A 72,089-nucleotide genomic window follows, 5' to 3' on the forward strand; every position below is an offset into this window, starting at 1 on the left:
ATGATGCTAGGAGTGGCTACTCCTTCAGCCCCACATCTGAGAGAAAAAGACCCCTGGAGCTGGACAGAGCAGAACCAAGCAGATTCCAGGTGAACAGCAATCGATCTGCTGTTCTCATGCACCATGAGCAGGTAATAAGGTTTATTGTTTAAATCCATGAGATTTTGAGTTTCTTTGTTGTGCCGCATGGGCTCCCAAAACCTATGGCAGATCTAGTGAACAAAATTAAGTAAGATTATAGACCTTTAGTAACATAATAAACATGGCAGATCATTTTCGTATATACCACACTATTCCCTAAATACAGAGAATATACCTTTTGTGTGTGTGTGCAACCAAAATTAACCACATACTGGGCCACAAAGAAAACATCAGTAAATGCCCCACAGTGAAAATAGTGTACGTAACATTTTTTGACTCCACTGTAATTAAACTACGAACGGCTAACAAATATAGAACCTCCTCCCCCTGAAAGCTGAAACTTTTAAAATAACCTCTCTTTTAAATAACTTCAAAGTGGAAATAAAAACTGAAATGGCAGAATTTCTAGAAGATAACGATGGAAAATGTGAACAAAACACTATGTATCAAAAACTACGGGATACAAGGAAAGCAGTGCTCAGTGCACATTCAAACGTAAATAACTCATACAGACAGTCCCGGACTTACTATGGCTCAACTTATGATGTTTCGACTTTATGATGGTGCGAAAGTGATACGCCTTCAATAGAAGCCACACTTTGAATTTTGATCCTTTCCCTGGCCAGCAATGTGCCGTATGCTCCTCTCTCGGGATGAGGCAGCGAGCTGCAACTGCCAATCAGCTGCAGGATCAGGAGGCTAAACTCACGATACTCTCACAGGGTATTCACGGTGTTTGATGATTTTGTCCAGCTGTAGGCTACTGTGTTTTGAGCACATTTAAGGTAGGTTAGGCTAAGCTATGATGTTCGGTAGGTTAGGTATACTAAATGCACTTTCAATTTATGATATTTTCAACGAATGATGGGTTTATTGGAAGGTAACCCCATCGTAAGCCGAGGAACATCGGTACTAAGAAACAAGATAAAATGAAAATAAATGAATGAGGCAATTAACGGAATTTACAGAAAATAACAGAACGATCAAAAGGAAAGCAGAAGAAACTGATAACGATAAAAAGAACAAAAGGTGAATTAATACACAGAAACATGGAGAACTGATAAATACATCCAGACCAGGTCAATTGGGAAACCTAAAATGATTAGCAAATATAATTAAGATGAAATTAGAAAAAAGTGCCAAAAAGCAAAATAAGCAACGTGATGGAGAAATTAAAAGAATTACAGGAGGTATTGATTAGCACTGCAATTATTTTTTTAATTATATTAGATATATAAAGGTAGGTCAAAATGAAAAAAAAAAAAAAACATAAAAAGGAATCAGAAACAGAAAAAAATATCTGAAAGGACTAATTACCATAGGAAAAAAAATACTGAATATAAAAAATTGACAAAGAGCTGCTTCCCCCAAGTGTCAACAACAGTTTTATAGTTGTTTACATTCCACCAAACACTTAAGGAAAAGATAAATCCAAATAAGAAGAGCTTCTAATTATTCTGTATAAAGCCAACATGACATTAATTAGGGGAAAAAAAAAACCCTAAATTAAACCTGACTCTAAAGAGAAAACTATAGATCAGTCTCATTTACAACATTGATGACGCAATTCTAATAAAATATTAAGATGCAGAATTAAACAGCATATTAAAGGAGTGAGAGATCATGACCAAATGTCATTAATTCCAGGACGTTAATGAAAATGCCTTGTATTTCCTGTCACAGAAATTTCAGCTTTTTAAATTGCCTAGGTGGGCAATTTGGAATGATTCTAATTTTGGTATGTAGACTAACTATATTTAGAAGTTGGATTTCCACAATATCATTTTGCAATATTGTTTTTAGAATCACAGCTTTCACAGAAGGAAAATACTTTTTACCTTTTTAATCTGATTTACTGTGATGGAAATGTCTCCATTCTAATAGGTGTTCTGAGGAGCATTTCAACATGTAAATTTCGGTGCAATACATAGGCATGGCTCTTTCTTCCTCTCATTTCTGACATTTCTCAGAACTGAATTTTATAGTCTTCTTCAAAAACAATCAGTAGTGATTTTTTTAAATTTTAATTTCTCTCTCTTTCTCTCTCTCTCTCTCTCTCTCTCCAAACAAGATTCCAGCAGAAGTGTAGGTGCAAGTATGACATCTGGAAAAAAAATAGTTGAAAAGTGTCAAATTTCAACCTACTTTTGTGAAAATTAAATGAGCTAATATATAGTACTTGGCACAAAGCCTGGCATGAGGAAGAAGCTCTGTGTTATTTAAAGGACACCAAAAATCTGAAGAAAGAGATACTATTATTTCTCCCATTTTAGAGCTAGAGTTGGAGCCACTGTTTAAACCACATTTTCCATACAAGGAATCTATTGAACTCACCCCATCACCCAGCATTTAGAACTGCTGAAATGTATAACAAGATGAAATTAGGTTGCCTATGCCATGTGACTGTGATATAGTACTGTATGGCGAGAAAGATAATAAAGTGGAGGAAAAAATGTCCTCGATGATGTTGTTCTCAAAGGATCAATACCATTGTATACTCTAATTGATTTTAAATGCTTTATTCTGGGCCCTATCTGGACAATTAATAGGATGGCTAAGACTTATGGGTGGGTGTTCCCTCACTTGTGTGTAAGTAATAAACCAGGAACTGTTTGTGAGTTGTTTATTTTAATACTAAGCTCGAAGAGGAAGGCATAGGGTTGAAAGAGACCTCTATAATAGGATTCATTTGGGGTATTTCCTGATTTCTGGCAGGAATGTGACTAAACCATTCCTTGATTGGCATATTAACTCAATATCAAAAATCTGCAGGGAAAGAAATCACACAACTTTCATTTGCATTAACTCATTTTTGTGTTTCATAACTTTGGCTATTGGGAAAATGTTCAATTCCCTTAAGAATATAGGCTTTCAACACAGCGAGTACCATTAGCTTTATCAAAGCAAACACAAGTTAAATGCAATGAATTAGCCTAAACCTTATTAATCTTCAAATCCTACAGATAATGCCTAGCACAGAACATCACAAATAATAGGTGCCAAATAAATGCTTATTAAATTAAATTGGACTGAAAAGCAGGGGTAAAGTTACTGAGTTATCAAAGTGCATTACCAACTTGAGGCTTCATCGCTGTGTCTTACTTTCTCATTTTCTGAAATCAACACTGAGGTTACACTTTTTTAAAAATTATGTGGAACAAGAAAAATGCTGACTTTCTATGAAGTTCATTCAAGTATTCATTCAACAAATATTTATTGAATATAGTCAATGGTATTGTAATAGCTATGTACGATGTGAGAGGGATAGTAGACTCGGGGGTTTATCACTTTGTGAGGGGTGTAAATGTCTAATCATTGTTTTGTACACCTGAAACTAATTTTAAAAAGTTTTTCAAAATATTTATTGAACACCATGTGCTAGGCACTGTCCCAGGTTCTGAATATTTTAAATGTCTGCTGTTTTAAATAATAGTGTGCAAAACTCAGAACTCCAATTGAGTCCATGTAAAGTAACTAAAAGTTCCTGATGTTAGAGTTTAATGAGCTGCTGCTCAGAGTTTGCTATGAACCCTTGAGAGCTTGTTTGGAGGTTCTAACAGGGGAGCGCAGCTACTTGTATACCCTTGACCGAGAAGACGGTCCTCTCCTCTATCGGGGAAGGTTGTCCTCTTCGACCGAGGCGCAGCTTCTGGAGGGACGCACATGGATCGGTGAGGGAGGAAGGGGACATCCGCCTAGCCAGCCAGATCAGCCGAATCAACCCTGGCGATCAATGGGGTGACAGATGTCGCAGCCAGATCGCCCTCACATCCAGCTATGAACCCTTCACTGAATGTGGTTACATTCTCTAATACCACTAATTGTATGATGTCAACTCTCTTAAAACCACCACTAGATAACCTGCACCTCCCCATCTAGAATCTTAAAGTTAGTAGTGAGTTAAGAAGACCACGTGGTTGTTAGAAAGAATTAACAGACCAGGAATAAAAAAAAACTGGTGTCACCACTGTCAAGTCACTTAATTTTGCAGAATCAGTTTCCTCATCTGTAAAATGATTTAGAAAAACGTTAAAGTCTCTTTTAGTCTGATATTCTATAATCTTTAATTAAAATCTATTTACTACTAAGTTCTAGGAGGAAGATAAACTCTACATTGAGTTTTGGCTCAATGCCTATTAGTGATGCAAAAATTTTGCTTTCCTGTGTTGTCAGACAATACATTTCCTGTGTTGTCAGACAATACAGACAATACATCAGACAATACATTGACTATATACATATATATATACACACGTATGTATAAATATTATTTTTAAAGTGGTCACTAAACATACCATCTTACAGGTAATTCACCCCTTCTGGTTTTGCCAAATATACTTGATTTAGCTATAGTGAACTTCTTCACTTCCCTTTGTAAATTTTCTTTACAAATGGCAGACGGGTTGAAAAAGGATGGAGTTGGGGGTGGTGGGGGGTTAGTGTATATTTATGTTATGACCAAAACTTAATTTTTATTTTTCAAGTTAAAAGATTTCAAATTTCAAGGAGGGGCTTCGTTTTCTACATGATAGTTGGATTTTAGATAGCTCCTCGGGCCAATATTGGATATGAAGAAAGTCAGCAAACCATGGAAAGAAAGATCTAGTTAAAGTCCTAGGGGGAAAAATATCGGAGCCTTTTTACAATTTAGATAAAAAGAATACTGCAATGAAATAAGAGCTAGATCAGGGGATGGCATTGAATAGGTCACCAGCGAGCCCTACGGTCAAGGTTATTTTGGATTCTGGAACCGCAGGAGGCCCAAATTCTTGTTGCAAGACGGACTGGATGAATGAGAAAGGGGGTCTATTTCTGTTTTAGCAGCTTTCAAATAAGTCTGCAAGTAGTGAGCTATTCAAGTCACCTGACTTACTCAGAAAAACAAACAGTTCAGATTAATGAATCTAAAATGTTGAGATATTTACGTCTTTCAAAAAACGATGCAAACATCTTTATCAAAAGTATTTCATTCGAAGCGAAAGATCTGAACTATCACGGAATCCGTCTAACGGAGTTTTTAGCACGCCTTGCTCCTTCCACAGTGGGTCAGGATTGCCTCTCGGGCGAGGGCTTCCGCACAGCCCGCCGCCCCGCGCGCCCCGCGCGGCCCCGGGGAAGGGGCTCCTGCTCTCCCAGGGCGCGCGCCCGGGATCCGGGGGCGGGGAGCTGTGGGTGGTGGTTCCCTTGGAGCACCCAATGAGCAGCGAGACCCGGCGGTGGCGCTAGTAACGTCGGCCGCGCTTCCCTCCGCCCCTCTGCGGGCCGACTCTCGGCGGCGTCAGCTTCCCGAGCCCGGCGCTGGGGAGGGAGGCGGGGGCTTTGGGACCCGCCGGCTGTCGGAGGGCGGCGGGTCGCTGGAAGAGGGAGAGTGAGCATGCGCAGCGGCTCCGGGGGAGGCGGGGGAGGGAGGAACCCGTGCGCGCGCGCACGAGCGGCCCGCCGGCGGCCGCGGGTGGAGGGGGCGGTTCCTCGAGTGTCGGCAGCCGGAGGGTGGGCAGGCTGGCGGCAGGTGCCGCTGAGGCCGCCGCCGCTGCCGCCGCCTCCGGGTCCCAGGTCTCCTCGTCCCCCGGCGGTGATGAGCTGGACTCCCTCGGGGCCGCACCTGCCGGCTGCCCATCACTCGGAGCCTCCCGGCGTGACCTCGGCCTCCTCGTGCCCGATCCCCGCGGCGTGGTTGTGCCCCTGAGAGGCAGGGGCAGCGGCCTCCTCCGCCCCGAGTCCTAGCTCGGGGGCCGCGCGGGGAGAGCGCCGGGTCCCCTCCCCTCCCCCGTCCGCTGTCCTCAATGTCTCCCCGGCGGGGAGGGGGCTGCCTGGGAGACGCGCTGAGCGGCCCCCCCCGGAGGCCCGTCGGCCGCAGCGGCAGCGCCCAGCCCCGCGCCCCGCAGCCCTGCCCGGCGGCGGCGGCCTGGAGGAGCTTCGCAGCCGCCGCCGCCCCCGGAGCCTCGCAGCCGCCGCCACCCGGCGCCCGAGGAGAGGGCGGCGGGCGCCCCCCGGGGAAGATGAAAGCGGAGGGGGGCGACCACTCCATGATCAACCTGTCGGTGCAGCAGGTCCTGAGCCTCTGGGCCCACGGGACGGTGCTGAGGAGCCTCACGGGTAATTGATGCGCCCGGGGTGGGAATGGGGATGCCGCGCCGCCCGTGCCTCCTTTCTCCCGCGGGGGAGAGGAAGCGCTCCTCGCTGCCCCACCTCCAGTGCGCCCCCTCGGGGCTTCGCGGTCCCGGCTCCTGGCGAGGAAGGTGTTAATTAGATCCACTCCGCGCGGGTTCTGGGGGCGCAGGCGCCCGCCACACGTTACCCGGACTCTGAGGCTTCTGAATCGCGGGGGGCGGGGTGGGTGGTGAGAATCCGCCACCCCCGCCTTCTGCCCTGCCTTCTGTAGTACGCACAGAATGGCATTGGTGCTAAGACTTGAGCACAGTGAGCTTTTATTGATTATCTCCCTTTACCCCCACGCGTGCCCATACACATAGACGGCCACACACATCCTGTGTTCTGCTGTTTAGATGTTTTTTTTATGTTTAGCTCTTTTTTTCTTTCTCGCAAATCTCAAACTGAATGCAGGACTTAAATTTCCTGCCCACAACGATCGATTTGCTTCAACTGTTCATCTTTTTGCAAATATAGATGACAAATTAAGTAGATTATAGTGAGTCGGGCTGGGCCAAGGTCTAGTGCATTATAAGCATTTCAGTTTTAACCATATATCTCTTCCCTCTTCTGTTTCCTTTTGTCTCTCTCCCTGTGGCCTCAAGCTGCTGCTGCTTTGACATTTGATAATTTTGTGTATTTCCCTTCATTTGACAAGGTGGTCAGGAGAAAATTGGACTTAACTACATTATAATTAACATCAATTTCTAGTTGTAAAAGTGAGCAATAATACTCATATTTTTATCGAATTTGTAGGTTTGCTTTGTGAGGAAACATGGTTTTGGTAAAGTGTAAATGCTTATATATTATACTCTTGAGTTCTGAATTTAAAACATACCCTCTAAAGATAAGTGTTTGTAAGAAAGAGATTTGTTTGCAATTTGGTGACTCCTCAGTGCCTGCTCCTCCAGAAAAAAACTTAAAAACTTGAAAACATATGCAGGGTTTATTTCCTGAAAATGTATAAGGCAGCCAATTTTGATAGAACATTAGTATTTCAAAATGCATTATGTCAAACTGATTAGAACTAGGAAGACTATATTACAAATATAACCTGCCTTGACAGGATAATACACATATTTGCACATATTTGTGTGTGTGTGTGTGTGTGTGTGTGTAATATATAACGTCTATATATATATGTACAATATCGATATATTTTAAAATCTGGCATTATATGGAATTTGGATATTCAGAGATAATTCTGTTGTTTTTTTTTTGGAGTTATATATCCAAAGGATGACTTTAAAGACACTGGTTTCCTTGAATGCAGAAACTATAAAATTAATGTAGATTCTAGATTGGTTCATGGTGTCTTCGCTTTTAATACATGGTTGGTTAACTTGGAGCAAACTGACCTTACACGGTGGTTTCAGGTCAAGAATATGTTCTTAGTTCTGAAAAACTACATTGACATAAAGACCATTTCATGATTGAATTGAATTTAGAGATAGACTGCTTTATTTTACTTATGGTTTTGCTTGTATTTGTCCACTGTTAATATTTCAAATGTATCAGTTATCTTTATTTGTATGAAATGAAAATAAGGACTTGAGAATATGTATATGTATTTATATATTAACAGCTGGCGTAGTTCATCAATGGATATTTAGAAAAAATTAGCTTTGGGACACAGAGTAAATGTAACTTACCTCTCTTGGCCAAATTTAACAATATTTCAAAATATTTACTTAAAGATTCTATTCATTATATAGTGGCTTCCAGTTCCACAAGTCAACCATTAGGTTAATAATAGTTTCATCCCAGGGTTAGCTCTAATTATCTCCTGATACAATCTTCATAATTATCAGTTGTTCATCAGACTTTGCCATTTCATAAAGGACATCAGAAACTAGGACTGAGGTGGGAATGAGGGACAACTGAAATAACTAGAGTGTGAGTGTGCAAAATTCTGTTTGTCAGGATAAAAATGGAGAAAGAAATAGATTAGAAATACCTTTCACCAGCAGGTGAGTGTGCCCCACGCTAGGAACCACATCCCAACCAAAAGTGGACTTTGGAAGTGGTAACACTCTGATGTGGCTCATTGTGGTCGTCTGCGTGCTGGTGACGGTGGTGATCCCATATGTAGCGTAATCATTAGTAAAGAGATGCTACCTATAGTGCCATTTAGAACTTAGTCTATTGAAAACAAATACTATCACTCCTAGAATGAGACAGCTGTCATTTGTTGACTTCCTGTGGTATATCAAGCACTTTTCATAGTATTAGTTCTAATTTTTAGAATAATTCCAAAGTGGATTTTCAAAGAATCGCACAGAGGTAAATTAAGTTGTCTCCAAATCATATAGCTAGTAAATGGCTGAGCTAGGCTTAAAACCCCAGTCTGCCTGCAGGTCTACTCATTCCCCTTTTCCAGGATGCTTTAAGCTGCTTCCTCTTGTCCCTCTTCAGACAAAATGAACTTGCTTCATCCTGCTAATTCTGCTCCTTGTACATGCTTTTAAAATTATATTTTTCAACTACATTGTAATTTTTATTTGTCTCTCCTAGACTGAGGTTTTGAGGGTGGACTCAATGTCTCAATCACTGAATTCTGGAACCCTAGTATTATAGTACCTGGCACATAGTAAATGCTCAATACATGTATCTGGAATTTTTCAAATAATACTGAATAGTTGCGTGATGTAAACATTCTACTGGTGTTATTTTTCAGCTCCATCTGTTGGAGTGAACATGTTGTTAACTAGGGAATGGGGTGTTTAAGTAACTTTTGTAGATAATTGTCATACCTTTAAAACACAAATGTTTATTGAATGCACTTTTTGTACTAGTTGACCATACTTTCATGTATTTTATTTAATCTTTTCAACGATCTTGAGAGAGATTGTTTACTCCTATATTACACATTCAGACATTGAAGCAGAGCAACTTGCTTAAATCTAATAGCTAGTAACTGAAAATTTATTACCATTTTTCAAATTATGGTAACATGTTATTAAGTCAGAAGGCATTTTTGTCATCATAATAAAGTTGCAAGAGAAGCAGGTGCTACACAGGAGCCATAGTGTAGAACAGGACTGATTTGGATGTAAGAAATGACTGTGAAGGATTTGCAGAAATCTGACTAACAGGGATTTTGGTTAATTAAAACCAATAAAGGGGGAATGTACTCTCATCTTTATTTTTTTCTTTATACAGACTAACAAGTGTGATTTATTCTTCTCTTTGTGTCTTATCCCATAGGTGAAGTGGGAAAATTTTTATATCGACCTTTTTATCTTAGAGACCGACCTTTAGAAAGTAGTCTTGTGTATGTATTATTTTGAAAGAAATACATGTTTAACAAACGATAATAATGAGAGCTTAACATTTTAGAGCTAGAAGTTACGTTGTTCAACTCCTTCAGTTTAGAAATACCGCCTATCACACCACTGAAGTGACATTGCAGGGATCAAACAGTTATTTAATGAGAGAGGCAGGACTGGACCTGACCTTCCCTGACCTTTAGTTCTGGGCCTTTTCCTTTTTTTTATTCCATGTAGCCTTTTAGCTCAGGCAGGTCTGATAGATGATAAATCTTACTGTATTTCTCTAATGTATTTAAGGAAAGCTTGGTTCCAATGAGCCCAAGAATGTGTGAGTAGAACTGATTTTTGTCCAACAAATAAAAGATGTTAGAAAATGCAAGATCTTATTGAATAATAATGCTTTCTAAAAGTTTAAGTTGCCATTGCCTATGTAAAAGTTAATGATCCATATTTACTATATATCCAGTTTTAGAAGTCCTACCAAGTTCAGTCTGCTATTTATTTTTTCTCCCTCCTGGAAGACACTAGGATGGGGACTTTTACACACACACACACACACACACACACACACACACACACACGGCTGACCTTCATTCCAGAGTAGATTATTAATATCTGGAGACTCCAACTCTGTCACGTAATCACCATTGCCAAAGTTCTCTTCTGTGTCCATCACTTCCCTAAGAGTGTGATTCACAGGATTCCTAAATTGTTAGCTGTGCATTGGTTATGTGCTTCTTCAGCTTACCAAAGTAGGGACTTAAATGGCTTCCTTTCGTTCTGAAAGTTTCTCTGAATTGTTCTACATATCCCTGCCTCCCAATCTAAAGTTAGAGTCAGTATGTATATACTCTCAGTTTTATGGGGAAGTTGACTTTTTTTTTTAAATGATGTACAGTGAAAAGTATTCTTTTGATTTACCTTAATTTTCTTCAACTACTTTGGCTCCCAACCTAGAGTTCTGACCCAAATTTGGTTGCTAAGGGTTTAGAAAAGAATTTTTTACATAGAAATAGGCAGGATCCCTGGATAAACACAGATCCAGGCTGGTGTTGTGAAAGGGATAACTGGTCCCTGGGAAAAAGGCAAAGGCTGCTTTCGGCTTGTCTCCTGTCTGTGTCAGCAGAGAATGTGGGGGCAGGTGCTCCCTTCTTTCTATTGGGAATAAGCATTGGGAAGCTGGGAATTCACACTGGAATGAAGGTCAGCCATGCGTGTGTGTGTGTGTGTGTGTGTGTGTAAAATATATGTTTGTTTATTTTTACAATATACATATACACACTATCATAGCTCCATTTTGGCCTTTATAATTACTAAGCCACTTTAGTGTTAATATTGTCATCAAAAAAGAGAAGGGGGAAAAAACGTTGGTATCTGCTGTGTGCATTTGTAGTTGTTCACACCTCCTGCTGGTATAGCCAGCACCTTCGTCTTAGTGCTCCCAAACAAGTGTGCTTTTCGCAGTGTTACTTTGTACCCTAGTTTCCCATTAGGTTAAGTTCCCGTTGGGTTAAGTTCCTCGTCCTAAATGCTCTAGTATAGAGGGTGAGTTTATGTAAAGCTATCTTAAATATCACATACAGGTATTTATGTTTTGTAAATGTGTTACTTTTCAGTGTTTGTGCTGGACCCCCAAATTTACTATTGCTGAAATACATGTGAAAAAATCCTGTACTCTTTTGAGGTACAGAGCCAATTACTAAGGGCTGGTATGATTTGTACTTTATAGGAATTTGCTTTTTGAAAGGCTTGTCTATATATTTTATTGAGAATGAAACTGCTGTAATTTTCCAAAATCAGAATTGTCATCTTCAGGTTTTTCAAATTCCCATTTCAATATCTTGAATCATACATCCATATCCTCTGGCAATACCAAAAATAGGTGACATGTTTTAAATTTAAAGCAATTTCTGGATAAGTTGTGGGACTGTGGGACTGTGATTTTGACTTTTCAATAGTAAACTATCACAATATAAATTTATCTTTGTTCAGGTGAGAGGCTAATTATGTATGTTTAATGACTAAGTCTTTTATCAATAAACATTAATCAATCATAGAGTGAACAGTGGCAGTAGAACTATCAAATCTCAGTGACCTTAGCTAAGTAGATTAAGCCTTGAAAGAGAAAGAGATTTTTCACCAAACTTCACGCAAGTAGGAAGAATCAAACTTTTACCTGGATCCAGTTGCTTGTGTTCTTATAATATAAACCTTGGACTATAATCTAGGAGCATGTCACGTACTTATTGTAGTAGGACTGGGAAAAATGAAAATAGGTTTGAAGGATGTAGATTGCTAGATCAATTAATATTAATTAACACATCCAGTATTGCATTTCATTTGATATGCTATCTGAATACTTGAACGTAAATCAGTTTTCTAAATTTATTTCATAATCCTGACATGGCTTGTAACTAATTCTTACATTAAAAAATTTACATCCAGGATTCCTTTTTTAGTAAGTTTTAGTAATAGTTAACAACATTTAATACTTTTTAGTGTGCCTGGGCATTATTCTAAGAATGTTAACATATTATTTTCTTTGATTCTTATAATAATCCCATGAGGTAGAGACCATTATTGACTGCATTTTTAAAAGTCAAGAAACAGACATAGACAATATCTTGCCCCTGCTTGCAAAGCGTGCAATACAGGACTTGAAAAATCACCATCAGTCCAATTCAGCAAACATTTGAGTAACTACAGTGGACACGGTGCTGTCAGAGACACAGAAGTAACACATCCTGCCTGTTTCTAAGAAGCTTATGTTCTAGTGAGTATGAATTTACAAATCTTTCTATTAGTTATTTCTTGCTGAGTAACAAATTACCCCAAAATTCAGCATCTTAAAACAAGACACATTTATTTCCTCACAGTTTTTGATGTCCAGGTATCTGGGAATGGTTTTGCTGCTTCTGGCTCACGGCCTCACAGTGTTAAGTCGAGCTGTCAAGTCTCTGCAGACCTGACTGCTGCTAGAGGGTGACTGGCTTCCAGGCACATTCATGTGACCATCGGAGGGAGTGCTCTCCACGTGGGTCTCTCCATGGTGCTGTGCACTCACAGCTTTCGCCAGATAGAGTAGGGGGAGAAAGGGAGGGGGTAGGGGTAGGGAGGGAGAGAGAGAGAGAGAGAGAGAGAGAGAGAGAGAGAGAGAGAGAGAGAGAGAGAACAAGCCACAGGATCTCTCATCACCTAATCTCGGAAGTGATATATGATTACTTGTGCTGTGCTCTGGTGGTCACACAGACCAACTTGGGTAAGTTGACGAGGGAATTGTGCAGGGCGTATGGACAAGGTGAGGATCACCTTCTAGAGCCTGGCCACCACAGCCAGAGGCAGGTATGGGGAAGAGGGAATGAGGCCATGAAAGGGACGCCTAGGGGTCCCATAGTGGGCGAGAGGATGAAGGATCTGTAAGAGGAACAGAGGACTGGTAAAAGCGAAAACTATCTTGATATATTGACGAATCATACTAAAAAGCAGTGTCTAGCCTTTTCAAGTCTAACCTTTTCAAGACTGAAAGGTTTTTCAGTCTTGCTGGGTATTTCTTAATCATGAGTTATGTGTTAGTCTTTGTGGTCAACACTGATAAGCAGAGGTGAAAATGTCAATCATTGTCAGTAAGGGTCTTGAGACACTGACTGACCTTCAGGCTAAGTAGTACTTCTATGGCTTTTTGAGTTCAGGGACAATTAGGTAGGTAGTGGGATTTTGAAGACAACAGAAGAGGTAGAGTGGAGAAATAACCGGCTTATGGGATGGTGGAGAGAGAGGAGAGGTGAATGACTTGTAGGATGGTCCTGGACTTGATTAAGTTTAAAAGTAGTACACTGCTTTTGAATATCTGTACCTAGCTACGCTGTTTTCATCGGTAACATGGAACTGGATTTTCCTTATAAAATTCTCCTGTCTCCCAGCCCCTACCATCAATTACTTTAATCTGACCTGGTTTCTAAACCATGACCTAAAAAATCGCAGCAAATGATAATATGCTATACAATCTCATGATACACTATTTACAAGGGGTGTTTACACTTAATACTGAAAAATGAATTTTTTACATCAATGAGCATAACTTATAATAATGAAACTCCCAATGTTAGAAGATTCCTAAAATTTAAATGAGACCAAATGAATGCCATGGCAGAAAATGAAAGCACAACCAGAAAAAGTTAGCAAGTAATGTACTCTGTGAAGACGTCACACTTTAAACATTCATTATTGACAGCAATCTTTAAGGAGCAGTTACGCCACACTGGGGTTAAAACCAACCAGCCCGCCGGGATAATTGCAGAACTGGAAGGGATGTTCAGATATTGAAACCAGTTTCCTAATCCAAATTTTAGCAAGGCCTAATCTAAGAGCTACTAAATAGGGGGCCGGCCCGGTGGCTCAGGCGATTAGAGCTCCATGCTCCTAACTCCGAGGGCTGCCGGTTCGATTCCCACGTGGGCCAGTGGGCTCTCAACCACAAGGTTGCCAGTTCAACTCCTGCAGGGGATGGTGGGCGGCGTCCCTTGCAACTAAGATTGAATGTGGCAGCTCTAGCAACGGCAGCTGGACCTGGAGCTGAGCTGCGCTCTCCACAGCTAAGACTGAAAGGACAACAGCTTGACTTGGAAAAAAAGTCCTGGAAGTACACACTGTTCCCCAATAAAGTCTATTAAGTTGACTGATTCTTTGCTTAGCTGTGTCAAGTTACTGGTGAGCCCATTAAAAGAATTCTTCACCTCTGATAGAAATGTTTTTTTGGGGGGGTGTGTTTTAATTCCTAGCATTTCCATTTGACTTTTTCTTGGAGTTTCCATCTTTCTGCTAAAATTTCCCATCTGTTCATGTGAGTTGTCTACCTTTCTTGTGAGTGCCTTTAACATGTGAATTATTGTTGTTTTAAAGTCCCCGTCTGGTTGTTCTAAAATCTGGGTCTTCTCTGGGGCTGGTTCTGTCGATTTCTTTATTTCTTAACAGTGGATTGCTTTCCTAGTTTTTGAGTGTGTCCCATACATTTTTGTTAAATGCAGTACTTTGTATGTCTAATAGTAGAGACTGATGTACATGGTATTTATGCCAGGAAATGGGCTGCTTCTGCTCCAGTGGTAGTGTGAAGAGCGGATTTAATCTACTCAGGAGTGAGCTGAGTTTGAGTTTTGTTGTTATGGTTCCCTTCAGTGTATCACAGGCTTCAAATTCTCTGGAAATTGCTGCTGTTGCCTCTTGCTTAGGATGGGGAGTGCTACAGGGTTATTCTCAGTATTAGTGCTCCATTGTCAGGTTGGAGCCGTCTCCGCATGCCTGTGCCAGAGAAGGAATTGTCTGTCGGCGCACTTACGCCCCCTCACTACCCCTCCTCCATGGCAGACTTCTATTGCTTCTTTCTTAGTGTTAAGCTTATGGTAGGGGCAGGGGGATTTCTTTGCTGCCCTTGTCCACTGTTAGTCTTTAGCCACCCCTGGATCTTAGGGTCTTGGCAGTGGGGCTATCAGTTTTTTTGCCTTTCTGAACTATGATATCCACATTCTTCCTTCTATGTGATAACCTTGCCTGCTTCTTGGCACTTTCTCTTATTCAAAGCAAAAGCCTTAAGCCATTGGGGGATAATAGCAAATTCTGTCACCCTCAGGGTGACCAGAGCTTTCACAGTGTCCTATTCCCCATTGCATGGAATTCCAGTTTGATCATTATGCCTCATAGTGGCTGTTTCTCATGCTTGGCTATGCAGGAGAGGCATCTCTGGAACGTCAAAAAATTCTGTTGCCCAATTGAATCAGAATTTCTGCAGGTGGTATTTCTTTTAGCTCTCCCACGTGACTCTAACACACAACCAAGCTTGAGAACCATTGGCTTACAGTGCTTCACTCCCCATTCCTCACCCTCATTCCATCTCCAATACGTTTATCATTTGGTCAATCCTGTTTACTTTTTTAAAATTCAGGTGGAGCCATGTATTCTCTTGTGATCTTCCTTGCTCAGGATGATGTACCCCATGGTATCAGCTACATGCTATGCTCTGAAGAACCTGGGGTATTAGACTATATGCCATTGGGTGTCATTAATTAAACACCGAAAGTGTCAGCTGTTGTTAATATATGAAAGTACCATGACAGTAATTTTCAATGAGGTGTGGGACAAGCCAGCCCCCAGGACATATGTCAAAATCATCTAGGCCAGAAATCAGCAACTTTTTCTGTAAAGGGCAGTGCTCAACATACGCAACACGCAGTAACTGCAGTGTTTTTGGGTTTGTGGCCGTATGGTCTCTGTCACAGCTACTCAACTCAGCCATTGTGGTATAGCCATCGACAGTATAAATGAGCATGTCTGTGTTGCAATAACACTTTATAAATAATTAAATTTGAATTTTGTGTAATTTTAATGTGCCTTGAAATATTGTTCTTTTGATTTCCCCCCCCCAACCATTTCAAAATGTAAAAATCGTTTTTCGTTCACAGACTGTACAGAAACAGGTGGTTGGCCAGACATGGCTCATGAGCCATATCTGAGGCAGACCCCTGATCTGGGGCCTTTTTCCAGATATAAATGCATCATCTTCCTGAGAGTCTAGTGAGCCTCTATGTGGGACATACCCCAGACTGAGAAATCACTGCTGTTAGAAGCTAAGGAGAGCAAGTTCCACACCTTAGATTTGCTAGAGTGAAAAAGAAAGTTTGAGATACTGAGATAACCTACTTTGAACATGATTATTTAAACATATAATATGCACCATTTCTATAAAGAAAGTAGAAAATTATGAACAGTCCCCAAATGTAGCCTTAATGGTATGTTGTTTTCAGCTTGAGGCTTCGCGTATGTTGAATACATAGTAAATTTTCAGTATCTACTTGCTAATGATCTTAAAGGGTTACATACACCATAGAGGATTAAACATATATATTTAGTGTTTGTCTAATGAGATAAGTTTTCTTGTTTTTCTGACTTTGGATTTTTAAATAAAATATCTCTATGTTCCTTTAGCCCAGAGTAGTGATTTCTATCTATTGCATGTCATGATTATTTGATTGAGTTGATAAAAATATAGTAGTTTAGGTCCTTGTCCAGGGAGTTGTAGTTGCTCTATGGGTAATTCTCTTGAGTAGCCTGGGTTGAGAACCATTGGCTTTGATGAATTATAGAATGAAAAACTACACTTTAAAGACAATATATTTGCAGTAAAATTTTTAAAGCATTTCACACAGATTAAAAAATAAACAGTAAAGATTATATAAAATAGCATCATCTATCTTATCTTTAAAAGATAGCCACTGTTAAGTCTTTTATTTATACGTTTTATGTACATATACAAACATGTAATTTTTAAACAAATAGGATCAAACAGTATGTACTATTCTTTGACTTTTTACTCAATATATTCTAGACATCTAGAGAAATTAATTTCTCCTAACTGATTTTTCCAAGGATTAAAAATGAAAACACAGAATATAATTTTTGAGTGACTTGGCAACCAGGGCTGAAGAGAGAGACAGACTGAGAGCAGGGCTATTTCTAGTATTGTTTGGAGGCTGGAACAAACCACGTCTCTCCTGGCTTTTATCTCACTAAAAAGTAAACGAGCACACTGCAAAAATCCAGGCGAAACTAGTTTAAAATGAAGATTATGCACAGCCTTGGATAGGGAAAAATAACCAAAAGGCTTTATGAGATGTACCTAAGAAGAAAGGATATTTTTTCCATTGAATTAAAGTGATTGTATGGATGGCATGCTTCAAAGATTGTTTTGTGCATTATATTTTTAAAATTTTGTTTCATATTTTGCTTAGCACTAGGAAAGTGTCCCTCTGGCTTCCTCCTTTCATTGCTGCTCAATTGCTAGAAGCTTGGATTAGGTGAGGTATGGAAGGAAAGGGAAAACGGGGGCCTCTGGGTGGTCATGTAGCTTTAGGACGTGGACAGCTTAAGAAAAGATGATATTCCATTTCTGTCCTCTTAGTACCTGTTCTTCCTCGCAGGCTCCTGGGCGTCTGTCGTTGCTGTGCTCTTAGGATCTGTCAGTTCTCTACACTTGAACTAACCTAGTGGGGTTCCTGTGTTTGCCAGTAGTGAGTAAGACCTTAGACAGGGTTGTGTTAAGCTATCAGGCAATTCAAAATAATAGTAATAACATGACACTTAAATTATTTATAGATACGTTCAGTGGAGTTTACTTTTTTCCATGATAAATAATATGATTTCTTTTTCTTTTTATAAAGAGAAACATAAAAGAAAATTTGAATTTAGGTAGTTTGTGATCATTTTGCTTAAGGGATAAGCCTGGTCATTAGAGGACCATTTAGTGTTCCATTTTAGTTGTATAATTCTTTGATACCTTGGGGTTTGATAAAACATTAAACTTAAAATTCACTTTTCCTAATTATTAGGTAAATTTATTGTTGAGGTCAATAGCTCTATAGCCAATAGGCAAAGAACATAATGTATAGTGTCAAATAGTCCCTTGTTCATAGTGTTAAATATAGTCAAGAAAGTTTTTATACTACTCGTATGACAAAGACAACAAAGAAAAGTGTTTTTGGGGGGACCGATGTGATGAGCAGTGGCCGTAGGACACAAGGCAAAGTATTGGTGTCTCTTCTTAGGATTGCGTGAGTTGCCGAGCCTGAGCCTTTCCTGTCGGAGAGCTCCCTGGATGGACATGCCCTCCCCCATGTTATTACTTCCTTACATCCTTGTTTCATTAGGTTCACTTTGGAGAATCACCTCTTTTAAAATATAAACATCTTCTGAGCAAGTTAAGCTCTTTTGTTTTTAATGTATTTATTACAAGTTGAAGCCATTTGTTTGGGAGTGGTAGTATGAGATACTATTGGGAGTGATCTGTTTCCCTGAAAGCTTGAAGAGAAAAACCTTTTAGAAGGCAAACTTCGTGCTTATTTCCTTAATCACCAGCGTCTATCTCTTATGCCGTTGAGAAGCTTGCGTGGTACTTTAACATACATTGGAAAATATATCAGGTGTACCTTTCTTGAAATGATTTTGAATGCTCTGTTTTTGTTTTAATTTAACTTTTTATTTTGAGATAATTGTAGATTCACGTGTAGTTGTAAGAAGTAATGCAAAGGCAACCCATGTTCTCTTTACCCATTTTACCCAATGGGAATATCGTGGAAAACCACAGTATGATACCAAAACCAAGATACTGACATTGGTACAATCCACCGACCTTATTCAAATTCCACCACTATTACTTGGATACTAGTACTCACTTGTGTGTGTGTATTTAGTTCTATTCAGTATATATGTAGCCACCATCATGTCAAAATACAGCAGTTTCATTGCCACAACGATCCCTGATCCCTCGTGTTACCTTTCTTAACCACACTCTCCTTCCTTTCTTAGGAGAGTTGTTTGTTTTGTTTGTAAGTGGCTCGTTATTTATGGTCTTGACTTAAAGTAGTTATTTTTTAAATTTCCATCTATACTTTTAACAAATTTTACTTAGTTCATTTTTTTAAAGTGTGGTAAAAATAGATACATTTTACCGTCTTAATCATTTTTAAGAGTACAGTTCAGTAATGTTAAGTTTATTCACATTATTGTGCAATAGATCTCCATATGTTTTTCATCTTGCAAAACTGAAACTCTGTACCCGTTAAACAACTCCCCATTTCCCGCTTCCCAGACCTGTGGCAACCACCATTGTACTTTCTGTTTCTGTGAGTTTTATTACTCTCGGTACTTCTTATATGTGGAATCAAACAGTATTTGTCCTTTTGTGACGGGTGTATTTCACTTAGCATTAAGTCCCCAAGGTTCGTTTATGTTGTAATGTGTGACAGGATTCCCTTCCCTTTTAAGGCTGAATAATGTTCCATTGTTTGTGTCGACCATATTTTGTTTATTCATTCATCCATCTATGGACACTTGAATTGCTTCCACCTCTTGGCAATTGTTCATAATACTGCTATGAACGGATTTGCAAATATTTCTTCACGATCCTGCTATCAGTTATTTTGGATATATATACGTAAGTGGAATTGCTGGATCAGGTAGTCGTTGGTTTTTAATTTTTGAGGAAACACCACAGTGTTTTCCATAGCAGCTGTACTATTTGACATTCCCCTCAACAGTGTATAACTGTTTTCTAATGATGTTTGGGTGAGTTAGTTTTAATGTATCACTTTTATTTTATGGCTGTTATTGACTTTTATACTTGATAGAGAGGGAATACTAGCACAAATAGCAGATGAGATATTTTCCATTACAGAATGTTTGCATAGCAAAGATGATTCTCAAGGTGACATCTGAACATTCTTGGGTCAGCTCTTTTAGTTATAAGTAACAGAAACCTTACCTGAACTAGTTTAAATAAAAAGAGGGATTTTATTACAAAGAAACTAGGATTGACTCTAAGGACAGTAATGTGGTAGGGCCTTAAAAATGACTGGAAATGGGACTCGGTTGTCCCTTGTCTTTGACAGATCTTTTTAAATTTTTTTTTCCATTGTGTATTGTCACTTTCATCATGTGCTGATGAAATGGCTGTTCCCAGATCCTGAACCTTTCGGCTTCAGCCACCCAAAGACTGAGTTGCTCAGTTGGTCCCAGTCCAGAGTTCCCAGGGGAAGGGAGTGACTGACATAGCTGGGATCTCTGGCCTGTCCTGATACACTCACCACAAGCGTGGTCAGGAAGATGGAGTCAGTGCACGGACCTCGCAGTGTCTGTGGGAGCTGATGTATAGACCAGGAGGCTGCAGGTTGCCAGCCAGAAAGGGAATGAATGCTAGAGACAGAATGAAAGGTGTGCTCATCAACGCTGTATAAACTAAACTTCAATTAATAGTAATTGAGGATATATTGAAGAATAATGGAGTGTGAAAAGTTTCTGGTAAAAACTGATCTGAGGCAAAGAATTCTTAATAAAATTAAAAAAAAAGAAATCTGTTTAGTAGTGTTATGTAAAGTTAAAAGCCAAGAGGGGAATTTCCTCAAATTCTTAAAATCATAAAAGATAAAATCATTGACTAATTTCTGGAATGATTTGAATTAAAGGATAGATTTTTAAATGTCTTAATACTACTATTTAGTGTTGAAAATAGAAAATTATATGTCAGACGGCAATAAATTATATAATTTATTTCAGGAGTTTTAAAAATATGTTAGTCTTATCTTAGACAAATTGATGTGTTATAGCTATATGGTGGAGCCTTTTAGAGGAAGTTAGAGCTTAGCCTTAACCTGGTGAAGTCGTGGAGGCAATTGTTTTCCCATCAAGCATTGGTGATGACCATAATCATTAAAATGGATTTAGTACTATTCAATCCTGATACTAAATGTATCAGGTACTGTGCTAGGCAGTTTTGTATCATCTCATTTAACCTTCCCCAAACCATGGGTGCTCACAGCTTGTTAAACTGAATTTTCTAAGATGTTTTCCACAGAGTTATTAATACTTTGCTTTTCCTTTCAGAGATGTGGTACTGGATCTTTCTCTGGGCTCTCTTCTCCTCTCTGTTTGTCCATGGTGCTGCAGGAGTGTTGATGTTTGTCATGCTGCAGAGACACAGGCACGGGAGAGTAATCTCTGTCATTGCAGTCAGCATCGGATTTCTGGCGTCCATAACGGGAGCAATGATTACTAGTAAGTTGATTTTGTTTTGTTTAAAGACAGAAGTCTATATGCGCATACGGCTTGGGTAACTTTGTTCTTATTGTAAGTGTTACATGAGTATAATCTTTCATGTAGAATATTTTTTTAAGGACTAATGGCACTTCACCTAGAAGGTAAAGATCAGTCCATTTATTCATCGAAGTAGTTTTTGTATTTCTATTATGTGAAGACTCATCATGAAAGTTTCTTTTTCCCCAAGGTTTTTTATTGGGGAAGGGATACAGGACTTTATTGGGGGAACAGTGTACTTCTAGGACTTTTTTCCAAGTCAAGTTGTTGTCCTTTCAAGTTGTTGTCCAAGTCGTAGTTGTGGAGGGCGCAGATCAGCTCCAGGTCCAGTTGCCGTTTCTAGTTGCAGGGGGCGCAGCCCACCATCCCTTGCGGGACTAGAGGAGTTGAACTGGCAACCTTGTGGTTGAGAGCCCACTGGCCCATGTGGGAATAGAACCGGCAGCCTTCGGAATTAGGAGCACGGAGCTCTAACTGCCTGAGCCACCGGGCCGGCCCATGAAAGGTTTTATGGGAAATACAAAAACTTGTGAAAATTGGCAAGGGGCAAAGCAATTCATGGGAAAATTTATCTTAGAGTGGATATAGTTTCTGCTTTAAAGGAGCTCACTATATCTGAAGGGAGAAAGGTAGGCACACCAATGGGATGGTGATAATTGTCATTAAAAAAGAGTGAAAATATGTCATCTGCCTGTGACTACGAAATAAAACTGGTTCCTTCTTATGTCACAAATTGTGACACAAATCTCCCTTGGCCTACAAGAAATTAGCCACTTCACAGTGTCCTCCAGCTATTTGCAAGTTTTCTACAGTGCTGCCTCCTGTGCATTTCATACGGGTCCTCAGTTCATTCCCTCTGGACTTCTCTTACCACTCTCTTTAGGCCCCATCTCCAGCCTCAGGTTCAAAGAGTTAGTTCTGGTTTCCGCTGTGCTCGCTGAGCCACAACTTAGGTGCGTCTTGTTGAGGCTGGAGTGTGCCCCAGCCACTTCCTTAATGTGCTCCTGCCAGAAATGGGCTGCAGCTTTATGCTGCTGGTGATTTTCTCACTGCGACTGAGTAACAGAGGCTTATACTGCCGATTGTTTCTGACCAACTTCCAAATGTCTGGGGCAGCTCACTGCTCCCACTCGACCTGTTTCGAGACTCCAAGAAGGACTTTTTCCTGTCTAATTGGTTCTTTGCCCCAGAGATAAGAGGAAGTCCTTTTCTTCTGTAGCTCTAAGGCCTATCCTCTCTTGTGTCCCGCCGTCATCTTTTCCCAGGGTGATTGGCATACTTTGCCCTGTTCTTATTATGTCTCTGGTAAGACGATCATAAAACAATTGTAGTACTAGTAATGAATCATCTATTTTCTCATCCTTTCTTAATTTAGTGTTTGGTGTTTCTGTGTTATCTTGAGTTAGGTTTTGTTGCTTCTATTGTTGTTGCAATCAGCCTGTAACTTCATATGGTACATAACCCAGTTTGCCATAGATAAGGTTTAAACAAGTTTTAAACTTGTTTCAGGTTTAGCTGAAGTATAGGATATGCATAGTGAAGTAGTAGGAGATGCCGCTGGAAAGATAGAATGGAGCCAAATTCTAGAGGATCTTGGAAGGCCAACTGGAAAGTTTGGACTTATTCTGCAGGCTGTGGAAAAGAAACAGATATTTTTGAAAGGAGTTGGCAAGGAGCTAAGCAGTTCAATGGGAAAATGTGTTTTATAGCTGACTATAAAATACATGTGAAGAACCAAGAGAAAACTCGGAGAGAGCAGGGACCTTGTCTGTCTTCATCAGTGCTATATCCCCCAAATAAAACACTACCTGGAACATAACACATACTCACAAAATACTGGGAGGGCTGGATGTAGTGAGGGATGAAGAGTGGACGTATGGAAGGGAGAAAGTGAAGGGAACAAGGAGGACAAAGGGGAAGGAAGAGGAATTAAGAGACGTTAACTGTAATTTGAACTTCAGGTCAGGATCTGACCTAGAGTAATGGCAGTGAGTTAGAAAAGAAGAAATTAATGTAAGGACTATGGCAAAGGGGGAAACATTCAAATTAGTTATTCTCTGTGCTGACATACAGAGCTGTGACAGGGCTGCCAGTTTCTGACGTGGGCTCTGTTGTAATTGTGAGACAGTGAACAGAGGAGCAGCCCTCTGTTCAGGAGGAGCAGTTTGTTCAGAAGTCGTAAGTTTGTGTGTGTGTGTGTGTGTGTGTGCATGTGTATTTATTGGTATAAATTATTGTAAAACTTAGAGGACAAGAAATGTCATACTACTTCCATTTATCTCAATGGTGTGTGTGTGTGTGTGTGTGTGTGTGTGTGTGGTTGTGCGCGCGCACACGCTACTTTCAACTCAGTCAAGAATAAAACAAGCCAATGATTTTAGAAACTGCAATGTTATTTTTTAAAATATTTAAAATATAAGCTGACACAATTTCAAATAAAAATCTGCATCCATGTTAGCAATAAAACATTTAAATTTCTTCTGGCTGACTTTCTGACCTGCAAACACTTGAATTAAGAAAACTAGCCAATGTGAATAACTGTATTTTCTTAATGTATGTGAGGGCCAGCATACTCATAGCTTTATCTTCAGTTCATTAAATTATTCCTGAATATCTATATTGCATAAGATACTGACTGAGTATTGATACATATTACTATATTTTTCCACTTCTTAGATTTTATTTCCAGAACAGAGTGATTTTTTTTTTCATTTTAGTTACCGTATTTCCCTGAAAATAAGACCTAGCTGGACCATCAGCTCTAATGCGTCTTTTGGAGCAAAAATTAATATAAGACCCGGTCTTATAGTACATTATATTATAATATATTATATTAACAAAAACAGGTGTCTGCCATTCAGGTCATAATTTGCATACCTTTGTATTTGATGTTAGATAGGATTCCAGGTGCCTTTTTATCCCTCCCATATAGTAAGTCAGTTTTTACCACACCAGTCACTAAAATACTCATTTCCTTATTGATTTGTAGTGTCACCATTTTTGTGTATTATGTTCTCCAGGTACATAGATATGTCTCTGAACTCTGTTCTGATTTATTAGTCTCTTTATCTGTTCTTGCAGCAAGGCCATATTTTTTAATCCCTATGGTTTTATAGTACAGTCATACCTCATTTAATTGCACTTCACTTTATTACACTTCACAGATGTTGCATTTTTTTTTTTTTACAAATTGAAGGCAAGACCCTACACCAGCTAAAAGATTATCACTTGCTTTATCACAATACTTGTTTTATTGTGGTAGTCTGGACCCAAACCCACATATCTCCGAGGTATGCCTGTATTGCTTAATGTCTAGTAGGTGTAGGTCCCTCTTCTTTCCCTCTAACTTTCTCAAAGTTAACGTAGCTATTCATGGACCTTCATTATTTCATGTGAATTTTTGAGTTCCTCAAAAAGTATGACTGTGATTTCTATTGGGACTTACTTAAATATAGAGGTTAATTTGGGAAGAATTGGCATATTAAATTAATCCACTCAGGAACATGTAATACATCTCCATTTATTCATATCAACTTCTATTTTGTTAGCGTTTAAAAATGTTTTTCTCAATAGGAGGGTTGTATATTTTTAATTAAGTTATTTCCTAAGTTCATTACGCTATGGTATTCATGCATGCATGGTATCTCTTTTGATTACATTGTTTAGTTTTATTAATGTAAAGAAATGCTGTTAAGTTTTCTAAGTTGAGGTTATGAAAGATTAGCAAAGTGAAAAACTGGTTCTTTGGAAAGATAATAAGATGAATAGATTGCTAGCAAACTAATTAAAAATGAATTAAGGCAGAAAAGTAACATATAGAACAAAACAGAAGAAATAACTGCAGACTCAATATTAAAGAGACTAAATAATTATAAAGATAACAGTTTTGCGGTCAGCTATATATTCCTAAATATAAAGTATCAAAATTAGCATAAAAAGAAATAGAGAATATGAATGGGACAATAAGTATTTTTAAACAATTGAAATGTTAAAGACTCTTCTTCCCTAAAGAACTCCTGGCCCAAATGAGTTTACAGATGATCTCTACCATATTTCCAATTATATCCAAATTATTGCAAAAAAATAGAAAGAGTTAAAACTGGGCGTAGCTCAAATATCTGGTGATGGAAGGAGAACTGCCTGGGCAGTGAACACATAATGTGAGATATAGATGATGTAATACAGAATTGTACACCTGAAATCTATGTAACTTTACTAATAATTGTCATCCCAATACACTTTAATTTTAAAAAATTATGTATATTAAAAAATAAAAAACAAACAACAAAAAAACCTGGGTATAGCTTATTAGCCAAAGCCAAAGTAATCTTGTTGCTAGACAAGATGAAAATGACACAAGAACGGAAATATACAGGCTCATTTACCTTGGAATGGAAAGATAGCTCAGTATCAGAAATGAGTATGGCTATCTGTCAATAAAACGTTTATGGACACTAAAATTTGAATTTCATACAGTTTTCATGTATCATGAAATAGCATTCTTCTTTTGATATTTTTGAACTGTTTAAAAATATAAAAAACATCCTTCACTTGCATGCTGTGAAAAAACAGATGGTGGGCCGCATTTGACCTGTGGACTATAGTTTCCTGACCCTGTATCTAACTATACAACTGATAGAATCAACATACTATTAAAACTAAATCTGCCTTAACCTTTCTATTTGCCTTTTGTCAGGAAATATGGAGGGCAAATCAAATCATTTTAAATTGGTGTACTCCTCTTCAGACACTTTACGTTGCTGTATCTATATTGATATCTTCTGTCCACTGGTGACTCTTCTCCTAGTCTTGTCCTTATAGTTTTATCTTTAACTCACATTCAGATCAACTCAGCTGCTTTCTCCACTTTATCTTCGATGTACCAGTCTTCTCTAGCCGCTTAATACTTGGGGGATTTTTCCTGATTCCTACCTGATTCTTCCTGTCATTGTTTGTATTGGAAATTCCTAACCTGTATCATTTATATCAAGCACCCTATTTCCACTTCTGTGTTCTTCATTCTCACATGTCTTCATCTCATATTTCACCAAGAAAATAAAGAAGACTATAATGTTTGTACTCCCTCAGCTGGCTGCTTCAGCAAAATATACCTTATAGCAAGTGAACACTAAAGCTCAAATTGGGGAAAGACATTTGTAAAAAAGATATCGAAGCTATATTTAAAAAAAAGAACCCTGTGACTCAGATAAGAAAAAGTCCATCCAGTAGAAAAATGGACGAAAGATTTGACAAGCATTTCATGAAAGTAGAAACCTTAGTGGCCATTAATGTGAAAAAAAAGCTTAATCACATTAATTATCAGGGAAATGCAAATTTATCACAGAGATAATATGTTTCACTTACCAGATTTCAAAAATTTTAAACAACAAAGATAACTGAGGATATGGAATAGTAACCGGAGTATAAATTAGTACAACTACTTTGGAAAACAATTTGGCATTTTCTAGTAAAGTTGAAAATGCCAGAAACATAGAGATTGAGCAATTCTACTTTTACCTACTCGTATGTATTGTAGAGAAACTCAACTGCATGTATGTGCCAGGTGTCATGTATAAGCGTGTTCACAGAAGCAGTGTATATGCCAGTGTATATGCCAGTGTGATGGATTGGAACCGATGTCTCAGCAGTAGAATGAGTAAATACGTTGTGGTCTGTTTATACTTGGAATCCTATACAACAATGAAAATGTGTGCATTTTAGCTACATATACAACATGGATAACTTCAAACATCAATATTGAGCCAAAAATTGTAGAATACTTACAGTGTCAATGTATATAAGATTCCTTTATTAAAAAACTAAGTAATTATATCCTTATTAACATACACCGATGGTAAAGCTGAAGAAAAGTAAAGGAATGATAAAAACCAGGGAGAGAATGGGACACAACTGAGGAGGGTCCATGGGAATTTCAAAGGAAATAGTAATGTTACTTTCTTCAGTTGGATGATGGGTACTTGGGAATTTGTTATCTTTATAGTCTACATATAATTTTATAAATACTCTTTCACATCTGCTCAATATTTAATTTCCAAAATCATTTCCAAAATCATTTAAGAGGCACACAAAATTATTTTCTTTCAGACCTTTTAGAGTAAGAGTTTCACTGGAACAGGGTTTTCTGACGAGTGCTTCTGGGCTGTGAAATGATACAAAGCAATGGGAACTTTTATTAATCTCCTTCTTTGGGAGGGAATCTATAATTTACAAATTGGTTCCTAACTGATTATCCACTGGGAGGAAATTGGCAATGACTTTATTTTCTGTGTAACACTATTAAAATGTCTCCTTTGATTGTGGAAACTCTGGAGTTTATACTGGTTTTTCTTCTTTTTTTAAATTCATTTTTCTCCCCTCATCATTATAGACTACACTTGAAATTCTTGCCCTCTGTTCCTTGAAAGATTATTATAAAGAAAAGTGGGATATTTAGTAGTTTTGTTTATTTTTTCCTCAAACAACAGGGCCTTCCAAGGTGAAATCCATTTTATCCTCACCAGAACAGCTACATAATAAGGAGTCAACTTATTTGGAAAAGAAGATGATAGTGAAGTAGAAATGTTTTCAGTACTCATTCTTCTATTTCTGAAACTCTTCTCTTATTCCCTTCTCACATTTCATAGGGTGCTTTTCCATGGCTCCTGGCCTCCAACTAAATTCTAAACCTATATGGGAGATGTCCCAAAACTGATTCCCTGGGTCCTTAGTGGAGCTTGGATTTTAATCCACAAGTCTAGCTCAGAACCCATGCTCTTAACCTTGTTTAAGCATGAGATGTTTGAATTGACAGATTTGTTTGTTGTTTCCCAGGCAGCCTGAGCTAGTGATTGCTTAGATTTTCTACTTCTTGGATGGATCATTTTTGGAAACTTAGGGCTGGAGAGATAGAGACCAAATTGTGGTTTTAAAAATTGAAGATACTCATGGAAATTCAGGGTAAATCCAAATAAAAATAGTATTTTTTCAGGTTTATTTTAACATAATATCTGACAATGAAGGCATAGGATCTTTAAAAATTTTTTTAAATGCCATTCAGTTCTAAAATTCAATATGAGCAATTATACAAGTGAAGCTTATTAAGTAAATTTTGGTACTACTAGGAGTTTTATTTATTATTGAGATGATTATCTGTTACTTTATTATTTTCTGACTTCCTTGTACTATATTTCACTTATTATAACTATGAAATGATGGAATGATTGGGGGATTTATGGCCAGATAAACCTGGATTGAAATTCCAGCTTCTACTTACTGTGTTTCCTTGGGCTAGTAATTGAACCTCTCTGAACTTCCTTTTTACATCTTTAAATTAGGTAATATTACTCAGGAGTGGTATGATATTTAAATAAGATAATTTTTGTAAAGTTCCTGTCAAGATAGATGATATACAGTAAGTACAGTATACATTTTAATTTCCTTAAAATATGCATATGAAGGTCCTCAGCTTAGAGTAATAATTTGCTTTTTTTCATTTACAGCTCTTATGGAGGAATACAGTAATTTTTATTTGGGAGGTTTTTAGTGAACTCCATAATTCTTAGCTAATTTTTATGAATAGATTTCTATCTCAATTGATTGTCAGTTGAGTGTCTGAATGATTTTGTTTCTGTTATTTCTATATATTTGACCATTCTAGGATATGTACACAGTTTTTCTTCTAGAAAAATAGTTTTAAAGCCATCTCAATCTGTGAGATGGACCACATAATTTAAATTCTGCTTCCTTTATGATTTCCAAATGTGCTTTTAAAATCAGCCACGTAGGTATCACATCATTGTATGTACTATATTAATAAGGTGAACTGTTGAATCAGAAGGGCTCTGAGGCTCCTTCTAACTCTGAGATTCTCTCATTCTCAAAAGTGCACATTATCTAAAAAACTTTTCCTAAAACAGACGTTAAGTTCATCTTCCATTTTTATTAAATATCATAATAGTAATCTTCAAATAATCTTACAATTGTATGCTTTATTAAAAAGCTTAAACTATATTTTATATGGTAGATTGTGAAATGAATTTATCAAATATTCTGATATCTTATATGACATTTAAGAATTAATTTACTGAAAGAAATTTAAAAAGATCCTTTAATATTAAAATGTCCTTGAATCATTTAGAAGTTACATTAAATTGTGTAGTTTTGTATTATCATTTATAGTTATCAATATATTCTGGTGTATGTTTTATAAAAATGGTAATGAGTTCTTGCCAATTCAGTGCTCAGATGAGAGATTATGTAGAATAACGAATTATTCATTTTTTATGCACATATTTGGAGTCAAGTAAGCAACCCTACTATAAACATACATTTTCTGGTTGAATAGAAACCTTTTTTTCTTTTTTTCTCTTTTTTTTTTTTTAAAGATTTTTATTGGGGAAGGGGAACAGGACTTGATTGGGGAACAGTGTGTACTCCCAGGATTTTTCTCCAAGTCATGTTGTTGTCTTTTCAATCTTAGTTGTGGAGGGTGCTGTTCAGCTTCAAGTTGTTGTCCTTTCAGTCTTAGTTGTGGAGGGCACAGCTCAGCTCCAGGTCTAGTTGCTGTTGCTAGTTGCAGGGGCCACAGCCCACCATTCCTTGTGGGAGTCGAACCGGCAACCTTGTGGTTGAGAGGACGCGCTCCAATCAACTGAGCCATCCAGGAGCTCAGCGGCAGCGCAGCTCAAAGTGTGGTGTTCAATTTCAGTTGCAGGGCCCCACCATCCCTTGCGGGACTCGAGGAATTGAACTGGCAAATTTGTGGTTGAGAGCCCACTGGCCCATGTGGGAATCGAACCGGCAGCCTTCGGAGTTAGGAGTATGGAGCTCTAACCACCTTAGCCACTGGGCCGGCCCCAGAAACCTTTTTTTTTCAATTAAGTGGTATGGCAAAGTATAACTTTTACCAATCACATAGAAACTCTCTCATAGAAAATTTGTGAGACTGAACAATGCCTTACTCTGTTTTGATAAAGTGAAGAGATCCTAAGGTACAACTATGAAGTGTATTATAAAATGAACTAACGTGTTATTTTGTTTCTCCCACTCGTTCATCATCCAGGTGCAGCAGTAGCAGGCATTTACAGAGTAGCAGGGAAGAACATGGCTCCTTTGGAAGCGCTGGTGTGGGGTGTTGGACAGACTGTTCTGACATTAATCATCTCCTTTTCAAGGATCCTCGCCACACTTTGAGGTTTCTGTGGTAATGTCTTACTTCACATAAGGGAACAGATGTACAGATTCTCTGAAAATGGCATTGTTAACAAGTGGGAATGATAACTGTACAAGATTTTGGAAGGAGCGGGTCAGAAGCTAAGGCCTTGAGCTGCGTGGAAAGATTGCCCTCTGGTGTTCAAGTGATTGCACTACCGCACTGCACCTCACGTGCCTCCGTCCCAGGCAAGGCCAATGTCACTGAGAAGCTGCAAGAAAAAGCACCTTGTTTAGCTGCCAAATCAGGTTAACATTGGTGTTGAATCATCATTTTTAACAGTGTTGAGTTACAGGGACGTTTCGAGGAATTGACATATGTGCCAAACTCTCTTCTTTTTTTATAAATTGATCATGTGACAATTTGCAAGTGTAGATGAGTGCTGTGAACATGTTTGACATGAATTCAGGTAACAGTGAGATTTTTGTTTTGTAATGCTAAGCCCTGTGTGAGTGCTGAGTACAGAATCATTTAATAGGAGATAAATTATTTGATTTTTAATGTTGAACGTTTCTGGGATTAGGGCTTTAACATGCTTAGGCACTATTGTTATTTAATTTATGTGGAAAATAATACTTAATGGAAAACTAGCTAAACTCTTAAAGACTCAAAAGTAGATCTGTAGGGCGCATCCTTTTCACTCATTTAAATAACACTCTTCTAATAGTCTCCCTCATACGTAAATGTTCTGTTGAGATGAATTCAAAAACTTGACGGATCACACACACTGATTGTAGTTTGTGTGCATAAAAATATAATTGCAAAATAAAAATTTTCTTAAAATTTTGTTAGAAGTCTGAAATGCATGTTGCATTCTTTGACCTTTCTAAAAGTTTTTGCCATGTATATCATGGAGAAAACATCTTTATAATTAGTATCTCAGTGGGATTATGTTACTTGTTGCATATGTCTTGATTTTTGACAAAATGTAAACAATCTTTCATTCTGGAGTATTAACTATATTTAAAAAGTGGCCTAAATTAGGCTGTGAAAACAAAAAGCCTCATTTAGAGATAAGTAGTAAGTTATATAGAAAGAGTAATAAACTCTTTGGATAGTGGTAACATAATTTCACTAAGTAAAAATTGGGGAATCTAGTAAATAATTTTAAAATTTGGCAATTCATCTCAGTGTATCCGAACAGTACTAAACATGTATTTGAGCGATTCATCTTAGTTTTCCAGTTCTTCATTTATGCTGTTATTTAAGTTTAATAGAATGTGTAATGACATTTATTAGAAATGAAAAAGTCCTTTAGTATAAAACATTTTAAGGGTTTTGGGCAATATATACTTGTTTTTAAGAGTACAGCAATTAAGGGAAACAGAACTTGGTTGAACTTACCTTCTATTGAGATTTTTTTTTTTTAGTACCAGGTACAATTATAAATGTACTAACTCAAAGGAAGAGCCACTACAGAGAATGTGAAGTTAAGTTCAATCCAGAAAAAGTAATCCATCCGCACACTCTAGCCTCGCTGTTTTATAACCTGTTTGGTAAAAAGTACGTTTTTATTAGGTCCTATTTAAACTTAAGACCTTGGTTACCCGTGCCCCTTTTCCTTCACCAAAATGCAGAATATATCAACAGCTCAATAGTGAAAAGTTGAGGGGGTTTACTTTTACCAATGGGAAAGCCAGTTTGGGGTTTTCTAATGATGTGGCTTGGAAATTTGTTTTGAGGAAAAACAATTAGCGGCTGTACATTCTTAGAAATTGTGAAGTAAAAAACAATGACTTTTTAAATTATGTATAATCCTGAAATTATTTTTGTGTGTTCTTTATATTCTTGATGTTTTCCCAAATTAAATTTAGGCATACATTTTCCAAGTCAGTTTGCTTTCTCTTTTTCTGATAGACTTGAATTGTGTTCTTTCTTTGTCTATTCTGTCACTAATTAAAAGTATTCATAGTCTTTGAGAGGAATTAAGAAAAACATCTTGAAAATGTACAAAATGAATATTTTAACATATGGTTATGTTATGATTTAAGAAACTTATCATGGTAAGGTAATATGGAGCACCTGATTCAGAATCCAAAATTAACCAGAAAATAACTTGGATACATTAAGTGTATGAATGTGTGGACCAAAGAGATTTAAATTCCTGTTTTTACTCTAGAATGGAAGTATAATTGGATGGTTAGTAATTTGTTTGTAGAGTGTCCTAATCTCATTATAAAGTTGCTTTACGTTGTGAATTTGTGTGTGTGTGTGTATGTGTGTGCACTTTGGGGGGAATTTTTTATTTCTTTGCTGTTTTCAGTTATTTCCATTGGGATTTTGTGTAACTGTCACTCTTTTGATGTTTTGAAATACAGTTAAATAGTGTGAATTGATGAAATTGTCTTAATAGCTATTTCTATGCTGAGATTTTTTTTAAAGTTAGTGGTTTTCCTATAGAGACAAGAAATGTTTAATGGTATATATCTACATACATATATATCATTATATACATATATATAAAGCTGCTATAGATTAATACAGTCTAATTAGAAAGCTTTTGTTCAGTGAACACATGTTCTAGTGGAGAATTTGTTCAGTTGAATGATATTTTAAATAAGTTTAAGGATATTTGAGATTTTTTTTAATTTGGGGAAATTTTTCTTGGCTCAGTAGTGCTAGAGACCCTTGTTTGTGATGTGACAAAAGCCCTTATTGATGTATTTGTGTTACAACTTAAAATGTGTATGTGATTTAGCTGTAAAATTTCTGTGTGATAAATGCAGAAGGGCAGGGAACTCCTCTGCAGTTTACATTTCTTTATTTTAAAAAATGTTTGGTAATATATTGCTGACAGTGAAATCAGTTCCCCAAAGAAGAGACTCGTATATGCCCAAACTAATTATTATTTAACGTGCTGCTTAGAAAAGTCGCTACGTGGATCAGAGTTTAGTCAGGGGGCCTCATCTAAGCTACAGTGATGCTTAAACCCTTTAAATGAAGGACGTGCAAGTAATGTGCCATGGAACGATTTTACTGGTTGCCTAGAATAAGGAAAGGGCTAAAGAGTGGCTACCATATATTCAGTGCTTGCAGCTTATTCTTCCTTTAGATCTTAATGTTTACCAAACAGTGTTAATCGTTTATTACCCAATGTACTGTCTTAGTATTTGCTGCATACGTTTCCACTGCCCTAAAAAGTGTAAGGGTTTTGTTTGTACTTTAAGTGAGAAATAAAAAAGTGCGCTTCCCTGTATGTCATGTATTTGTGATGTAAGGAACGGAGTAATTCAAAATCAAAGAAGGTTGTTGGAAAAGGTCTTTGGAAAATTTTAATTAAGAGGAGGAGAGTGGGACTGACATGTTAACATGCCCAAGCTGACACTTGCACACCAGCTAATTCAATTTTTTAAAACATTTTTGGTGGATCTAGTAAGTACAAAGCCCTGTAGCAAGTATTTTCTATAGGAACTGCGGATAACTAACAGGATTCCTGCCCAGGATTCCGCTTAGTCCATCAAGAGCTAGCAAGGTGATTTCAAATCCTAAAACGATTGGGACAACATTTTGTTTCCTGATTCTTGTTGAAAGTTCAAGTCCTGCTTTTTTGTGGGTTTTTTTTTCCTTCCAAATTCTGATTTCCCCCGTTTATCCACCAAATGGAGTTTCAGTAACTGAAACATAGTCAAGAGAATGCTAGAATCTAAGCCAGTGACAGAAATTTGAATCCAGGCCCTGTCACCTGTTGACTTTGTGTTTATGAATGGCAAAGCAGTATGTGTTTGACAGTAAATGATCAATAGTCAGTCATTAGAATTATTTTAAATTACATTTTGCAATACCAATTGAATATGTTGTTTTGTAAAATTATTAGTTTTCTTCCATTTCCATGTATTTTAAGAAGGAAAAACTGAAATATTTCCCTTGTAATCTTGCTTCCTTTACCTCCTCTCCACCTCTTTATTTTTTAAAATCAGCCGATATTTATCTAAGAGCACTTTGGGGAGTTGGTGGTGGTGGAAATGGCGGAGCAAGCGGGGTTAAATTACACGTTGTGTTTACCGCTGGTTAAAATAGGAAAACGGTACAGGTAGGTAGCATTTACTCCTTTGCCATATGCTGCCACTTCCCTTGGAGTCGTTCATCTGCCATTCACTGAATCTCTACTATGTGCAATTTATCATCCTTGTTAAAGGGTTGGAGAAGTGTCTCCTCCGTATGTCCACCTCTCTTCTGCCCTCCGAGGTTGGCTTCACAGTGTCGTGCAAATTCTGTAGGGAGATAGACCGCGCTGCAGGTTCTACCAAGTCTTCCTTCCTTGGACCAAGGTGCTTCAGCTCTAAGGGATTAGTCGGTTGGTTGGTTGTTTTCAACTTAAAAAGAATACAGTTATTTTACATTTATGTCCATTTTATAATTCAAGAGTTAAGACGCTGAGTACTTTCTGAAATACTCTCAAATCACTTCCTTTCGCTATTACAAATTTTTCTCTCAGAACATCTTAATCAGAATCTCTTCAAAGAGTTGTTATTTGTTTTTAAGATGTGAAGAATGTGGAAAGTTACTGAAGAAATTCTAGTAGACCTGGGTTGCAGAGAAGTTTGGCAGCACTTGGGTAACTGGGTAAATTGCTGTTTCTTTTAATAATCGGGGTGAGAATCTCAGTGGTTAAAACTGACTAGTAATCAAATGATCTCATAATTTCCCTTAACTCTCCGTCATTTTTATAACATCTGAGGGTGAGACTCTCTAGGATTAAAAGGACATTATTTCATTTAAAATGATAACAATTTTTAAACATGTAGCAGAGAGAGGTTTAAAGACATGAAGAAACATTGGAAGGGTAACAAAAACAAAGGTGTATTGATGAAGTACCCCACACTATGTGAACATCCCCTCCTTCTGTTAAGACTATACACTGTATGAATATGTGTACTGCATGTTTACAAAATTCTGTGTTTCTTTATGTGTGAGACTTGACTTAACACAAAGCGTTATGAAATCGTATTACATTTGTGTGTGTGTGTGTAGAGGTAGGTTTGCCCTTCTAACTTAGGGATCTCTGTTCATTGTAGGCAATACAATGTTTTTGAGGAGGTTGCTGAGTAAATTATCTAAAAATGTGTCTGTGAATTTGTTTGGAGGAAGTAGTGTTTAATATGTAAAGTATTTTCAGTAAATGTGCAGATGTACCAGTTAATACTTTATTAAATTAATGGAAACACCCAAATTCTGAGTGAACTGAGCTGTGACCTGTAACCATCTTGTCCCGAGTTTAGGGGACTCATTTTCGTATTTTTTATCTTCATTGCACATAGGTTGAAGTTATTTGAAGTTTTTTGATTTTGAGAACTAATTTAGCATTTTCTTATAAATCTCCCTCCCCTTTCTATACGAATGTCATATATTATATACAAATGTCATATAACAAACTTACGTACAGTTTGTTGATGGAATTAGAAGTCCTGGTTTAGAAGAGAATGTTCTGAACACCTTCTGGTTATGCAGCTATAGTCTTATCGAAAAATAAATTGAAAAACAAATCTTACTGAAAAAATACTATAGGCAAGTCAAGAGAGCATGAACCTCTTACAGATTTTTTTAGATCGATACTGCACCCATATGTATCTTCCCTCAGTGATAACATGACTGTCCCCTTTCAGGGAATGCGTTTAAATATGTAACTGAAACTGGAAATCAGTGTAATATAAATACACAGAAAGAGGAAGTATAATGCATAATTACCATAACAGTATGTTACTTTTCTCCTAAGTATGTTATGTATTGGTAATTCCTAAAAAGCATCATTTTTTAAGAACCCTGTATAAATGAATGTAAACTTGATAGTACTACTGATAATGAAAAGTTTCCTTTGTTTTTAAAGTATTTGCACATCATCACTAAGAATCTTTGAGAAAGAACATTTTAAAGTTTTCTCCGTAGAAAGCAAAAGAGCTACACTTGTTTGAACAGTGATAAAAATGATTTACTTTCAATACTGGATGAGTTGATAGTCTAATTGGTGACACTTTCTTAAAACTTGTGGTATTAGATGTACTGACGATGGAGGAATTTTTTAAATCCCCCCACACCCACACAAACACTCCCACGAGCGCTACACGTTTATTAAAATAGATATTAAAAGACTGATAGATATTAAAAGACTCACTTTCAAATTGTGTTAACTTTCAGATCACTGATGAATCATTTAGTAAACCACAGTACAGTTTTTAAAAGCTAACTGATGTCTTGGTGCACTGGAAGTTAAGATACTTTTTTTGCAAAGTGAATTTAGTGAGATTCAGGATCGGTACACCTGTTATTGGGGATTCAAAAATTAGGAACGGTGTCAGAATGAACTCGTTATAGTTTAGTAAAAATCAGTTATTTTGCCATTGATGATGACAGATGACAACTGCTCTCATTACATTTTCATGGCATGGCATTTGTCTCTTTTTTTTCTTTCCAGTATGTTTGAAATGGGGAAAAATGTAGTCAGGACAATTAAATGTGTGATTTAAATTTTTAATTTTGTTGTAAACTAGAGAGTCTAGTGTGAACAGTGTTGGTTTTATATTGTAGTACAAGGGCAGACACTTGGTGTAACCTTTAGAAATGTGTTTACCATCAGGGATTTATTTTTACTATCGAAACACTTAATGTACTGTGAAGCTTAAAGACAGGAAGACTAAACGTTGGAGGGGTAACGCACAAAAACAAAGGCATATCTGATGAAGCACCTGTGTTATGTGAATACAATTTCCCCCTTCTGTTCAGACTATAAACTACACTGTATGAGTATGTATACTGCATGTTTACATATTACAATTAATTTTGGAGGATTATTTTAAAAATCTATGTTTATGTATAATACCTAACAAGCTGTAAATATTGTATACTATTGATTTTTAATTTTATATAAGCAATTTTTTAATTTCCCAATTCATGTACAAATCTCATTGTATATATAGCATAATTTCCTGGAGAACACAAATTTTGCAGTGGATTTTAATTATTTTAATGGTGGTAAGCATCAGGTTAATCTTAGGGATATTGATCCTTGTTTTAAATTATTTTTACCGCTCATTTTTTTCACAGGGCAGCAATAAACATATGAAAGTTATTTTTGATTATAGAAAGTTGGTCTGCCAAGACGAGATCTAGGTCCAGTTCATTGCTTTTTAAAAAGATGCACAATTCATATCATCCACTGTCTAATCACAGGACCGTTTCTCAGGCCCAGATGTGTCTCTCCTCTTTGTAACATACAGGGTGAACTCTTTACTGATACACACAAAACAACTGTTAAAAGTGAATCCAGCACTTAAATGTCATTACACAATTTATTCGATTAAAAATTTGTAATATACAGTATTTTAATAAAGTTTCTGTATTCAATTTCATGCACTTATATTTAAATAAACCTGTCTTTAAAAGCTTTATGGTGGTTTCATTTTTCATGACATGTCTTTTCAACACATTCACTATATACTCAAATTTTTTTCTCTGACCCTTTTATCAGTTATTCTGGGCAAGTTTTTCATACGGGTTTTGGAGGCAGTGGTGAAGAAGTAAGCATGAAATCCAAAAGACAAACTTGGTCTAGTTTATAGTTTTTTTCAAGGCCAGTCCTAGGCCACATAAGTATCCACTTCTAAGAGTTACTATTTAAAAAAAAAAAAAGTATACTATTGCTTTTAATAATAAATGGCTACTACTTATTGAGTGCTTAGACACTTCCTATGTATTCTTTAACACTTAACGGTAATCCTTCAAGTTATGTTTTTTATTCCCACTTTACAGATGAAGAATTTGAGATTCAGAGAAGGTGAGAAACTTCTCAAGGTCACATAGCTAATAACGCTGAGTCGAGCTGGGGTTTTCTTTCTTACTACCTGTGTTTTTTCCCCACTATGCTATGTTGGTTTCTTCAGCGTGTTCTGGGAGCACTTAACCTGGAGCGAGATAAGGTCTCATTATTGAAGATAGGTTGGCATTATGGGGATTTGAAAAATTACCAACTGAGGATTGGTATTGTCAAATTTATGCATATTTTGAATTGTTAGAGATTTCTAAGGGATGGTACTAGGTACCCAAGTAGGCTTAAGTATTTTCCTTCCTGAGAAAAGATTGGGTCTGACAGAACCAGTCAATGTAAATGTTACAGCCCCGTCGGAATAAAAACTAGCTTAACTTTTAAAAGTTGGGCAGGCAATATAGAGGTAAACATTTTTTCATATACCCTGACATTTCATGTCATTACTAAATTGAAATACATTTTTTCTAGGTAATTTTCAACCATAGAATTATAAAATTATTAAATATATTTCCTTCCTGACCATGAATCTGAAAAATTTTTTTAACAAAATATAAATGTTGAGGTTAAAAATAAATTTTCTATTTTGATTCCATTATCTTTGGCTCTTAAAGTAATATTTTTGTAATAGGTAAGCTATCTTTGGGTATTTTTACATTTACTGAGCACTGAAAGAAAGCATTGAATTTCATATTTATTGCCACCTATGTAGAAGAAGACCAGAGTGGAAGGTGAGCTAGAGGAAGGTCTTACATTGAGCTTTATGATGGAGAATGAGTCCTAGGCAGACTTGTGGAGAAAGACTGTTTCACACCTATTGAATAGGTACTTCTGTTATCTGTGCTTTAAAGTTGAACCTTTGTTAGTTCATAAAATAGTACCTAAAGTTTTAGGGAACACAATGAAAAGTAAACAGGACCTATGGCAGATCTTTGAGAAGTAGAATTTGGGTTCACCTCCAGCTTCTAATGGAATCTTAGCAGAAGGATCTCTTCCATTCCACCGTTCCTGTTTATCTGCTCTTAATTTTCCATTGCTCGTCATTAGATTTTTTTTTTTTTTTTAGCCAACTTTATGAATATTCTTCAGGTTCAGACTGATTTTTAAAATCAAATTACATCAGATGGTTTTCTTGCAATGCTAGAGTGTCATCACTAGATGGTGCAGTGGTTCTATATTTTCCCCCTTCCTTTGGTCTTAGTCATTCTTACCTAAGAACCCTAATTAATTCAGTCTGTACTTTTGGCAATTCTAACAAGAAAATCAAGCGTTTCTACATGTTACCACTAAGTAGCAAATTAAATACAAGAAAAATCAAGAGTTTCTACATGTCACCACTAACAATAACTTTCCAAAGAATGTGTGCAAATCAGAAAATTACATTAATTGTATGACTTTGCTAAGTCAATAGGGACTTCGATATGTTTTTCTTACATCTGTCATTCCAATTCTTAATGCATAGTGGTTTTTATCTAATTTAATAGTTTAGACTGTAGTGACATTTAATTACATATTTGGTCAACTTGTTGGGACAAAAGGGAATACACCAACATAACACAATCAGCTTTGTTGTATCATGAGACTTGGTTTTAAATTTCTGCTCTGCCGTTTAGTGTTTGAACTTGGCCATGTTATTTTACTTCTGTGATTGTTAGTTTCTCGTCAGTAAATGTGGATAATAGCTCATATTGCTTGAAATGGGTGTTCAGCAAATCCTCTATCCCATTGACTTCTTCCTGGCGTATATTGTGTGCACATGGAAAGATGATCTAGTTCTAGATTTTGCCATACATTTTGGTAGTAAGTTCAGATACCTCTGTTTCAAAGTCAGAGCCAGATTCTGTTTCCACATAGCACACAGTGCACTTTCAGAGAGGATTTGTTTCAGGTTTAAACTGTCCCACTGGCAGCAAAGTCAGCTGAGGGAGGTTTTGTACACACACACCTCAGTGGAAAAGAGCCAGGTTAGAAAACAGAATGGATAAACTTGCTCGGCTAGCAAATTCCTTGCGTTCTCTAAACCTAATATGTACAAGATGAGGAAGCCAAACCAGCCAACATAAATGAAATACCCCGAAGACGGTCGTGGCCCGCCTGTCAGGTGTGCGGTCATCAACAAACTTAGATCTTGTTGCAAGGGGGTTTCTCGGCTTTGTTTATTGTTCTGCAGAGACAGCCTATAGTTCAAGCTCAGAGATGTGTTGGTCTTTTCAGCTCCAGAGTTTCTGACCTTAAAAGCACAAGTCTGATTACACAGCATGGTGTGTGGCAGCCATGGAGAAAAACATGCCCATGAATTCACGGTCTTAAATCACGACTGAACTTAAGAGACCAGAGAAGAGGACCAGATTTTCATAAAACAACAGCTCTCCTGTTCCTTTGCTTATTTTTTATGGGAATCGGCGCTGATGGGTGTCTCTAAGATGTGATACAAGAAGATATTTGGGTTATCTTTTATGTGGAAAATAGGAGAAGGTACAGAGATGGGTGTGAGATGTAGGGCTGAGGGAACAACAATTTTGAAGACTTTAGGACTTTTGAAAGCCTTGTGTATGTTCGCTGAGGGGAAGGAATCAGACTGGGTTTTCTCCCTGGTTCTGACCTCTTGTGCACGTGAGACCTCATATGCAACTTCTTCTGCAATAACATGGAAATGGGTTAGCTCCTTTCATCTTTTCTTAAATGTAGATTGAAACTTTTAATGGGACAACATCAATACAGGTTTATTATTATTACCCTTGGACTTTCCTAGACTAGGACCGGTTTGGCATCATGAACTTGACATTTGCTATATCCGTTGTAGTTCTCAGTTTTAGTTCATCTTCTGATTTTTTGAAGTTTGTTTAACTTATGGTCTTTTTGCAAGATGAATGAAAAGGGATGGAAATTTCAAACCTAAACCATAGCTTCTATTGTTTTATTAGTATCTTTAGGAACTATGTAAAGCCTCTATTATTGACAGGGTAGTCCTTGTAATAATGTTGGTATTCAGCTTTTACTCTCAAACCATTTTCATATCTATAATCCCATTTTATTCTCATTTGGGGGAAATGTAAAATATCTTTTTTTTTTTACCTCCCCCCCGCCCCAGTGTCTAAAAGTTCCCATGGCATGAGCCCACTGAAGCTGTGCTCACTCCTCCGGGTGAGACTTCTAGGGTGCTCTGGTCCACACGCGAAGCCTGACAGACCACAGGTTGGCCGCAGGGATTAGGATGGACCATTTCTTTGTTTTAATTTTTTTTAAATCAAAACCACTTACCTCATTAAACACAGGTCTCTTATGTGATCTGGACAGCTGTTTGGACAGATGCTAATAATTAAGGACAAACCTGAAATGGCCACAGCAACCTAGTTGCCTAGACTCAGGTAATCCCCAGAGGCCTGAAGACAGACATCCCCTTGGAAACTGGTTACTTCCTGGCTAACCCATGACTAGCTGATTCTCCTGCTTTGACTTAAGACTTTTTAAGAAAGGACACAGAAAGGCCCAAATAATTCACACATGATCTTATTAGGGAGTCAATCTGTTTTCTTCTATCAGGAATATTTTACTTGCGATAGATGCCTTTACTCATAAGAGTTACATGCCCATATTGATAGAATACTCCTATCAACAGAAGTGCCACCATATTTTAATTAAGGTTTTCCAAGATTTAGCTTAACTAAGCAGATTATTTCTTTCATACGTAAAACAGCACGATTTCCTCTGACATCAGAAATCTGTTCATGGTATTTAAAACTGTATTGGGGAAACTATTAAAAGCTTGAACCAAAATTTAGATCACAACAGTGCCCAGAAATAAAGACCAGGTCAACACTGTGTCAACCCCTCCACAATGGAAGGGATAATAAATTGGTGAACGACCCCACAAGAATTTTTGCCTGACATTGAAATTATACCACCTTATAAATATCGCTTTTTATTTTAAAGCATTTCTTTCTGAAATATAGCTATAAACTTTGTCTTCACTCACCATGTCTGAAAGGGGACAGAGGTGGTCAAGTGTCAGAAGGTTTCTTTACCTACAGAGTAGCTAGAGAATGAAGACAGACCAAATAGATGAGTGTTTTTTCAAAAGAAGAGTTTCAAAAGTTGACAAAATAAGCCCTTGAAATAGGTTCTGTTACAAAAGCACGGGTCCCATGAGCTAAAATGAGAACAACCAAGCTAAAAATAACTAAAATTTGTGTTTTTCTTAAATACCCATTCAGTGTCTTTAATATTGGGAAATATCTGATGTCAACTTGAGAAATGTATCAAATCATTTGGTAGGGTTCCAGTTTTATGACGTAAACTTCAAAGAATGCTGTGGTTATCTTGGCTGTTATTAATCTAGATGGGACTCATTCTTTGGTCCAAAGCTACCAATAACTCTTGCTTTTAATACAGTGATAATTTGGTAAAAGACCCCATCGCTATAAAATTTCCCAGTCTTACCACTTTGCAAGCCACAATGAAACGTGGGTCAGGCTAAATGTAAATAGCATTTATTGTGTCTGAAGATCACTAAGTGGGAGAGGCTCTTGAGAAAAAGAATTCCCTGGACAAAATAAGTTTGATAAAATGTGTCTTCTATATTTCTTTTCTTTTTTTTAAACCTTTATTTATTTAAGTGTGTTTTTCCAGGACCCATTAGCTCCAAGTCAAATAGTTGTTTCAATCTAGTTGTGGAGGGTGCAGCTCACAGTTGCTGATGTGGGGATGGAACAGGCAACCTGTTGTTAAGAGCGCCGTGCTCTAACCAAGTGAGCTAACCGGCTGCCCCGCCTTCTATATTTCTGCCTTAGAGAGTCACAGTTCACAGAGGCATATTAAAAACTTTGAAAAGCTTTGAGTTAAGAATCCTAATTGATTTTGTTTAATTGCCACTAATTCTCTGAAAAATGTGTATTGTACAATGAGAGATCTCGCTGGCTGAGTCTGTGGTCTCTGAAAGCATTTCCAATCACATTTTTGAGGTTCTATCTGGTGTCCCCATCCCAAAGATCGCTGGCCCATCACACTAACCCTGAGCCAAGGTTTTAATATGTAATTTTTAACTTAAGTTTTTAACCCCCACTGTCCAGTATCGTTCCCGTCTGGCGTCCAGTGAACGCTGACCTTCTCCGGGCCCTACGTTTGGCAGATCTATGCCAGGCGCTTCCTAACTTCCATGTCCTTCAGGGGCTTCCCGGGCCCAAACCCCCCCGGCTGACATTCACCATTCATGACCCAGACTCAAATTAGTCAGATTTAATGGTACCCTCCTATGAAATCTAAGGGTGTATCTGGCAAATGTCAGATGAAAGGTGCAGACAAAATGTCACTGCATTGTAGAAAGGGAGGGACCCCTGGGGCTGGGAAGGTCAGGGACAGCTCCACAGATGACTTGGCAATAGAACAGGCCTTGAAGGATATTCCTAAAGGCAGAAGTGGTGGCCTGCGTTGAAGAGGAAAAGGATAGATGTGGACACTTCCGGTTGGAGAAAAATCGAAACCTAGGCGGGGGTGGGGGGGATGAGGGGGTGGGGATGGGGAGTTGGGGGGTTGGGATATGCGCAGTGCGTTAGAGACAGATGAGGCTGAAGTGGGTAATGGACAGCAGATGTGAGAGCCCTAAACTGGGCATACACACTTGAATTTTATCCTATAGGCAGAGGAAAAACCACTGAAACTTTTTAAGAAAGAAAAGTCCACCTCCATCAGAAATTAGAGGGAAAGCGAGTGATGGGGTGCCATTGCCTGCGTTCCCGTCATTCTGGCATTTGCTTCTTGGTGTTAGTGGGAGAAAACGAGGCTTCTGCCTCACAATCCTTGAGATAATCCCACTGTTGTCACTTCTTATTGCCACTTAATGTTATGACCTTGAGAGAGTTACTTAAGCTCTCAGAAGCTTGATTTTCTCGTGTATGAAATGATCTCCAAAGCTACCTCACCGGGTTGTTGTGATGCTCAAACAGCATACTACAGGTGAAGTGCCTGTGCGTGGGAATAAAGCACGGCTTCGGACATACTTACTAAAGCCGTGACTTGGGGGATCATCCTGACCTGCAGGACATGCAGCTCCCTTTTCATGTGGCATTGACAAGCGTGTCACCTGGTCATCATAGGACCCCTGCGCCCACGTTGCCCTGACTGCCCACAACAGAAAGAATCATGCTGCTAAAGGATTTCTCCTTCGTAAGTGGAGTTGCTGCATTATTTTGGTTGCTGTTGAGCCCCTTATCTCTCTCTTTCCTTCATTAGCATCAGTATTAGCTGTCAGCAGACAGAAGCAGCCACCTGGGCTGGCTCTGGGAGAATGACTTCTTGAAACCCAATCTAGCCAATTACTTACTGCCCATGCAAAGAAGCCGGTCAGAGGAAGGTGAAACCAATTGACCCCAACCAGGCAGTTTTTGCCAAGAGCTGGAAAACTAAAATTCCCTTTGTAGCTTCTCCTTTTCTTCTTTTTAAAGTTAGTTAATTGGGGCAGGGAATGCCTGATGGGAATTTTCTGTAATCTCTTATCTGGACACTACGTGGGGCCCAAGATGTTACAAATAAGTAAAAGTAAACTCTTATATGTGAGAGTTTATTTTCAATTGTAAGACACTTAGCAAATAGTTATGACTAGCCAAAAATTCATTTATGTCTTGATGTGTTGTTTCTCTCCTTCCCCTGTCTCTACCTGTTGGGATTTTATACATTTAATTTTAACTTCCTCCCCTCAATCCAGACTCTCTGGACTGAAGGCCTCATCTGACTGTTTTCTTATGTGGTGGCTCCTTCATCACGTGTCCACTCTGACCTGCTCCCACACATCCCACCTTCCCACAGGCACGACACCCACCATCACAGCCTACTCCAGTTGATGCTGTACCTGCACTTGGTTCCTGGGGAAAGACTTCAGTAAGCTCCCCGTCATAAGTAAAAGAGCCAATGGAGAGGGACGAAAGGGGGGAGGAGAGAGGGAAAGAGAGAGAGAGGAGAAAAGTGGAGAGAGAGAATAGACTCAAGGTCACACATGGTGAGGGAGGGGTGCATGACCTAATAGGACATCTGTTCCAATGATATAATGGCTGAGGGTAAGATTGAGAGTGGCTGCTGAGGGTAAGTGGGTGGTATTGATACAATATACTACATTATTGTGAAATTCTCTCTCTCTCTCTCTCTCTCTCTGTCTCTCTCTGTCTCTCTCCCTCTCCTTCTCCCTCTTCCTTTCCCCCTCCCCTCCTTCCCTTCCCTTCTCTTTTAAGAAAGAAGAGCATTGGAGCCAGGACCATTCTGTTCTTGTTCAGCGACACTTGCTGTTGGCTCCGGGTATTGACAGCATTTCCTGGTTTTATTTAGACGGGGGTAATTTTTATAACGAATATTTCTCGTTCACATTTTAATTCTCATCTGTCCCAGTAACCCAAATCCTGCTAGAATTTTAAAGACTGTATTTTACCTCTTCAATTTCCCTACTGATTAATTGCATTTATAATGAAATATCAGATCTTTCAAATCAACTTGATACCAGCAGGATTGCCAGAATATCTGCCTGGATTTACAAATAGGTCTTTAGAGGCTTTCAGAGCTAGGCAAACTGAAAATAGCTAGATCAATAAATAATTTATGGAACAAACAATTTGTTCTTACTATAAATTGGTGGGAAGGTTCTCATGAATTACCTCTACAGAGAGTAACACATCTTTCTTTGTTTTATTAAAACCATAAAATAGCTTAAAGCTTTACTAAGACTTTGGGGGTACATTATAGCATAGGTTATGAGCTATAGATAACAGTACCATATCAATGTTAAATTTCTTGCATTTAATAACTATACTGTGGTTATGTAAGAAGGTATTTTTGTTCTCAGGCAAACACTGGTGTATTCAGGGGGAAAAGGGTATAATTGTATGTAACCTACTCTCAAATAGTTTAGGGGAAAAATATTTATCTATGGAAAAAGAGTGAAGGGAGAGAGAGAGAGAGAGAGAAAGAAAGGGAGAAAGAATAAATGATAAAATAAATGTGGACCAGTATATATGGGTAAAGAGTATATGAGAGTTCTTTGTATTATTTTAGCAACTTTTCTGAACTTTGAAATTATTTCATATAAAAAGTTTAAAATATATATATATATATATATTTATAATACATATACCTGTAGTATGACCACATTATATATAGAATACATCCATTTTCTAAATTTAACCTTTAGATTGAGATCGCTCCAATTGACATTTTCATGAAAAAAAGCTGAGTGAGTCAGGTGATTCTAGTTTAGGGTGTGTTTGCAATCTGTGGCCTGGGTCTGCATGGGGCAGCTGCTTCCCCAGCAGGCATGCCAGTGAGTGGTGTAGGCTTGAGGATAACCTGACTTTCTTGCTGGGAGCGGGTTTGGTTTCCTGGCTTTCTGAGTGAACTGATTATCATGGAGAGAGAACAAGCCAGGGCTCCTGCTCCAGGCACGGCAAAGTGCAAGCCGAGGAACATATTTGCAAACCGCCAAAGACAACCCAACCACTAGGCTATTTCTACACAAAAACTCCTGTGTAAACAAGTCTTCAGAACTTGGGATTCAAATGAGTGAACTGCTGTGAAAGTCCTTTGACACATGAACAGCTCCTGTTACAGAACCTCTGCTCTGGGGGATGGGGGGAAGGGCTGGGCAGGGGTTTGGGGTGGGGGGTGTGGAGAGCAAGAGTAAGGTGTGGAGATTCCTGTCCTAGCTTGTTCCTCCAAGGGGTTGGGACCCTCTGTAAATACCTTCACCTCTATCTCGGCCTCTGTGGCCTTTTTTCTTGTAAAGCTTTGACATGTCAGGGGGAGATTAGATGATTTTACCCAGTTCTAAAAACTCTGAGGAGAATATTATGCTAACAGGAAGCTCCTTATGGGAGGAAATGGTCCTGAGGGAATTAGGCTGAAAACAAACAGAACGCATCAATTTACTTTCCCTGTCCCCTGGGCACCTCCACTTTCCACCATTTGCTCCTGGTCTCTCAAGATTCCTTAATCTTAAAAGATATTCCCATGGGGGCTGCTTTGGGGCTGAAGTTATTCTCAAAACATCAAAGATCTTGAAAGAAAGAAAAAAAGCAGGCTGCTTTCCATATTTAAATTGAAAACGTTTTAATGGCATAAACAAACAAAAACAAACAACCCAACACTCGTTGAGTGGGAAGTAATACAGGTTGAAAGTTTAGTTGGATGAGAAGAATTTGACCTCTTGAGGACAAGGGTTAGTGGCTGGCACAATTGCTATGTAGGTGAGGAGACTTCAGGAACCCCTACTTCCTCTCCGTGCCCTGCCCCTCAGGTCCCATTAGGTCCCCGGGCCTTATTTTTATGACATTAATAAGATGGGTCCTGGCCTGGATGGAAGTACTTAGGAACCTAACGGAGAGGGAGTGTGCTGTGGAAAGACGTGGACAAACAAATAATGACAAGTGAAGGACTGTAATAGGAGTAGGAGTCAGTTGCTGTGAGAATATAGAAAACAGAACAACTCACCCCGAGTATGTGAACTTTGAGCTGTGTATTAAAGAATGAGCAGAAGTTTGCCAGGAGAGAACTAGAGGAAAGTGCCCTCCAGGAAGGGAATTTTCTTTCTTTTTTTTTAAATTGGGGAATATTGGGGAGCAGTGTGTTTTTCCAGGACCCATCAGCTCCAAGTCAAGTCATTGTTTTCACTCTAGTTGTGAAGGGCACAGCTCACTGTCCCATGTGGGAATCAAACTGGCGACCTTGATGTTATGAGCACTGAGCTCTAACCATTGAGTAAACCGGCCACCCATGGAAGAGAACTTGACATAAGGACCTTCCATGTCTTGTCACAAACTAGTGATTCTGCTAGTAGGACCTCCAGGTAAGGTTTTAGGGTACCCTAAAACTCACTAGGGTACCCAAGTCACTCTATGTGGTACACGTAATCATCGCTTCATGGCACCTGCAGTTGGTGCCCCAAGGAAAACTCATTTTATAACTCACATACAATAGCACCTGACTTTGCTATTGTAAAAGAATTTACCAAAAAGGAATGTCAGCCCTTTGGCTTTAAATGTCAAAGAAATGTTTTTCTCTTTCTTTGAAAAAATAAAATCTTTCTTTTGGTTCTTCTGAAAGTTACTGATAAGACCAAAGGGGGTGAAATAGGAAAGGAAGAAGGAGAAAAGGAACCTTGGCACCAGTGGCTGGAAAATGACTCCCTGTGGGTGGAAAATGTTGTTTCTCATAGGCAAGAATTGAAGCAAAGAAATCCCGCAGAAAGAGCATGGAAAATGCGAGCAAAATATTTTTAGCTGGTTGACCTTTTAGTAAGAGTAATATCTCCTTTAAAAGGAAATATCAAAAGAATGTTATGTTACTAATATTTGGAAGGGAGGCAGGAGGTGGGATAAGCCAGAGGTAAAAATATCCACGTCTGTGGTATGCGTTTTGGGGGCTTGAGTGTCCGGAAGCTCATCTCTCTGAGCTGGATGGTACCAGAACTTTGTTTTGCCTCTCATATAACTACATCCTTTGCCTGTCGGAATGTGTCTGTAGAACCATTTCTTGATTCTCAAAATGTTCCCATACAGCTAGCTCTCGCCCTCCCTCCCTTTCTCTCTGTTCCAGCCTCCCTCCTCCCAGCACCTGGGAGGTGGTACAGCTTCCACCTACAGCAATAAATCTGTGTGAAGAGCACAGATTTATTGTCATATTGGCCTGCATCTGAGTCTGGATTCTACTACTTACACTACAAGTGACCTTGGACACGTTGCTTAATTTTTCTGGGCCTCAGTTTCCTCATCTGTGAAATGGGAAGACTAATAATACCCGCCTCACAGAGTGGTTGGGATGATTAAGTGAGAGCACGTATACCATGCTCAATAAAACCTAATTATCAGGAGAACGGGAGGAGCTCAGTAGAAACCTGCTGTCCACTTTAGGGGAGATGAATGTAGGATAAGCCAACTGGTGAGGACACCCAGTCCAGAGCTCATTTGATTTGCATAATTTCTGGTTTCACTCCAGTACCCTCTGACTTTATTCTGTTGTACTTGGGTGGATTGCTTTGCCAGAATACTTTGAGTTCATCCCACTCTGTGTTTTGCAAAATTCTCTGATAAAAGGTTCTTCCTCAAAATACTCTGCTGCCCCCGCCCCCCAAATAAAGTCAAACTCCAAGGACAATGATGGAGCATACAGGGTTTTGTTTTCGATTGTTGTTCCTCTCTACCTTCTCTTTCCGTAGGCTGCTCATCTCCATTTCTTTCCCGTCTTCCATCCTAAAGTCCCAAGTACCCAGGCGTTTTGTTGTCTAACAGTCTTTACGCAGTAGTCTGTCCACTTCCACTGTCTTCCTTATTTACCAAAGTGGCCTTCCCCGGTGGCCTTCCACCTGTGACCTTCTCATTTCCTGGAATAGCTTGTATTGGCTACCATTTAGGAGCGAGCACAGGGCTTCGCTGATCCGCAGGTGGCCACGATGCATGGCTTTACTGTGCTCTTCTCATCGGGATTCTAAAGGCACATCTCTAATAGTGAAATAGGCTCGGTTCTGAAGCAGTAACAAACTTCCTGTGCGCACTCAGTTATACCTGCCATGCAGGGAATTCTCTGCTCTTCCCTGTGGTTGGGTGGGCTCCAGCCATGCCCGGGGTCCCGACTCCCAAGGGACTCACAGTTGGCTGGGGGAACAGGCTACACGGCTGAAAGCTAGACAGATCACAAAGCAGAGGGGGGGGAGTGGGCAGGCCATCCCTGCAGGCAGGAATTTGGTTGCCCTGGATGTCTAGAGCCCTACTTTGCTGCTTGGAACAATACTTGAAATGGATACAAAGTCTTTTCCTTTTCTCAGAAAGTCCTGTTATACTCATTCTCCCTTGAACAGTCAAGGTTGGGCTGTTAGAAAGGAGTGTGTCTCTGGGGCCTGCATGATGTTATTTTAAAGGCTCTGTGGCCTCCAGACCTCCTGTGAATATTAACATTCTTTCCCATTTAACCAGAGAGGAATTTTACTCCTCTTTCCAACCTTTTCACTCCTGCCAAGACCCAGTCCCACCTCTCCTGCCCCTCCTACCTGATGGCCTCGCTCAGCAAATGACCTTGGTTCATCCAAGGTATGTATGTGGGGGGGTCTCCTCAACTTCTCTCACCTGCCTGCTTCCTTTACCTGTCCTTTCCTCCTTCCTCCTTCCTCTTTTAAGGAACCATGTATTCTGCTTCCTCGCAAAGGCTAATGCCTTTTGTCTCTGACATTGCTTTTGAGTCCACCTACAAACTCTGTTGAGCTATCCCATCACTTGTGTCTTCTCTTTCTTGTATTGTGACTCTTCCTGAAAGGTATGAATAGTCTCACATCTCTCTAGTCTCCTTGAGTGGAAAAATATATCTAAGCCCCTTTCTTCATTTAAGCTGCCATCTTCCTCTTCCTCTTCCCTTTCAGTGGCATCTCCACTCACAGCCCACCCTTGATAGGTCTCATTCTCATTCTCTCCTCTGACTTCGACCATCACGGGCTTCCTGGATGCCACATCCACAACACTGTTTCTTGATCACTATTCTCATCCTCCCTGCTGTTTCCCCATTTCAGTGGTACATCTCTGTTTTGATTTTTCTTTAACCCTTGAAATCATTCTGTTTCCTTTACTATGTTCTCTTCTCATTTCTTTCCCTCTACCCTTCTTTCCAAAAGTACAGGTTCTGTCCTGGCCTATATTCTGTTTTCTGTCTATTCACTCTACTATCTTATTTTTTATCCCTTCAGATTTCATTTGTCAATGACACCTAAATTGTCACTTTTAGGACTTTCTGCTTTCTGATCGCCAGATTTTTCCTCTCTCCCTTCCCTCCTTTCTTCCCACCCTTCCTTCTTTCCTCCCTCCCTCCATCCATCCCTTCCTTCCTTTCTTCCTTTTCTTTCTCCCCTCCCCCCAACTACCTTCCCCTCATTTAGTCAATAGGTATTTATTGAACATCTTCTGTGGACCAGGTACTGTACCATGAAATTACAATAGCAATTACAATAAAAGGTGCCAAGTGCTTTGATGTGGGAGGCACAGGATATTATGGGAGCACCTAGTAGGAACACCTAAATCAGAATAAGCATGGGGACGATGAGGAAAGGCTCTCTCTAAGGAAGTGGCATTTAGGAGCAGATCTGATGAGGAAGAAAAAGAAGAGTTAGAGAACTGCAAGGTGGGGAGAATGTCTGGCCAGATCCAGAGGATGGAATCGATGGAGCCTGGTGAATTTCTGCCACCTCGTCACCTCTCATTTGTTCTTGTAATCAGATGTCCACCTTATTTAGGTAACAGATATCTGGACAGGTTTCAGACTGCATTTATCATCTCTTCCCACTCTATCTGTGCTGCCATATCAGGAAGTCACATCAGCGTCTTTCACCCATGTTTCTATAATGTCATATCTGACTCCTCTTGTTTACTCACCCTTCACATTGGTTCTACCTTTGCACTTTCTTTCTCATCCTTCTCCTTTTGCCATCCTTATTAAAAAGCACCTTGTTCTTCTAGCCTTTCTTTTTTAGCTGAGACATCCAGTTTCTTCCTTATTCAATGAACCCACATGATTCTGTTTACAGATATTTTCCAGAAACATATTTTAAATCATATTACTCTCTTCCCTGAAAACTATAAAAAAACTATAAAATAATGTACCCAACTATGATGTCATCCATCATTTAACTCAACCAAATTTTTCAACTTTTTCCTCTCACAGGTCATTTCGAATATACGGTCTGAGGCAATGTCATGTGGCTGCCATGACGGGAACAAGCATGCACTCTGCTCTTCCACCTTGAGGATATATACAACACTTCCCCCCCAGATAACCTTCTCTTTCATGGTCTTTTTAAACTTTTTTGATAAAATACATATAACATAAAATTTATCTTCTTAACCATTTTTAAATACACAGCTCAGTGGCATTAAGTACTTTCACATTATTGTACAACCATTACCACCATCAGTCTACAGAACTCTTTTTATCTTCCCCAAATGAAACCCTATATCCATTGAACATTAACTTCCCATGCCTCCTTCCCCTACCCCCTGGAAACCACCATTCTATTTTCTGTCTCTATGAATTTGTCTGATCTAGGTACTTCATATAAGGGGAATCATTCAGTATTTGTCCTTTTGTGATTGGCTTATTTGACTTAGCATAACACAGTAAAGGCACATCCATGTTGTGACATGTGTCAGAATTTCCTTCCTTTTAAAGCATGAATAATATATATATATATATATATATATGTATATATATATATCACATTTTGTTTATTCATCCTTGTTGGACACTTGGGTTGCTTCTACCTTTTGGCTATTGGGAATAATGCTGTTATGAACATGGGGGTACAAATATCTGTTCCAGTTCCTGTTTTTAATTCTTTTTTGTTTATGCCCAGAAACAGAATTGCTAGATCACATAGTAATTCAATTTTTCATTTTTTGAGGAACTACCATATTGTTTTCTACAATAACTATATCATTTTACAACAGTGCACAATAGTTCTAATTTCTTCTAATTTTTGTCAATACTTCTTTCTTTCTTTCTTTCTTTCTTCCTTCCTTCCTTCCTTCCTTCCTTCCTTCCTTCCTTCCTTCCTTCCTTCCTTCCTTCCTTCCTTCCTTCCTTCCTTCCTTCCTTCCTTCCTTCCTTCCTTCCTTCCTTCCTTCCTTCCTTCTTTCTTTCTTTCTTTTTTTCTTTCCTTCCTTCTTTTTCTTTCTTCCTTCCTTCCTTTCCTTCCTCCCTCCCTCCCTCCTCCTCCTCCCTCCCTCCCTCCCTCCCTCCCTCCCTCCCTCCCTCCCTCCCTCCCTCCCTCCCTCCCTCCCTCTTCTTTCTTTCTTTCTTTCTTTCTTTCTTTCTTTCTTTCTTCCTTTCTTTCTTTCTTCCTTTCTTTCTTTCTTGTTTTTCACAGTAGCCATCTTAATGCATGTGAGGTGGTTCCAGGATTTAGAAACCTTTATATCTTTTAAAATTAGTAGATGGTTTTGGTATTTTTGTTTTCTAATGATAAAAACAAGACATATTCATTACAACAAATTCAAAGTTTCCCTGAGGGGGGGGGGGAAAGGAAAACAATCGGACAAAAGAATGGTTGTAACATTAGCATGGCTTCCCCAAACCCCCAGCCTCTCCCTACTCTCAAACTCCGTTGATGTCTTGCTCTCATTTCACCTATTAGCTGCACCCCTGTAGCAATAGTCCTGATGCCGCTGGATTTGCTAACATTTATCTTATGCCTGTTACATGCAGATTTTGGCCCACAAGGCCCAGGTGGAAGAAGCCTTGCTCCCCACCCTCTTCCTACTTCCCTCATCCAGTGGAAGTCACTTCTTTCTTTATGCTCCCACAGCACATTATTTGGGTCTGCAATTACACATTATTATTATTATTATTATTATTATTATTATTATTATTATCATCATTTAACACTCTGCCCTTTAAGATAGTTATTTGTACGTATTTATCTACATACTTGAAATGGTTGGTGTTTCACTGCCTTTAATGATGGCCCAATCTCTTGCATGTAACAGGCATAAGATAAATGTTAGCAAACCCAGCGACCTCAGGACTATTGCTACAGGAGCACTGCTGAGTCCATCACTGCCCTCACCTGAACACACGGCGCAGTGCTGAACTACTCCCATGACGCCTGTGTGAATTCTGGCAGCAACAGTCATGCTCTGAACGGTGTCTTTTCCGCTGCAGAAGAGGCTGACAAGGACCCTGAATCTGGGCTTGCAGTTCAGAAATGACACTGAGGGCTGCTTCTTGGGGTCTCTCTGCCACAAAAGTCACTTTCCGGGAATGGGACTTACTGTAGAGAGAGCCAAGGAGCAGAAGCTCTCTGTCAGGAGAGGAAAAGGTGATGGCGAAATCTGTTTCCTTCTGAGATTATTCCCATCAAGCTCCATCCTCAAAGCCCCACGGAGGTCGAGCCCCAAGAATCCTGGTTGAAATTCAAAGCTCCCCATTTTCTGCTTATGACTTCACATCCACAGTAGCACGTGGGTTGTGAGTGGCCAGGCCTTGAATTCCTCAAATCTTGGGAGGCCCATCTAGGCAGGAATTTGCCTGAGATCCATATAGATGAGGGACACTCCAGTATCCTACTCTGGAGAGCTGGGCTAATTAATCAACTAATTAAGATTGCAGAGCATGGAGTGACAGAGAAAGGTAACAGAATGATCCAGAATTCACCCTCCTAAATGGAGGCAGTGGCCAGACTAATGACCTCTAATGTACTGTGGTAGAACTGAAGGCATAGGACAGTCTATCTGGGATAGGGCAGACTGTCTGCATAAATATGGAGACACGGTCTACACAAGATAGCTGATGGCTCAGCTTCAGAACGTCACCCAGTTTATAGGGGACTAGCCATATAGTTGAGATCAGTACTTTCCCATGGGGTAGCCATGAGAGAGAAAGCTTTTATTTGCAGTGCAAAACTGTAGCCCCTGGAAAAAAAACAGTAACATCAGGATGACTTAAGTTAGCTGGGAAAGTGGGAAAGAGAGGAAAAGGAGATGTTGGAAGGGAGAGGATGGATGGCTCAGAATCTGTGCTTTGGTGCTTCGTTTGATTTTTGCTATGGTTAGAGAACGGCTCAAGGCAGGAGAGCCCCAGTCTCCTTTACTCTTATACTCCCTAGACCTTGCCTTGCCTTGAAAAATTTCATTATGTCTCTTTAGAAAGCTCTGTGGAAGACTGTAATAGCATAAAAACCAATGCTGCCTCTGAGCTTAAAGCAGTTTTTATCAGCTTCCAGAAGCTTCCTTTTTGAATAATCTGTTAACCATCTTCATTTTAAAAACTTGGAATGGATGATATAACTACAAAGAACTCATCAGAAAGGACTTCTAGATCAATGGGGAAGATACACATGAACCCCCACTGAAGGCCTTCAGGGGTCTCACTTAGAGCCTTCCGGTAAAGAATCAACTCCTTTTCTTGGCCTTGTTGCCCAGAGGGTGGGGTGCACAGAGCCCTGGGAAAGGAAAAACACAGAATTGCAACACTACTTGCTCTCCTAACACCTTCCTCTCTTCCCACTCGAGTTTGGGCACTCACAGGCACAATTTGTTCTCATACAAAGGAAAAAATAGCTCTGTTGTGAGTTCCCGTATGCCTGACTTGATTACCTGACATTGGGATGATTTGTTTTCTGGGATGCCTAGAGCTGAACACGTTCCTTTCTGGGGTGAATGCTTTCTATAGAGCTAAACAGCCAACTAGGCTTCAGGGAATAAACCTGTAACTGCCTTTTCTTTCTTTGGAGCTACATTCCTGCAGAGATAAATATACAGAGAGACACACAGATTATAAAGGAGGAAGGACACAGTGCCAGCATGAGGGCTCCAGAGAGAACAAAAGGGTTATCATAGGCAGATGCTGAAAATAGAATATAAAGCTATCAGGACTGGGGAAATAGTCTAGGCCTCTCATAGAACAATCAGCAAAGAAATCCTGAACCTCCCAGGAACTCCCAGGAAGCCTGAAGTAGAGCTGGGTGAAACTGAAACCTGAAAATCCATGTTGAGTAATGATATTGCACAGTGAGGAGAGAAGCCCCTGCCTTCAAGTTTTTGCTCTGAATAAGGCAGCCTGGCCTTGGGCAAAGGGCTTGCTTAGAAACTGCCCCTGTTTAATGCAGTGTAGTGGGGGCCAGTGGGAGAGTGGAGTAGGCCTCTGAAACGAGCCATGCTAACTGGTCAGATAGAAAGATGGCTGTAGAGCTGCTGCCGAATACATGTTTCTAACACAAGATATGGTACATTAATTTTACATTTAAGACTCTTTTTCAAAAGCAGATGGTGTCCCCCACCCCTTCAGCTTTTTGGCAAGCTTGCTAGAATCCAGGGAATTCAAGTCAAGGTTATTGCTAGCCCTTATCTGGTGCAAGATCTCTATTCCTTTGCCGATCAAGCAGCTAATGTAAACCGTGCTAAAGAAGGGTCATTTCTCCTTTTAGACTACATTTCAATGGGTAGTTAACCTTTGAGTCAACCGACTTTGTATCCATGTGCAGCTCCACCCTCCCACTCCCCTCACACACACAGAGGCTCTTGCATTTACCCTCCTTTAATTAGGGTACATTTTGTTTACAGGCCACAGTCTGGTTTAAGATCCAGTTGGCCACGCGCCCTCTCATGACAGAGACAGACTACTGACCTGTGTTAAGAACAGTCAGCTGTGAGTTCAGAGTTGAATAAAAAAAAAAAAAATTAAGGAAAGGAAGCTGCCCTTTAAGAAACCTCAGCCTTCTGATTAAAGTAGTAATTAAGCCATTATGCCTATTAGGAGCATATTTGGGCTTGCTGTTAACTTACCCAAACAAAAACTATGAGCTAGAATCAAGCCCAGTACCTCCTCATCAGTGTGCCAGGGGTGGATGCCAGGAGTGGTGCCCACGCTGGGGCAAAATGGTTTAAATTTTGAATACCCATCATCTACCTGCCTCTGCTTACTGTTCATTTTCAAGGTGGGAAGTGCCCCCAACAGGAAGTGGGGCTGCCTCATTCTGAGTTTGCCTCTGAAAGCCAGAAATTACCCTCCTCCTCAAATTTGATTCCAAATTTAATTCCAAGCTATCTCTGACTATAAGTAGATTTGTACTGACTTTATTTGCTGTTAGTGAGGATGATGATTTATGATTTAGTTAAGAGTGGTCCTTATTCTTAACACTACTATCTTAAAGACAAGAACTATACAGCCTGTTCTGCCCCACCCAATGTTGAAAGAGGTCCTCCCATGTGTCTTTGTGACAAAAAGAAATCCACATCCACAATCCCACAGAGGAACATCTTATTTAGACAACCCAAAAGTACTTCAAGGACTTCACCGGCCTTATTAAAACAGACAACGTGGAATGGAGAGAAGTGAGGCCAGGCAGTGCAGTGTGCATCAGGAATGGGCCAGGCAGGTGGACGAGTAGGATAGGGATTTGCTTAGTAAACTAGTCTCGGCCCAAAAGCCATCCCGTCTTTGCCTTCACAGACCCAATCTCATAACCTGGCTCCAGTTCTTGAGTCCTGCAGTTCCCGCATGGCCTCCATCCCTACGTCATAGTCTCCAGAGGAAGCTGCAAAATGAGCTGTGTTGATTTTAGAAATAACCTGAAGGTTGCCAGGAAAAGGTTTGCTGAAAGCTCTGCAGAATTAAAGTGCAGCTGGTAGATACCAGTGCAAATGAGCAGAGCAAAGCCAGCTCTCCCCCGGCTCTTTCCCCAGGCTGTGCCTCTTGGTGTTTGAACTCCACCTTACATTCTGCCATCTTTCCTTGATCCCAGGTTGCGTCCCTTTCACACCAGCCATGTTGCCAGCATTGTCAGGAGATTTGATATGGTGTGAATTCCTATCCCCGGGAAATGGACTGAGAAATTCACAGAATCTTGGAAAAAGAACGCCTGGGAAGCTTAGAAAAAGAGGCTTTCTGTGCAGCTCATGTCCGACAATCAGGCAAAATGGAAACGGTTCCCTCCCGATAACTGAGTCCCACAGCTTTGCTGTGTTTTCAAGTCTGTGTTTTTGTTCCAGGTGGTCCAGGAGGTTCTTCCATTGGTCGTATTAAAATCTATCCTTTTTGTTCTACATTTACCCATCACATCTCTTTTGTCAAATCTTAAATAAGTGTCTGTGGGTTTGAGCCATTCATCTGCCAGAAAGTACCCCCACCCCAATACTACATTTAGATACAATACTTCCATTTAGAGCCACACTCACCAGAGAGTTCATTGATGCCGTGCAAATATCTGGTCCTTTTGAATTTTGAAAATGAAGCAGATGTCTTCATTCATTCATTCAAAAATTAATTTTGAGTATGTAGTACTTGCCAGTTACTGTTCTGTGAACTTGGGATGTATGCAGACAATTAAGTTCGCGAACTTGTTGCAACAATGCTGCTAACCTTTTTTTTATATCAGAGGGATTATTCATTATGAATTTGTACCAACTAGACAAACTGTTAACCAAGTTTACTATTTGGAAGTGCTGAAAGGGCTGCATGAAAAAGTTAGAGGACCTGAACTTTTCGCCAACAATTCATGCTCTTGCCTCACTACAATGCACCAGCTCACACGGCACTGTCTGTGAGGGAGTTTTAACCAGTAAACAAATAACTGTATTGGAACACCCTCCCTACTCACCTGATCTGGCCCCCAATGACTTCTTTCTTTACCTGAAGATAAAGGAAATATTGAAAGGAAGACATTTTGATGATATTCAGGACATCAAGGGTAATATGATGACAGCTCTGATGGCCATTCCAGAAAAAGAGTTCCACAATGTTTTGAAAGGTGGAATAGGTGCTGGCATTGGTGCATAGCTTCCCAAAGAGAATAGTTTGAACGTGACCATAGTGATATTCAGCAATGAGGTATGTAGCACTTTTTCTAGGGTGAGGTTGTGAACTTAGTTGTCATACCTCATATTATAAAGAAACAACGACAAAAACTGTCATCTTGAAAGCTTACCTTATACGGGAGGCAGGGGAATGTAGAAGCAGATGGTAAATAATAAGCAATCAATACATTGCTTGGCACATTAGAAGTCAAAATTGCTATAGAAAAAAATAGAGCAGGTAAAGAAGGATCTTGGTGTGCAGGTAGAGTGGGGAAGGCAAGACTGTAATAAAATTTTCAAGGGCAACTTTATTTAATGTGTGAAAAAAGTGACAAATGAGAATTTCTATTCCTTCTTATGAAGAATCGGTCTTGCCAATAAACAAGCATTGGGATGGTGAGACACGTTATCACTATGTACAGAATTAAATTTTATATTCTGCAGCTATTTATATTTATTTATAAAACAATATTCAGAATGTTATTTTATAATTATATGCATTATCTATGCATACACACATATACATAATAATGTATAATTTAAGAAAAGGTATGTACCTTAAAGGAGCTTTGATATCTCTTTCAAGTCAGATAGATATATAGGAAATTTCTAGTTCCCCACATCATCCTTTAGTTTACTCAGGAAGAAATTTCTAACCTGACTAATTGACATCCGTTGGTAACATGAACCACAGAAGCATCTCCCGGCTTTGGGCCATGTCCTGCTAATTAGGCTAAAAGCTACGTGCCCAACATGGCTACTGGGAGCAGAAGGGATTTGGGACAACGGGGCTGCCATGGCAAGAGGAGGTTCCCCCTCCTCATAACGGAGGAAATGCATTGGGGAGCACGGCTATTGTAACACATCTGCTTGCACGCTATTCCTGCTCCAAATCCCAAACCAGAACTCTAGTTACTCGTTTCTTTGAAAGTACTTGGTGCACAAATAAGCAAATGGGGGATTAGGAATGTCCAGTCATTGTTCGAGGATTTTCTGGAATTTGGAACATTGTGATTTTTGTTGTTTAGAAAAGGCTTTGGTTGCCTGTTTATCATACAGTGCAGGCTCATGAATAACTTCCTGGGGGACTGGCCCACATTCTTGGTCCTGTTGGCGTCTCTTGCCCAGCAAGGCTCATTCAGGGCGTCTTCCCAACATCCTGTCTGAAAATGACCTTCTTTTCTCCACTTACTAAGCTCTGAGTCCTTATTGAAATGACCTCCTGCACAGGAAGGCCTGCGTGGCGCCTGGCAAGAGAATACAGCCCTGGTTTCTAGGAAGTTACACACACACACACACACACACACACACACACACACTGGAAGTCTCCTTCAGCAAAGGCAAAATGTTTATGCTTTTCCACAGGACTGATACGGAAAACCAGCAGACATTCCAACAATGTACAGAACAGAGGTGAGGGCAGGTGCACGGAACATAGTTGGAAACCAGAGAACACAACAAACATCATGTCCGCAGGTCCGGTAGCCCTAGTGACCACACATTCTAGATGTGGGCACCAAAACAAAGCCAAAGTTCTGCGCATGCATATGTATGTGTGTGTGTGTGTGTGACCGTGGGTACACTCAGGCTTAAAAGCACTCAGGCAAAACCCTCAGCATTTAAGAGAAAAATAACCATGAAATTTATCTTAACATCTGGAAAGAATTTTGCTCTTGCCAGATATGTCCTAAAGCTGTCAGGCTTTTTTCACTTTCTAAGTGGCACTAGTAAAGCAGAGGAACCCTAAAGAAAGGGGCAGACATGTTCTTTAATTTCATTTTAGATCTTAAAAAAGACCTGCTTGAACATGATAAGGAGCTCTAAGGAGCACTCTCACTCTGGTAGAATGATACAATTTTAGAAATAAGACCTTTGTAAATACTATGTACAAGACAGTCATTGCCTAAGGACTCTGATGACCAAATTGTTAAGTGCCCTGCCCTGGTCATCCCATTGGGTAAAACATGGTTGTAATGCAGAATCATGATTCCCACTTCAGCGAGTTCAAGGTGCCAGGTTCCCCTCTCTCTGGGCCTGGTGGTGAGGGCCAGTGTCACGGGTGGGTGAACTGTGCCGCTGTACAGGCCCTGCTCTCAGAGTGGGCCCACACCCAATTTTAACACTCTGCTGTTGCTATCTTGAAATCTTTAATAATATTATCTTTGAACTTGCGTCTTGTAAGTGAAGTCCAATGGGACTGGTGCATGCATGTGAGCTGAGTAGACGACTCAAAGAAAATGCAAGGTAAGCCTGTTTATGACTGAGTCAGGTGAAGGTGGGGAAGGAGGAGGGGCGTTGGCAGTCCCAAGAGGACACACTTTCCATTTGAACCAGAAATGGCTGCGAACGAGAAAGAAGGCAATAAGCTTCTAAGAAACACAAATGACCAAGGAACCCTATCATGTCCTTTCTACCCTTGTTATGTCTCTGTGCTAACCAAACACTATGCTGAAAATAAAGATAGAAGGAAGGGGAAAAATAGGGCAGTCCTTCTTTACTCATTAGTAAGCCAAAAGTAGAGACCTTTGGTGTAATGTGCGTACAACAAGAAGTGAAATAAAAACAGTTGAGTTCAGTTTTGTGCAGCATTTCTACTGTTCTGGTAAAACAAAATACACATGTATGCAGGAGCTACAAAATATGAATTACGTAATTTCAGTGACCCTGCATATAATTACGTGCTCTTATATTTGCATTTAAAACTGGCATTGCACAATATAAAGATGAATAGTAATATTCATGTGAATAGCTGAAAATTGTAATTTCTCCTTACTTAGAATGACATTAAATAGTAAATTTAAAAACTACCATAAGTTGAGAGACTGCAGAAGAAAGGAAAAAGCTTTATATTATAATACCTTTAACAATACCTTTCCAACCTGCTTTTAAATAATTTTATTTCTGCCCTGGGCCCCACAAAATACATAGCCGGTGATAAATACAAATGTCTATAGAAACACTTATTGTGGTTGGTGGACTCAATCCTGATAACAGATTTGTATAATTCAGGTCTCCTAGTGTTCACATCACATTTAATTATAATTTCATTTTAATGATTGTCTTTGTTTAGATACCCCCAGGAGCATACCCCAAGATAAAGATTTAAGTGGAAGTAGTTTTTTGGAAGATGATCCCTAAAAATACCGTGGTGGGGGGTGGGGAGAGAGAGAGAGGGAGAGAGGGAGAGATGCACTAGGTCAGGTCTCACGCCGATAGGTGCCGTGGGGGTACCTGGGGTCCTAAGATGTTTTTCGAAATGAGAGGGATCCAAGGAGGAGCAGAGACACTCTAGAGAAGTCGAATTTTGGCTGCAGTGGTGGGAATCACACAGCCTAGTGTGAGCTGCCCAGGCATCATGGAACCGGGGCCTGGAGTCTGACATGGCTGGCGTGGATGGGGCAAGGGCACCTGGTGGCTCATCAGAGGGCTGCTGATAAGGCATTGAGCCAGGGTGCCCTGCTGCTCCAAGTGGCACCAGGTATGGCGGATAGGGTACCAATAGCATCTGGCTGGCCCTAAGAGACTGTATGGAGGCAGAGATTTGCCCCCGTCTTCTCAGGAAGAAGGGAAATCCTCACCAAGGGCAATGATTTTTTTTGGCTGGAATTGGAGAAACAATGGCACAGACAACATCAGGCGGCAAGTCCTTACTAACATCTTGGTTACAAGAACCAGTCTACGGGGACTTAAAGGGATCCAGTTGGTACTCCAAGAACCGACAAGTAGAAATCCTTCATGAACTCCCTGGCCACAGAACAGAGAGTCCTAGAACAAAGCCTGTTTTGATCTTTTGTCTTGGTGAGGGGTGATACCGTATCTCTAGCATAAACTACCACGCTTGTATTGTTTGCATGCCAGCAAGAGAAAAGGAAAACACAACCAGGTGGTTTGGTTAGTTTTGGCATGTGCAATGCAGGGTGGGAAATTCCCTCAGATTCTGGCTCACATTGAATTTTTAAAATAAGTGTGTAAGTTTCAAAATGCCAGGGGTTCTTGCTGAAAGGATTGGGCAGCCTGGTGTTTGGAACAAGTATCCCAGCTGGTTGGGAAAGCAGGGTGTCAACCTCTGCTTTCCTTACAGCCCTTACTGTAATATCAGCAGTAACAACAGTGACCATGCTGCAGTGTAAGGTCCTCAGGGACCTCTCTCAGGAGAAGGCTTTCCATTTATGGTAAAGGCAGTAAAGAAGTGAGGAGCTGATGCTTAAACCTAGGCAGTCTGTGCTTGTGGCAGTACTTCCTAGGTGTTCCAGTGCTGAAATGGGTGGGCCTCAAGAAACTGCCTTAAGCCTTGGAGGCCCTGAGACCCTGACCACCACTTATCAGACCTGGTTTTGAGGTCTACTGTCTTGTCTGATCTTAGGCAGACCTTGGTCTTAGCTTTGGGAAGCTTCTGACTTACTGGTTTGCGAACCACACAATTGTGGAACCTCTGGGTTTTGATCCCTAAATCAGAACCCATGGCATGATACCTTCTCTGACAGCAGTCTGAGCAAACCGAAGTTGGTACCTGGTTCAGCAGCATCGGCACGCCCTGGAAGCTGATTAGAAATGCACGATCTCCACCCCACCCAGAATGGACCAAACCAGAAACTGCACTTGAACAAGATCCCCGGGTGATTCATTTGTTCATTTCGGTTTGAGAAGCCCTGAGCTAGAATACCTGAAATGTGTACCATCCTGCACATCCATGAGACAGATGAGCCATCCCCTGGTCCAGGATAATTCAGCTTTAAGAAGAAAGGACTTAATTCAGGAAACTCAGTTGGCACAATCAGAACTTCGTCTGTTTTCTGTCTGTGGTGTTACCACTTTTCCAGCAAGAAGAAAGATTTCTTTTCTATTAAAAAATGTATTTGGAAAAAATAGCTAAAATAATACACGAAAAAAGGAAAAGCACTCTTAATACCACCTCTTAAGATCATATGAATAAAAAAATGTATGTTTGCCTTCTGTTTTCCTAATCCCACCCACAAAAGTATCCATTGGTAGTCAGTTTTATTTGTAGACCACCCAAGATAACAAGATGCTCTTGTGCTTATATGTTTGGGTACACACACACACACACACACACACACACACACACTCACACCACATTACATAACCATTCTTACTGAGGTTTTCCCATATGCTTTCTGACCTAGCACAATTAAAAATATTAGAGGAAGCCCACTGAAAGGCATTCCGGTTAAAGTCTATTAGCAGCTCTGTTTGGAAAGCATTTTGCTTAAAGAGAGGATAGCAGGGGGCCTTTTGCAAAGTGGGACAGCCCGAACTCAATGGGAGGCCAGGGTGTCTGCTTTCCTTTCTGCTTTCTTCAGGTCTCTCTGCCAACTCAATATAGCATGTAGGATACTCTCAAAGGACTCCTCATGGCCTTCTGGGGTTTACAAATCTGGCTCACACATGGTGGGTGGGGCCAGCTGAGACTAAGAGGCTCAGGCTATGCTCCCCTGGTGGGGTCCTGAAAGAGTGCCTGACTGCTACAGGGAGGGGATTGTGTCTTAACAAATACTTTCCAATTGCTTTAAAATATCCTTAACATGTTCTATATTAGAGCTTTTAGTCCTTCTTGGAAAACTAGGCCGTAATTCAGTTGAGGTGATCATTTTCCAATTCCTTGATCCACTTACAATGTTATTGCTCTGAATCTTTCTAAAATTAATACACACACACACACACAGAGGGTGCCAAAAAATGTATACACATTTTAAGAAAGGAAAACTGTATTAAAATTGTAATACTCAATGTATACCATTAAAACAAAAAATGAATACAAGTCACGTTTGACTTCTGCAATGACAAGAGGTGCTTAGAGTGGTTACCGTCAGTGTCCAGGCACTTCTGATTAAGGCGAACTACTGCTTGAGCAACGTTGACCAAAGTGTCTACTCGTATACATTTTTTTTGCACACCTGATGTATGTGTGTGTGTGTATGTGTGTATACATGCACGTGTGTGTGTGTGTCTGTGTGTGTGTGACACCTGAGTTCAACAATACTGATGGCTTACAACATTTTTATATAATTTAATATAATTTTTAATACAATTTTTTATGCACCAAACCTCCACCTGCTTGCCTTCTTCCAGTTAGATTCCAAGACTTAAGTTGTGATCTCGGAAGGTTTGGGGTCCTGTGGTGACCAGTATTTCCCTGCTCTGAAGAAATCTCATCTGAGGAATTGAGGTAGTCATAGGCCAAGGAGATTATATCCTTTCTTCTCACATGTAGGATTTGGAGAGAAAGAATTGCCCCCACTTCTGGAACTCATGAATCCCTTTTCTTATTTGTCTATGTATTGGTTTCCTGTTGCTGCTGTAGCAAATTACTACCAACTTAGTGGTTTAAAACAACAATTTGTGATTTTATAGTTCTGGAGGTCAGAAGTCCAAAATCGGTCTCAGAAGTCCAAGTGTGAGCAGGGCTGCTCCTCCTGGAGGTTCTACAGGAGAACCACTTTGCCTCGTTCAGCTTCTAGAGGCTTCCAGCATTGCTTGGCTCACACCTGCGTCACTCTTACCTCTCTCGCCATCATCACATCTCTAATTCTGATCCTCCTGTCTCCCTTACACAAGGACCCTACTGACTACATTGGGCTTGCCAGATAACTCAAGATCATCCATCCATCTAAAGAACTTTAACTGAATTCACATTCGCAAATGTGAACTTATATCACAACTTATATAACATAGTCATATAAGATAACATAGTCATAGGTTCTGGGGATTCGGTTGTGGGCATCCCCAGGGGGCCGTTATTCAGTCTACCATAACCTAAAAGGCAAAAATACTGACATTGTGACCTTCAACCTGTACCACCTGCTAAGGTGGAATGTTACTTACTGCCAATAGGTTGAGCTGCTTGGAATCTCCACATAACAATTCCCAGACGCCTCAGAGAGGGGGAGGCAGAACCATACTTTTGATATACCTTAGAGATGTGTTTTTGCTGTTAGTAGAATGGAGTTGATATGGAGAGGTGAGAAGGTATAAAAAAGGAATGTAGGAGGTTAAAGGAATGCAATAATCATCATAACAGCTATTATTTACTGAAGTTCTACTATGTTCCGGGCACAATGCTAGATACTCTACACACATTATCTCCTTTAATCTGCTCAACTGGCCAGAAAAGCAGGCATTGGTGTCTTTGTTTTAAAGACAAGGAAACTGAATTGTATAAGTATTACAGGCTATTTGTACAGCTTCCATTCTAGGTGAGTGTCCGGGGAACACTACTTGTCAATACTAGAGATGATGTTTCTGAATGTGGTTTTAATAACGAGAGTTACCTTCCTTAAAGAAAGTATATTTATAGACTTCCCAGAAACTCTCTGCTGTTGGTAAACTTGGTCTAACCCTAGAATGAGTCCAGCCATCATTACAGAGGATAGTGTTTATCTTGCTTTCTAGTGTATGACTCATTACTTTTCTCCCCACTCAACTGACCAACATCCTGTGGGATCTGTTTAACTTTGATCAGAACAGAAACCGTAGAGTGTCCTAATGGTTAGAATTTAAGACCCTGGTGTAGAATACATTCATATTTGAGTAACATTTATTGAACACCTATCATGGGCTGTGGGTTGAGTTGTGTTCCTGGCACGTAGCTCAATATGAGTTTGATGAAAATGGTGCTGTACCCGCATATCCCACTCTTGTAGTTAAAAGAGCAAGTGGCTGAAAGTGATAAGGAGAACTTCGTGGTCTGGCTGCTTCCCTCATTCTCTGACCTGTGGGATAAAAGCCAGATGCCTGCACCTCAACCTGGTTTCAGTATTTTCCCCTTTTATCATCCAATCCCATGGAAGTTCAGTTTCAAAATATATGTCACTCTATTGTCAAGCTAGACTTACCTATCACAAAATTTTTGTGTGTCTTAAGGAGAAAATTTAAAAAAACAGAAATGTAATATAGGAATTTAAAATGATTTCAGCCAATCTGGACATGTTTTAGGTTATATCCAACAGGTGGTTTGCTAGAGCCAGCTTGAACTAGCTCTCAAGAGCCAATTGCATATGTGTCTTCCCAAATCCCTGTTCGGTGGTTCAGTTATGGGAGCTTCTTAGCTTGAAATTGCTCATGGTAAGCCCATTTACAGCCTGAAAACCTGCAAATGCTACCCATCAGGGCCTTTTTTCTTTCTTTTTTTTTCTGAACACCCAGTTTGCCAGCATACAACAACATATGCATGTCCCCAACACAACCCTTTTGTGTGACTGTTAATCATAGTTAAAGAATGCAATCAATTAATTAGATAAGAAATGTTAATATGTTAATATTTGTTAACAGTAATAATTTAACAATGCTTACAGAAGCAATATTTTAATATCACAGATCCGTGTGTTGAAAGAGCTGCTAGAGATCAGCCAAAATATTTTTCCATTTGACAGATGAGGAAACGAAATTGACCCTGAATAAGAAGAGCTTTGTATCTTTCTTGGATGACCCAAGCCAGATCCTCTTTCTGGGCTTTTACTCAAAGTTGCAGCTCTCAGGCTTCAAAGATAGTAGGTATCTGTAGGGTCAGGGTATTCAAAGTGTCATTGCGGTAGGGGTTGGAGAGGCAGAATAAGGGAGCAAATTCAGGGTGCAGGGATTTTGGTGGACATGTCAGGGACAGTTTACCTCTTCCTAGACTTGTAATGATTAACAAGAAACACAATTTCTGTTTTTCACAAGTCTTTTATTAATTCCAAACCACCTTTGGATGTCAAATATGGAGATTCTAAGCCTGAATGGGGTCAGCCACCGGCCATTGTTGGACTCTGAGCTACAGAAATGTCTATGACTCATGCCTGGACATAGTCTCAGGAAACATCCAGGGCAAAGGTGTTTTTATTATGCCAGTGTTGTTCAGGAAATCATCCTTCCATGGCTAACCAAACCAAACAGATTAATTTGTTTTAAAAATTTACATAAGCAAAAAAAATCTACCACAAAACAGCCTGTAGCAGGGTAGGCTTTTTGTAATTAACATCCAAAGAAGAACATATGAATGTTTCTTCTGTCAACATTGCCCTGCGCAGCTCTTCCTGCTCTGTTTGCAGGCCTCAGCCCCACACTGAGCCTGTTGAAGCATGAAGCTGAGGAGGTCAAAAACCTCATATGGACTAAATCACAGATGTCACTTTTCTCCTCCAGCACACAAGCCACTGAACCATGTAGGGCAAAGGTTAGAATTACAGTTCTTGGCTATTACTCTGTGTTCCTGGGAGCAGTCTTCTCTCCCCATGTCCCTCTGGTCTCCACATGTCACCTCCCACCCCAACCCCACCCCATCTTATAACAATCCCTACAAAAATGAATGGGAAAGATGGTGTAATTAAGTTTACATATGAACTGCAGTATGTTGTAAAAGCTGAGTGCTCATGTCTAAGAAGCTAAGTGAATCTGGTTGTGTGTATTTTATATGGTATCAACTGGAAATGGGGTCTCCGATTCCAGAAGACCCCACAGAAATTGTTGTAGGTTAGTGTAGCAGATATTTTCCGCAATTTGGCTAGCCTTTCACTCTCCCTCCTTCTACGAACTTCTTAGCTTGCTTATAGGCACGAAATGACTAAGACTAACCTTTACTATTGATCCAGGACCCCTAAAAAGAGCTTACAAGGCTTGACAAAGGTGAACCTGGCAGCACAACAAATCATGCGATGGAGTGGAAAGGTCAGAGGCAGGGAGACCAGTCATGAGCCATGGGCTGGGTTCTGATGGTGATGGGCCTGGAAAGAATGAGATAGGAGAGGCAAGCAAAAGGAAAGCTGGAAAGGAGGTATTACTGATTGGACTTAAGGATTCAAGCATAAGAAAAAAATCAGCTATTACTCCAAGGGCTTGAGCTCCAGCCATAGGCGAATAGCGGTACCATTGACAGAAGTGAGAGGAATGAAATGGGATCAGTGCTGGAGCAATGAGGGCCTAAAGAGAAAAATTCTTGGATGGCACTATATTACCAGCATGGGTTTTGTGGTACCAGCCTATGGGATAATACTAAGTTACCTTCATGAAAAGAAATACTAATTAAGCATTGATTGGCCTAAGGCTATTGTGCTGAGGGCCCGAGGAAAGCAGATTGAAAAGGGTTTGGTTCCCTCCCCTCCCCCCAGAGGCTTGTTATCATTGCCAAATTACTACTGCTATGCATTTATAGCCTCTTGGGACACAGCAAAATTCCTGGCAGCCACCAAGATAAGATTCTCTAGCCCAGTGAGACCACCTGGAAAGTTTTAATCTCAGAAAGGTTTATTTGGAGTATTCACGTCTTCCACAAACACTGACTGGGTATCCTGTAGGCCAGGTACTGGTCTTTGCCCTGGAGCACAGGCTGAATGAGAGAGACACAGCCCTCCACCATGAACACACTAAGGGGCCACGTAAGACTGGTCTCCATAAACGGTGTATTAGTCAGCCCGGGCTGCCATAAAATACCACAGACTGCATGGCTTAAACAGCAGAAATGTATTTCTTCAGTCTGGAGGCTTCTCGTCTCCGATCCAAGATCCTGGTGTCAACAGTGTTAGCTTTTACTGAGGCCTCTTTCCTTGGCGTATAGATGTCTGTCTTCTCCCTGTGTCCTCACATTATTTTATCTCTGTGTGTGTCTGTGTCCTAACCTCTTTTTATAAAAATAACAGTCATTTTTAATTAGGGCTCACCCATATGACCTAATTTTATCTTAAATACCCCTTTAAAAGCCCCATCTCCAAATGCCGTCACATTCTGAAGCCCTGGGGATTAGGATTTCACCATATGAATTTCCGGGAGACACAGTTAAGCCCATAGCAGATTACTGTCTGATTGCTTACCTTGCCAGGAATTATTCTGTGAGATTCTACGTAACCAACAGCCCCATCTCACCTACCGATCCTGGAGAAGGCCATCTCATGGGCACAGGGAAGCCAGCATGTGCAACTGAGCTAGCTATGAAGACCCTCTGACCAAGAAGAAGACCTCTTTGCATAGACATCAATGCCTTTTGTCTCTCTGTGGAAATTTGTACACAGAACTGGGCTTTTTGTTTACGCAAATGAAGTAGTTGGTGTGGTGTGGTGATGTGTATGAAAGAGAAGAACCATGACTTCAAGTGGGACACTTACCCTTATGGCCCTCTCTCCAACTCAGGGGACCTTTGGACGAGCTCTTCCCACCTCCACGTAAGATCTAAAGGCTTTCTCTATCTCTGATCGGGTCCCTGGTCACTGACACACCACTTGCCGATTTTTGTCCTCTCCAACCATTACTCTCTTTTTTTCTCTGCTTGAGAAAAATCCCAAGGTTGACTGAAACATCCAATTTTTTCAGCTGTTTCCAGTTCTGCTTAGCGTAACAACAAAATCTTTCTCTTAGAACTCGTTTAGACTCCCTTCTGAGACCCAGATCCTTCTCGTAGAATGGTTTCTGTGTATCATATTTACCCAAGCCGAAACTCAGTGTCTTCTCAGGACTCAGCTCAGGGAGTTTCCCGGAACCAAACTCAGCTCTCTTCTGATCGCATTTCCTATGTTCAAGTTATTTATACTGAACTCACTCTAAAGTATCCTCATTGACCTGTGAGCTCACAGTTCTTTGTAGAATTCTTAAACATCTTCACAGTTCTTTCTTACAACTACCCAGAGCTCCCAGTCCACCTAGGCAGCGTGGATTTCAAGTTCATGGCTCCATGACTCAGGAAAATATTGGCACACAATCATTTTATCTAAATATGTGATTATTCCAGCCCTAAATAGAATACATCTGGTCATGAATACACCTATGACTTTAGAAGCATGGTCACACATGTTTGTGACAGAGTATATAGGCATGAGAATCATTTTCCTCTGGAAGGTTAAGTCCCATGAGTTTACTAGATCCTTTTTCTTTGTTTTCAAATTCCAATATTCATGCCTGAATTGCTGAAAAAACACAGAACTAAACGGATCTTTTCCAGAAAGGTTGGCAACAGTGTTTTAAAGTCCATAAAAGTCAGACAATAGGTTGTTAACATTTACAAGTATGTAGTAAAAAGTTGAAAGAGCACACGATCGGCTAAGAAATCTCTTTGGACCCTTGTTGTCAAGCCAGTATGGATGCTGTTTAAGACCTGGCTTGGTGTTAATGCTGTTTGTACAAAACTATTTTATAACTGGATTGTTTAAAAGAAAAAAAAAGTTATTTTCTTATAAAATTGAGAATAACATAATGTGAGCACTTTAGCCCATCTTAAGTGCCAGCTGAGTTTTCTCCTTGTATTTTGTAATTAGGACAAGTCTTACCATGTTGGCTCCCCTGGAAGTAGACTCTGAGATGATTTTTCTGCAGGGGTGTGACTGAGGAGTGTTTTCAGGACCATCGCCTGTGGGGACAGAGGGAGAAGTTGGGCTCAAAGCGGTCACCACAAGGTCTCAGCAGACCCCAAGGGTGGAGGGGTTCTGCAGCTGAGATAACCCTTCAGAGATGTCCTGAGCTGTGGAGAGGGGCCAGGCACTTTTACCCTGCATCAGCCACCTATTAGATGTGTGCTGCTCAGGAGGGGGAATGACCACTGGTGAATGGCTCTCTTTAGCAAAGCTAATTCCCTAAGAGGACTGACAAGATTGGACAGTAACACTGTATCCATGACAATCCCTTATGCCTTATGGAAGATTAGAGAGGAATTTGCAGATTAAGAAAAAAAAGATATGGAAAGGAATACTAACGTTAAAATAATGGCAGATATCAGGGACACAAATAACAGAAAACCTGACTAGAGCAGATCAAACAGAGTGGCTCATCTTGTGTTATGCAATAAGAAGTTTGCAGGTAGGTACTCGTAAGCAGGAATGGTCCAACAGGCTATCTGCAGTATCAGGAATATGGGCTTTGTCCATCTTTCCATGTTACCATTCTCTAGCTACCTAACTTTCATGCTCGTCTCCTCCTAGGTGCATGATGGCTGCTTCCTTAGAAGCAGGAATGAGGGGAAGGCAAAAGGGCAAAGAACAAAGGTATTTCTTCTAACTGGACCTTGCTTTTTTTTTATTTGAGAAGGGGCATTCTTCTTGAGGACTTCCACTTACAGCTCATCGGCCAGCATGTGTAACATGGCTACTTCTAGCTGTGAGGAAGGTTAAGAAATATAATCATTTTAGCTGGATATTTTACCTTTTCCAAGAAAAATAATGATTCTGTTAACAAGGAAGAAAGGAAGCATAATTATCAGCCAGGCAACAAGCAGTGTGGCTTCTAAGGCCCCTTGTACAAATTGAGCCTCTGGATAACTCAGAATTTAGTGTTTGAAGCTTTATACCTGACTCCTTCTCCTCTCTCCCTTTTTTTTTTTCCTTTATGCCCTCCTTTAGACATATTTATTTTGTGTCCATTTGATTGGCTAAGAGGGCAAAGGAGAAAAAATTATTGAAGGTGATTCCTAGATTTTTGCTTTGGGAAAGTGGTCATATGCCGAGGAGAAAGGCAAGGAACTCAAATCTGGCCATGTTGAAATTGTAGTCCAGTGGGACATCCCGATGGGGATCCAGTAGTGTTACGGTTCACAGGTGCAAAACTGAGAGAAAGCTCTGCGCTAGAGATACAGGTCAGGAAGTCATCAGCCCTATGAGTGGGTAAGACATTGCAGAAGTGTGAGAAGAAAAGATAGTCAAGAACTCTCAGAG

The 72,089-nt window shown here is 39.7% G+C and overlaps 1 protein-coding gene across 1 annotated transcript; it reads left to right on the plus strand.

Annotated features, from left to right (window-relative positions):
- Positions 1-5,772: 5,772 nt before the first annotated feature.
- On the plus strand, positions 5,773-32,237 carry TMEM170B (transmembrane protein 170B). The gene is made up of 3 exons (XM_081055105.1): positions 5,773-6,237; positions 20,988-21,158; positions 30,259-32,237. The coding sequence occupies exons 1-3, from the start codon at positions 5,925-5,927 to the stop codon at positions 30,387-30,389; spliced, it is 615 nt and encodes a 204-aa protein (XP_080911231.1). The 5' UTR covers positions 5,773-5,924; the 3' UTR covers positions 30,390-32,237.
- The last annotated feature ends 39,852 nt before the right edge of the window (positions 32,238-72,089 follow it).

Source organism: Rhinolophus hipposideros, assembly GCF_964194185.1.
Source record: "Rhinolophus hipposideros genome assembly, chromosome: 8".
NCBI lineage: Eukaryota > Metazoa > Chordata > Mammalia > Chiroptera > Rhinolophidae > Rhinolophus > Rhinolophus hipposideros.

What these genes read in the sequence shown, in the direction of transcription:
- TMEM170B (XM_081055105.1), top strand. Translation starts at nt 5,925, where the DNA reads ATGTCTCCCCGGCGGGGAGGGGGCTGCCTGGGAGACGCGCTGAGCGGC. An exon ending in GGTGCTGAGGAGCCTCACGG is followed by an intron (nt 6,238 to 20,987) that starts GTAATTGATGCG and finishes TTTTCCTTTCAG; the next exon opens with AGATGTGGTACTGGATCTTT. An exon ending in AACGGGAGCAATGATTACTA is followed by an intron (nt 21,159 to 30,258) that starts GTAAGTTGATTT and finishes TTCATCATCCAG; the next exon opens with GTGCAGCAGTAGCAGGCATT.